The sequence below is a fragment of the Euprymna scolopes genome, chromosome 10 (genome assembly GCF_053919585.1).
Source record: "Euprymna scolopes isolate OS-2025 chromosome 10, ASM5391958v1, whole genome shotgun sequence".
Classification (NCBI taxonomy): domain Eukaryota; kingdom Metazoa; phylum Mollusca; class Cephalopoda; order Sepiida; family Sepiolidae; genus Euprymna; species Euprymna scolopes.
In genome coordinates, this window is record NC_136491.1 from 307,999 (window position 1) to 373,650 (window position 65,652).

The following is a 65,652-nucleotide window of genomic DNA, read 5'->3' on the forward strand; positions in this document are numbered from 1 at the left end:
TGGGTTTTCGGGTGTTGAATAAGACAGACGGCTTTTCAGCTGTCCCCCCCCTGGGCTGGGGAGGACGCTGACGTGTATCATCAAATAAGCAAGGTTCACCTCCATTCTGTGTCGACCTTTGGAAGGTGAATAAAAACTATAAAACCATTTCATCGTCTTGGAGTGAATTCTTCATCCAACAGGCCAGCTCCCCTCCAAGAGACAATGAAAACCAGAGGAACAACCGACGACACATGAATAAAGGTATGTTAAAAAAATACATGAACACAAACACACCCCCACGAAGACATCAAAAATAAAACCATTAGAAACTAGACGATCACGTACACGAATCTCCTTGACAAAATCTCCTTTATGACTCCCCCGAATATATAACAAACACATCAAAGACCGTAAATGACGACAAAGTTCTCTCTGATTCTCTCTCCTCTGATCTTGAGCGCGTGGTACAATGGGGGAAGAGGTGGCTGGTTACTTTTAATGCATCTTCTGTTATTCTGTGGTCACAATCTGTGTCGGATAAGTATTCTTTATCCTTGAAAGCTGTGCATTTTACAACTAGCCTTAGCTCACAGCAGCGGCTCCATCCGCATCTTTGCGCTATATGGGTGTATGCCTCATGCTGTCCCCTAGTCGCAACTATAACGAACGTTTTCCAGCCCATAGCTCCGTGAAAACTAGATTTCCATGCTTAGAACATTCCCATTTCCGTTCCAAGTTGATCTCCACTCACTATTACAAATATCAATAACGGTCATAATAATAATAATCGTCCAACTAACTTGGCGTTGCCTAGTAAATATCTGATACATTAGTTGGATGTAAAATTAGCCTTTCGACTAAATCACAACAATAGAACTAGAAAAAACATTAGTTAATGTTGATACGTGTTTCTAGTTTCCATTAAAATTAATCAACATCTTGAAAATGTAGCACCCTTTTGTAATATATGTATTAACCTGTTAACTTCGTATGTGTGTGGGTGATTGGTTCAAAATGATATTCTTAATACTTATCCATTTAATATGTGCGCTGAGCTATGAAAATGCTAATTCTAACTAAAGTCTGATAGCCCAGCAAACAAAACATGGCAAAATTCCAACATAAGATGCGATAGATCCATGATATGATGATTCAAACCTAACTCTTATATAGAAAGACTTGGAAATATCTAAGGTAGAGAGTATCGATTTTAATTGATACACTTTTTCTTACATACTTCCAAATCTTAATTAGTCAATATGTCATTTCAAACTTCAGCTTGACAGACCAAACAATTTTCTATTTTAAACTTAAAGGTAAAAAGCTGCAATGGATAGAAAAACGGTTGTTTTTCTCGCCTTTTTCGTTACGGCAGTAGATTTCCTGAAGATGGGTGATTTTACATGTCGTCTGTAAAGCTCCGATTATGAACGTCTCTAGGATTAAAAGTGTCCAAAGTATTCCTGTAAACATTTTGGTCTCGACAGATACGTGTTCACCTCAATAACAGAGCTAATTAGTATTTAGAGAAATACGAAAAATATCGAAATTTCATAGAAATAATTAACAGAACCGGCTCTTTTCTTTCAACTTATGCAATTCTTTAATTCTTTGGTGAGGTGAGCCCAACACAAAAGAGTCCACTCGCTCTTAAACTGTAGCTGATTAGCTCAAATCCAGACGAAAAGATCAATAAGTAGATGCCACGATAGATTGAGTATTAATAAAATGAAAAATAAAACATGAATACATTTGTAATTTCAATATTATATTCATATTTATGGATGTCACGATTTTTACCCAACATTTAAATATATCGTTAATCCATAAACATCGCTATCTTTAAAGTTAGTTTCTTGACTTAAAACATTAACGAAATATTTTAAGGAACCCCCCACTCTCTCTCTCTCTCTCTCTCTCTCTCTCTCTCTCTCTTTATCACTCATACACACACACACACATATATATATATATATATATATATATATATATATATATATATATATATATATATATATATCAGAATGTGAGAGATTATATAATTATTTCTACAGCCAAACAACTTCACAAGAGCCATAACAGTCAACAAACCGGAAGTCCAAGACTCGAGTTTCGCCCTCATTTGGGCTAATCAGTTAGACATATCTGAATACGGGATTCGAAACCCGAGCCTCTTGCATGCGAGGCAAGCACTCTGCCAACTGAGCAACGCCCTGCATACAAGAAAGTCTACGAGCTAACACATCATATCAAGAAAACCGCAGCGAAATCCGACAGTGGAATGGACCCACTTCGTCTCGAACAAGGGACGTGATTATCTAACCAGCTATAATCCAAGCCAATGTCTCACAAGTAGGAATTTTAAACTCAGTGGAACGACGCCATCCAGCAATGCTAATCTAGCGAGGAATTAGTAATAGAATTTTCAGAATGTGAGAGATTATATAATTATTTCCACAACCAAACAACGCCACAGCTCACAAGAACCACAACAGTCAACAAATCGGAAGTCCAAGACTCTAGTTTCGCCCTCATTTGGCCTCATCAGTTAGACATATCCAAACTCGAGATTCGAAACCCAAGCCTCCTACATGCGAGGTAAGTACTCTGCCAATTGAGCAAATTAGGGCGCAACTCGAATCTTGGACTTCCAGTTTGTTGACTGCCATGGCTCTTGCAAGCTGCGACGTTGTTTGACTGTGAAAATAATTATATATATATATATATATATATATATATATATATATATATATATATATATATATATATATATATATATATATATATATATACAAGGTATTAGGGACAGAACGTATGTTAATAGAAACAATAGAGACTCAGTTGTTTCATGCGAAGAATTCTTTAAAAGAAACTAAAGATATTATAATTACCAAAATTTCTAGTTTTTCAATTATATTAGAAAACTCCTTAATCAAACAAAAGAAAAAGGTATTGAAGAAAATAACATCCAAAATATTATTATAACCGGATGTGCTATATATGAAAAGACTACTTCATTCAATGGTATGAATATATTCTGTATATAATCGACACTAAATTATATAAGCCACCTATGGAAGGTATAAAACATAAACCTAGAAATGACTGTTTAGTCTTGTATGAAAATAAAGGGTTTGATGATATGAATTTATCTAAAATATTTAATAATCCAAAAAACATACAATTACTAAATAATGAGCTACAGACAAAAGAGTATCAACAATAGTTACATATAAACTAGGGTCAATCATGCGTAAGAAGGTGTTCAATAACAATAAACGGTAGAACATATTAATATAAATTATCATATTGTAAATATTTCAGAATGTAATTCCTCTCCTTTGTGTAATAGTGAGATAAAACATAATTACAGGTAATCTAAAGATAGTAAAAAATTCTAAGTTAAGAAAACTCCTTAGTAAAGGTCCAAATTATAGAGAATCTAAATGCCTTAATTGTACTAAATGCGTTAAAGAAGTAATCAAAGCACTGGATAGGTTTACTATGTCTATGGCAAATAAATATAAATTATTACAGTCTACGTTTGATGCATGGAATAATAATGTACTTGAATTCGTAAATAAAAAAGTTGAGCGTATAAAAAAAATTAAACATCCTAAAAAGCTAATCCTCTCCTTAGAAATTCAGAAATACTTAAGGAACTTAAAATATTTCAAGATAAGTTTGTAATGGTTCCCATTGAAAATGCAGCAAATAATATAGCTTTTATATGTAAAAAATACTATATACAGTGCTTATTGTAAGAAGTAGTAATTATAGATAAAGTTTAAGATATCTATAAATTAAGTAATAATAATATAAATAGAATTATTCTGAATAATAGTATTATTAGTGATTGAGTAGGAATAAAGTAAAAGGAAAAATCAAAAAGTTTCCATGTATGTACTGGATACCTGTAGTGTTGTAAGTAAATGAAGACGTAAAACAAAACCTCTTCACAAGACTTTATTGAACAAAATTCACAGCTACTAAAGCAAGAGAGAAAGAACTCAGTCTTTTAAAGAAAAAGGAACACGGGCAAAATCACGTGGCAAGAAACTGGATTTGCCTATCTATTTTTTTAATAGTAAGAACAAAACAATTTAAATGAAAATATAACAATTTGCCCAACTTGTAAAAGAGATTGTAAATAGTTTTTTGTTTTATAAATCCAGTCGCTGGATTGGTCTGCGAATTCTGTTAGATCGGCGTGGAGGTAGTTCGCTATTCAAAGAACCGGTGGTCCTCTGGGAAGGTTGGTTCTCAGGGTTCTGACTATTATAGTCAAATTCATTTTCTGTATTAGGTGTATTATTAACAGGACTTGTTTCGGTCAACTGGGTCGGGTCTGCATTTGCAATGTCAGGTTGAATACTTTTGGTAGGATTTTGAGGTCTATCAGACAGTGGAAAGCGAGCTAGATGTCTCAGCGCGACTGAATCTTCCTTATGTCGTATTCTTGCATGTGTAGGGTTGGCTTCGAGGAGTTCCACTACCTCAACAATCGGGTCATATTTGCTCCTGTTACCAAACCGGGTCACAGAGCCAAACAGGTAAAGCAATACAAGTAGAAGAGCGCCTTTCAAAGTTGAGCATGCGTTCGTGAGGAGTTGCATTTGTAGTAGTGCACAGCAGGGAGCGAATAGCATTTAAAACATCCTGTAGAACATCCTGCCAAGCGCTAAGGGGTAATCGTCTAGATTCCAGAGCTAATAACAGAGTGTTCCAAATAATACCATTGTAGCGCTCGCATTGACTGTTGCCTCTTGGGTTGTATGCAGTAGTGTTGTTGGATCCAATTCCAAGTCGCGTCAAAAGTTTTTTGAATTCTTCCGACATAAACCAAGTTCCTCGATCGGAATGGATAAATGAGGGGAGTCCGAATATGGAGAAAATATTTGTCGGGCACTGGCTTGCAGTTTGCGAAGAACAATCGCGACAAGGGAAAGCAAAAGGAAATCGACGGTATTCATCAACGATAGTAAATATGTAACGATATCCCGTCGAAGATACCGGGACAGGTCTTTTGTAGTCTATGGAGAGGCGCTGAAAGGGAGTAGTAGAACGGATCAGTGTATTATTAGTAGAAAAAGTTAAATGAAAATATAACAATACCTAAAACGCACAAAAACTCAGTAAGCGCTAGGTTTATTGTAGCCTCAAAGACATGCATTACCAAACTTTTAAGTAAATCTATATCTAAAGTGTTTAAATTAATTATGAATCAAATAAACAATTTCCACAAAAAAGAAAATTCTATAGCAATATCAATCTATTTTGGGTAGTAAATAGTTCACACCCAGTAAAAGGAAAATTTGATATTATAAATTCAAGAATAAAATCAAAATCTATAGTAACTTATGATTTTAGTACGTTGTATACTAAAATTCCACACGAAGAACTTATAAAATCTAATAGAAAAAAAACCTGAACTGGATTCTTGGCAGCATTCGAACACTTGTTGAGGGAAGGACAGGATGGTAGGATTGAAAAGCAAAAGGTCGCATAATGACGACGAAAACATACCGGTATATATCGGCGAAAGAATGCCATTTATTTACATGAGAAATATTAAGAAAGAGATAGAAAGAATAAGAGTTTGTTGAGAATAAAAGTTCGTTACTTGCGATTGATGAGAGGCTGACGGTTAGTCAGGAGAGCTGGTTGGTGGCCGATGCCACCAGAGCGGTTCTTGATTAAATGTTGACTGCTTGAGGGTCCAGCACGAAAGAGAGAGAAACATGAGAGACAGGAAGTCATGTGGCTGTGTCACTCTTCAGTTATCAGAGTTAAAGGGCGACAATCGAATTAGCCTGGGAATTTCCATTCCCACACACTCTCAGCTCCAACCAGTTCAGTCCGGTTCTCAGAACTCAACTCCACCCAACTCAACTCAACTACCAACATCTTCACTGCCGGCCTTGTATTCTCTCATTAATATGCAAATTAAGACGCGATCAAACCTGATGATTTGTCGCCTTATCAGTCGGGTTTCGAGTTCGCACATGCCACCCTTGCCAGCCTGCCTCCGTGACTGCCATCTCGCACAATTTTCCCTACACTCCCCCTGATCTGATGATCACAAACTGGGTAGGGAAGTGGTATCCGTCTTTGTCGAATCCTCCCCAGCAGAAGTGGGGCTACACGGCTAGACACAGCTAGCCCACGGCCAGACATAGCTAGCCTACGGCCAGACACGGCTAGACACAGCTAGCCCACGGCCAGACACAGCTAGCTTCTGATAACCGGCTAGACACACAGAATTTAATTTTTAAATTTCTCATCTAAGAAACGACTCTTTACATACAAGTCGACTGAATCGCATCATAAGTTCTTTTAACAGCGACGACTTTTTTTCCAAAACAAAACAAAAAAAAAATCCGACTCGAATTGCACTCTCACCAAAATAACTTTCATTCAAAAACGACACCATTCCCACCCCCTTTTCGGCACAACAAGATTTCATTTTAAATTCCGCATTGAAAAACGACTTTTTAATACATATGGTCGTCCGAATCGCATTTTAAGTTCTTTTAACAGCGATTTTTTTCCTTTTCATTAACAAAATAAAATCCAACTCGAATTGTACTTTAATAAAATAACTCTTTCGGTTGAAAATAACTTTTTTCTTTTCAGCACAACAGGATTTCAGTTTAAATTCCGCATTGAAAATCGACTCGCATTTGAAGTTATTTTAACAGCGACCATTTTTTTTCCAAAGACAAAAAAAAAAAATCCGACTCAAGTTGCACTCTCGCCAAAATAACTTTCGTTCAAAAACGACACCTTTTTTTTCCTTTTCGGCACAACAGGATTTCATTTTAAATTCCGCATTGAAAAACGAATCGCATTTTAAGTTTTTTTAAAAACAATGACCTTTTTTTTTTTTTTACACAGTGGTCACCATTTATCAAGGCCCGGAAGCCACTCAGGGATAAGGGTTATTGCAAGTACATTACGTTAGTGTGGAGATTTGATGAAGTGTTTACTTAAGGAGCGGTTCATTAGGAATTTGTTAATGTTGAACTTGAAGACATCCAAGTTGTAGTCAGGTGGGAAGCGGGCAGACGGAACAGAGTTCCACAGGCGTGCAGTTCTAAGAAAGAAGCTTTGTTCATGGAATCCGCGTTTTGATTTAGGCACAGATAAAGAGTGGGGGAAATTTTTCACAGTGGATTCAGCTAGACGGGTGTTTTTCGTGAAAGATTGGCAAGGGGGGACCAGAGATTGGAGTTCAGACGAGCACCTGCTATGGAAATAACGATAAAACAAGGATAGGCTCGCAACGTCTCTTCTGTGGGAGAGAGGTTGCAGGGTAGAGAAAAGGGCATCCCCCACCAAGCCATGAAGTCTATTTTGTACTCTGTCAAGGCAGGATAGGCTGTTTTTAGCAGCTCCTGCCCAGATATGGCAACAGTATTCCATCCTTGGACGTACTTGGCTTTTATATAGATAGAGAATTGCATCAGTAGTGAGATATCTTCTGGAGCGGTAGAAGGATCCCACCATCTTTCCAGCGACCTTGGCAACAGACTTGATGTACGTGTTCCATTTCAGATCAGGAGTAAAGGTCAAACCCAGAAGCTTGTCAAAACACGGGGCCTCACCCAGACGAGAGCCATCCATCACAATTGATGCCAGCTGGGGATCAGAGCGTTGATGATGTAAGGATAGGAGTTTGGTTTTGGATGCATTAAAGGTAACCAGCCACATCTTCCCCCACTGAACCACGCGCTCGAGATCAGAGGAGAGAGAATCAGTTATGCAATTACTGAAACATGCGAACAATCAATTAAATGGAGAAAATAATGAATATAATCAAAACGTCTGGCACAAGTACATATAGGGATGCCCATGGTCAGGGTTCTAATGATAACAACAACCAGAATAGCAAATCTAATAATATTATTCCCAATAAAAACCAGAAGATTAGCCAACACTCGCGTTGTACATCTTCAGGACCTCTCTCAACTCAACTCCCCAATATAAGATTCACCAATGCTGGGGTGGATAAACCACAAAACAATGATAAAACATTGAAAACATTCACTTATATAGGTGCAACCTCAACTTAATAAAAGTAAGAATTTCAAACCACTTGCATTCATTTAAAAATGTAAGGTATCAAAATAATGATAATAATAGTACATCTTTAACTACATTCATAAAATGGCCTGGAGTACAAGAAAATTCACTATTCAATTAAATGGAGTATACTGGAAAAAACTGGATCATACACCCTAGATGACAAATTTTGTAATCTTTGTATATCATAAGCAGTTAATATTATCACCTTCCCTAATCCTATAATAAATGCTAAGTATGAGCTAGTGTCTAGATATAAACAAAGAAAAAATTTAAATTTAGCCAACTTAAAATAAAATAACATAGATTTTCCTTAAACCTGTAAATGTGTAAAAAATATAACACTAAATACATATTACTTTTTAACTAAAAACTAAATTATAAGTCATGTTGACTTTTTCCTTTAAATAGTTTTAGAGCATTTCATTTAACCGATATACTAATGTATTCCTATTTCCATATTATATAGCAACTCACCATACACGCATTTACTTACTATATTTTAAATCCCAGCACATAATTTACACTTCTAGGATTTTGTTTGTAACAAGTGAAAACCAAGTCTATTAAGAGTGTCGTAGATTTTTGTATTTTTGGTGGGTGGAATGAAAAGATGTCTGTTTAATAGTGAGGTATTTGTTTTATTTTTCTGTCTGTTTATATTATAGTGTATTTTCATAGCTTTTTTCTTTGCGTAAGAAATGAAATAGGATGAGTACTGTAGTTTTTTTAAAACATTCGTAATGTATTGAAATTTATCATTAAGATATTGGGGGCTGCATATTCTAAAGGCACGCAAGAAAAAACCAATAATCATGCCAGTCTTTATTTCATTTTGGTGCGAGTAGTAATGAATATAATCGTTTTTGTGTGTGGTCTTTCTATGTACTTTGAAACTCAGATCGGTTTCTGATCTGATGAGGAGTATGTCTAGAAAAGCTAGGGAGTGGTCTTGTTCGGATTCATGTGTAAATTTTAAGGATGGTTCTACTGAATATAATTTATTTCTAATTTGTTCTATTTGTGTGTGTTTTATAGGGAGAAAAATAAGAATGTCATCTATATATATGTGGAGTTGTTAGGAAGTCTGTATTTAAAAGAGTGGGTTTCTAAGAATTCTAAGTGGTGTACTAGCCTGCTTATTCTTAGAATGCACTCTTTTGCCATTATGCGGAACACGATCACTCGTTTAATTTAGATCAAGCGAAAATTATAAAATACGTGATAGATAGAGCTAAAAGAAGACTTTTAGAATCAGCACTAATATTAAACAAAAATACTATTACGCAAAGAAAAGACTTCTACCATTTAGCCCCTAGCATAGGGAAAATAATAATCAAAGAACAAAATATCAAAACAGATCCTGGTTAAGCATTTTTCCTTAAATATTTCAACAAAATGAATAAGTTTAGATAGAGAGGGGAAAGAAATGTACATATTTATTTAACGCATTTTTAAAAGTGTATATATATAGACATTGAACAACCCAACCTTCCCATACACACACATATGTTTGTCCTTCCCGACATGGGTAGGATTCAAAAACTGTTCTCTTTTCGTATGGTCTATGACTTTTTCTTTTCTTGCATTTTTACTTCAATATCCTGAAGATGTCCTCTGAAATAGGGACGAAACGTTGATTATTTTAATAATTTCATTCGGTTTTTCTATTTTTCTCAAAACATAACGTCAACCACTGCTAGTATTTTTATTTTTTATACATTATATATATATATATATATATATATATATATATATATATATATATAAATTACAATTAAATTTACCAAAATTATCCAAGATAGTAAAACTAAAGTATATTATAAATATTAAAGATTTAATATTTATAAAGTAATCTCAACCACATGTAAAAGCTCGATAAAACCAAATAGGAGATAGAGCTTATAATAAGAGCAAACAGTTAATAAAACATGTTAAAAAACACTTTGAAAAAGTTAAAAACATATTTAATCTGAAAAGGAAACACTAAATAAGTGGATAGTCCTTTATCTGCAGAGTTTCGAAGAAATACTTTCCTTCTCATCAGAGGGTAGGAAGTAGCAAAATGCGGGATCGGATTTTGCATACAAAAGTATTTGATGAAACTGCAAGTAAGGCAAAAATCTTACTTTATAACAAAAATTGAAGCAGAGGGAATAGGGTGGAGAAAAAGGTGATTTCACGTGAATGGATAGTCCGGTGAAAGGTAAAGTATCCAATGACTGTAAAATCCAAAAAAGTTAGTTAAATTTTCATTCGCACAAGTAAAATCCAAGGAAATCGCGTAATTGGAAGATGGTCCAAAATAATCCAAAAGGCCGCAATCCGTGGAATAATTCACAAATAGGTACAAGGAAAAGAGGAAAGAATTCCAATAATATTATTAAAAGAAAAATAAGATATGTGTTAAACTCGGCTGCCGAGACAAGGCGTAATTAAGAAAAATGAGTGGAGAAGAAGAGAGAAAAAAATGAGTGAAGAAGAAGAGAAAAAAAGAAGATTGAATGGTGATTGAATAACATATAAAATAGAAAAGCAAATGTTAAAATGACCCAGACAAGGTGACGTTAAAAGGCGCAAAAAATATAGGGCAAAAAAAGAGGTCAACTGAAATGTACAGGTTATTACTTTAGAAAATATCAGCAAGAGTCATTAAAAGACACTAAAAAACTCTTTAAAAGAATAAAATAAAATAAAAAATTTTAAAGGGAGAGGATGGCGAAAATACACTAAGACCTTCCATTGCAGGAAACTGGAAGAATGGGCTAACCAACAGTGTGCAAAGGTTGCTGCTACATTGGATGTTTAATTTTTTACAGATGGTCCCATGAAGGTACTTACATACTCAATCATGTCTCGCTGTGTAGTAGCCGTCCCCCAAAAGAACATTGCAACTTGATATCAGATGACTCACACTTTTCATTTCTGTGTGACAGAACTGCATTTGTTGTCATTATTGAGACCTGCCATCTTCTTAATGCATTGATCATCAATCCCTGATCTTGAGCAGCCATTATAACCCTTTCCTGATCGTTGTGGAGGGCTCCCCTCTTGAGCCAGTCCAAGGAACCTTCTTTGTTTATGTATTCTTGGGAGAGTTCCCCTAGAAAATACTTTGCATGCTGTGGTTAGTCCAACCCTTCAAGGCTCTTCCTTTGGAAAGTCTCGGTATATATCGACTCTTCCTTGCTATTTCTGTGGCAGGCTTGTTTGGTGTTTCAGCCTCATCTGTGAGACAGCCCTGATCAAAATGCTTGGCCAGCTGGGTGATTGATATTATTTTGCTGGCTCTTGTCTCTTAATGTTTGTATACTATTGAGAGGGTGTGGTTCTGGGAGCTTCTCAAATACTAGCCTGTGTTCACTATAGTTGCCCTATGCTGGTGGTTTATCTCTGAGAGCCCCAGTCCGCCTTTTCCCCTGGGCAAATACAATCTTGGTAGACACTGATTTCTATATATTATTTTATGCTGTGTTACTAGCTTCTGTGTCTTCACATCTAGCCTGTTGATGTATTTTTGCGGCCAGTTAATAATGTCAAGGTACTTATAGGGTTCATGCTCTTCTAAATCCCTGATGTCGATGTCTTCATTTAGCTGCATATTCTTTGTATGGGTCTTCTTCCAAGCTCTGAGTGTACACTTGGCACATTTATCAAGACCAAACTTCATGCCGATGTCATTAGAGAAAGTGTGTACTACCTGCAGAAGCTATTGCAGATAAGTGTCAGAGCTGGCATATTCCCCTTTTGATCTTTACTTCAGGGATGATGGTCCTTCCTCCATTGTGACTTAGTGATATGGTTGTTTTCCACATCTGAAGGTGAGTAGCCAGTGTTTGTTTAATTACCAGGTGGATCTTGTATAACTGAAGTAACCATGAGTGTCGCACACTGTCAAATGCCTTCTGGTAATCAATCCATACCATGCTCAGGTTTCTTTGCCTCTCCCAACAGTCTTCTAAGATGGCCTTATTGATCAATAGCTGGTTTTTTATACCAAGGCATTTTCTCCAGCACCCTGTCAGCTCTTTTTTCAAGGTAAGTCCCAGAAGATAGGTGGTTATATATTTCGTCGGCTACCAGACCAATGAAAAGCTTGTAGGTAGTTGTTAAACAGCATATTGGCCTGTATTTATTTGGGTGTTGTCTTTCCTTTCTTAGGTATGAGGCCGGTGTCCCCGTCTGTCAGCCAGGGTGGTGTTGCTTCTTCACCTCACAGCATCCTGCTGAAGCAATCACTGTAGTGGCGATCGAGTGCAGTAAATTGCTTCAGCCAGAAGTTTTGGACATTGTCAATGCCAGATGTTTTGTGGTTGGAGACTTGTGCCAGTTTTCTTGTTACTGTACCAAGAGTTATCACTGGCTCTGGCATCTTAGGCTTGGTTTCGTTGAGCCTAATAATGTCTTCAATCCACTGAGCCTCTTGGTTGTATGTGCCTTCTGTTTCAAATAGAGGCCTCCAGTAGTTTTCTTTTTTGTTTTATTTTACTTCAGTCGAAGTTCTCAGAAATCAAGGGGCCCACAACCTGGGGCTAACACTTGAAGTCTATATGAGATACATAGATATTCGAATGTTCCATTAAAGTTCTTTATCTCTCAAGTACTGAGTTAGTAAAGAAATTGAGAACATAATTTTCCTCTCCCCAATTAACCATTTTTATACGTTGTAGTATATCTTTCATGTTGGTCTCATGGTCTTACTGGATTCCAGGACAAGAATTTATCTAGTCTGGTGGAGTATCCAGCTTCGTGCTATTACTTGAGGTAATATCACTTGGAGAAGGTACACCATTCCTCGGAAAAGCTGTGGGGTAGCCGTAGTGAGGAGATCTTATTTGGGCTGCAAATACTATGTGATTTTGAATATTTGGTCAGGGTTTACTTCTATGGAAAAAGTATCCTCATGCCAGGTTGTTCTGACGAACCCCTGTACAGAGAGACCTTAGGAACTCGAGGATAGTGCCTAGTAGGCATTCAAGTTCTCTCCTCAGTGTGTGTTCTTATATGTTGGTTTATATTTCCTTTGTTTGAAAATGACTGATGACATATTTCATATCTCTTATGTTTTTTTTTTTTTGTTTTTTCATTTTCTTCCTTTGAAAATTGTAATGTTGGGTATGGGGCAGACAAACTTGTTGCCAACATTGCCCTGCTTATTATTGAAACCAGCCGAGAGCTCTTTTTAGCATCCTTGTTGTTCCCTTAAGTGCAATTTAAGTGCATCTCTCCTGCATGTGTTCAGATATGTAGGTGAAGATTATCTTTTGTTGAAAATGAAATTCAGCATATTTTACAAGAATATATATTGTCTTTAATGTGTATTTTGATAAGCTAGTTTAGAGGATTTTTCCCTGAAATTGATTTATCACATGCTTCACAAGGATCTGGTTTCTCTACAGTGTGTCTACAAATGTCGCGTTAAATTTCCTTTCTTTAAAAAATACCTAGCAACATGTTTCACAAAAATATGATATTTTTTACAGTGTATTCAGATGCATCGATGGAGATTATCTGTTAGAAAATGAAACACCGCACATTTTATAAGAATATTGTTTCATTTTTTATTTCATTTTTACCTCAGTTTAAGTCATCAGAAATAAAGGGAACTTTTCCTGGGCTAATATTGGAATTGTACACAAGATAGATTTCTAAATTTTCAATCAATATTCTCCTCTACCTCTTAAATATTAAGTTAATAAAACAATGAAGAACAGGAATTTTGCTCTCTTTAATTAACATTTAACTATGTCACAGTTTATTTTGTAGTATTTTTGTCATGTTCATATAAGAATTCATATGGTCTAGTGGAGTGCCCAGATTAACATTTATACTTGGGGTAACATCACTAAGAGAATGTACATTAATCTTTGCATAAATCAATGTGTAGCCATGTTAAGATCTTATTTGGAAACTATGCTGAGATCTAAATGCTTTTCTCCAAAAATGGTTTACCAGATACTTTACAAGAACATGACTGTCATCAACCATGTGCTCTGACATGATTTATAAACTTCTGGTGGAAAATAATGTGCCACTTATTTCACAAGGAAAAGTCTTCTCTTCAGTGTGTATTTTCGTATGTCTTTAATGGCCAGACATGCATTTCATTTGTTTGTACCTACATGTATGTATACACTGCAAAATATTTTAATACTTTAACATACACACAATACGAATAACAGGATTTAAAAAGTCATTTTGAAGGTGAATTCTGAGTGTTTTAACACTTGTAAGTTTCAGAATATTCCAGCATTTGATGTTTTCCATGTTTCTATTCTTTTATGAGGTCACAGTCCATTTAAATGTCTAAAAATGTATTGTTTTAACTGCATTATCTGTAAGAAAATAAAAGAAAATAAACATACATTATAATATATAGTTTAGAAATTAATAGTTTCTATACAAAATGTGATAAATATAATTTCTTGAAATTGAGAAAAGGGCGTTTTTATAGTACAAATATTGTTAAGCAAAACCCTTTTTTTTTTTTACTTTTAAACATTAATATGTCAAAATTTGATTATAACGAGACGAAAATTAAAAACCCTGAATTTTACTGTGACTGTCTTTAAATGAAAGCATATTTTTTGCAATCCACAAAATATCTACAACATATTAGTTTGTAAAATCAAATACATTCATTATAGCTATATAAACTATGCTTCAACTTAGATTAAGGTTACATATTGACAAAAAAATAAGATAATCGTTATGAAAAAGTGCAGACAATTGCAAAGCTATCATTAGAAATATAGTGTAAGAGTACAATTATCTAAGTACAACATTTATATTATAATCTCGAAAGTTAGAAAATATTTTAATTTTGCCAGAGGACGTTTTCATTTTTATTGATGTTGAATGTTATTTCAATCTTTATTTACACATCACACATCTTTGCGGAAAAATAACTGCTCCAATAATATTTTAAAAGAAAATGAATATAAAATGAAGCAATTTAAATTCCAAATTTCTGTATTTTTTAATAATTAATATTTTCTCAATGACATTCAGATCACACTTCATCAGTATTGATATTGATGTTATTGATATATGAGACTGTATGTGTAATAATAATAATAATAATAATAATAAGACTAATGGTCGTTTCCAGTGAGAAATTAATCGTAAACAGCTGTTGATATAACGCACATTAATTTGCAAAAATTATCAAGAAATGATGAGTACATGAAATCTGGGGAGACTTATTTTCACTCGGACTCCAGGGAACAGTACCAGTTAGTACAACTAATCTCTGATTATGACCTGTGTGAGAACTCCTAGTGAGTACAAATAATAACACATATGCTTACACTGAATTCAACAAGAAAAAATAAGACTTCATTTTATTTTCATATTTTCTCTTTATCATTTCTTTTTAACTTAAGTTACAGTTAAGATATTTTATAAACATCAATTTTAAACAGCTTAAATTTCGCATTTTGAAACCTAATGCCAGTTCTGGAAAATGTCAATTTTATATCGTTATTTTTCTAAAATAAAACATCATTTTTAAACAGTCAACTATAACAGAATATTTAAATTTATATAACTATATTTTTCACATTCCTCTTCAATGAAAATTAAATTGATTTAAAAATGAAAAGAATTAAGCAGAACTATTCAATTAGCAAAACAATTGTTGTAAACACAAGTAGTAGTCATTATCATTTATTTATCATATGTTCTCAAAATTCCAACATAATTTTTCTTTAAATGAATTTAGTCAATAAAATTCATATTTCAATGAATATTTTAAATGTTTTATTGTAAATGAATAGTTTCTTTACTAAAAAGTTTTTAAATGTTTAGGAGGTTGAATATCTCCGATTATGTTATAACTTTATGGATTTATTGGGTTTTGCGAAAAATCCAATATGGCACTTCTTGAACTGAAAGCCATGTTTAATTTCAGAAGAGTTTCCGATGGGTAGCTATTCTGTACAAATCTTAGGGATGAAGAATTTTCAGAATAATCTTTCAGGCAAAGATCAAAAGTTATTTCCTGTGTTGACACAAAAAAAAATATGTGCTACAATGCTAATAGATTCAATATTTTTATAGAGCAATTCTGGTTTCTAGTTGATTGATTGCTAGCAGAACGTGGTTCAATTTGATTTGTTAGTTCCCATCGCCAATGTCTATCAGTAGAACTTTCCAACTTTCAGTGCTCATACTCTCATTATGCCAAAAATATTGCAACACCCCCTCTATTTTTTACATAATGGCAAAGTCCTTTCAGTTCATGTTTAATTCTATTCAAAAATAAAATATATATATAAATGTGTCAAATAAAACGAATAACAACATGTTAGTTCATTTAGATCTTATAAGTTGAGAATATAAAAAGGAAGCCATTTTAAAAACTTTTTAAGTAAAATTAACACAAAACAAAAGGAAAAAATAGGAAAAACATTTCTAATTTTTGTTAAATGTTAAAGATAGTATTGTGCACAAAATAAAAGTAATAGAAGTTAATTTTTATTTATACACGCCTTGAAAAATAAGCATGTAAAAAATGTATTTTTAAAAAATGAAAAACATTTTCAAAAAGGTGATTTTTTATTTTTATATATTTTTCCTTTATTTATTTATTTTTAGTAAAAGTTTAAACATTTGTTATGCATTTAGTATGTTAAAAGTGTTAATACAAACAAAATGGATGCAGTTTTATCTCTTTCCCAGGATATTTTTACTTTCTTTTTTATATCTGGGCTTGTGAAAAAATTATTTAAAGTCCCATTTCAATAAGTTTAGAGGTAAAACGTTTTAATTTTATTTTTGTCGCCAATTTTGTAAATATATTGTGTATATTTTGTTCTGATGCTATGTAAGTTACAATAATGGATTTCTTTTTTACTTCATTTCTTATAAAGTTATATTTTATATTTACGTACTTAGATTTTTGGTGAATTACTGTGTTATGTGCTAAGAATATGCTGGCTTGACTTTAATTTAAGTTTAAAATGCAAAAGTTAAGATCATGGTTCATTTGTGTTCTTAACAGAAACATTCATTTCGAATGCACCCCTGTCTTTTCAAAAAACCTACCATTGATTTTATACACTGGACCCTTCTACTCGTGTGGTGATGAAACTTCTCAAATGCACTGGTGGTGTTAGGTTGTATAAGGGTGTAAAATTTTGTCACAATCAAACTGTTCCTTCTTTAATCGCATATTTCGATTTTTGATACTTATTGAAAGTATTCCCATACAAAACCTATCTAAAAACACTCCCAGGTACATAAATGCATTTGTATGAAATTTCAGAATAAATCGGCCTGGCCGCTCTGGCATCCATAAGAAACAAACTCACACATACATGCACAGAGAAAAAATGCCTTTATATATATGTAGTATTGGGAATCCCAGATTAAATGCTATATAGGTAGGTTTTAGAAATAGAAAGATATAAGCATATTTGATTTCCCATCAGCGATTTAGCAGGGTCAGAGAAGGTTAGATTTGACAGCCATCAAACTCAAGTCACCTTTTGACGACTTAGATAGAATGCACCAGAAATTAAGGGGTGACACAGGAATTATGGTCGTAGGCTTACGATTGACAACCACATGGGCTGAGAGTGGTTTTAGGCAGCAGATGAAGCAGACGGGAATTTGGGTCCCTCCCCAACAACCAGGGTCCAAGATATTAGGCCTGCTTTGAATAAAAGATTGAAGCTTCAAACCCCATCTTGTTGTTCATTGGAATCTGTCTGCAGCACCACCACTCCCTGCAAAATGGCAGCCCAGCAGCAACCAGAAGATATCATCTGCTAGCCAAGGCAAGCAGGTATGTTCACATTACATTGTGGATATACATCTCGGAGACCTTCAAGGCAAAAGAAACTGTAGAATAAGAATACACACACATATAACAATGAACTGCAAGTAACATACGTAAGAGCACACACACTCACACCCATATAGGTAAGAATACAAGATTTCCAGCTACGGTATAACTGGAAATGTTTTCTCAATCATTAAATCATTTCTCTCCGATAGGCTCATAAAAGTAGTGGTAGATGGACAAAAATCGGAGGCCTGCAATATAAATGCTGGAGTCCCTCAGGGGTCAATCCTGCGCCCAACTCTCTTCCTGATCTACATCAATGACCTCCCTAAATACATACTTAAATCATTCGTTGACATCTATGCTGATGACACGACCATCTACGGCAACACATCAAAGGCTGTAAATGACAAAGTTCTCTCTGATTCTCTCTCCTCTGATCTCGAGCGCATGGTTCAGTGGGGGAAGATGTGGCTGGTTACCTTTAATCCATCCAAAACCAAACTCCTATCCTTACATCATCAACGCTCTGATCCCCATCTGGCATCAATTGTGATGGATGGCTCTCGTCTGGGTGAGGCCCCATGTTTTGACAAGCTTCTGGGTTTGACCTTTACTCCTGATCTGAAATGGAACACGTACATCAAGTCTGTTGCCAAGGTCGCTGGAAAGATGGTGGGATCCTTCTACCGCTCCAGAAAATATCTCACTACTGATGCAATTCTCTATCTATATAAAAGCCAAGTACGTCCAAGGATGGAATACTGTTGCCATATCTGGGCAGGAGCTGCTAAAAACAGCCTATCCTGCCTTGACAGAGTACAAAATAGACTTTGTGGCTTAGTGGGGGATGCCCTTTTCTCTACCCTGCAACCTCTCTCCCACAGAAGAGACGTTGCGAGCCTATCCTTGTTTTATCGGTATTTCCATGGCAGGTGCTCGTCTGAACTCCAATCTCTGGTCCCCCCTCGCCAATCTTTCATGAAAAACACCCGTCTAGCTGAATCTACTGTGAAAAATTTCCCCCACTCTATATCTATGCCTAAATCAAAACGTAGATTCCATGAACAAAGCTTCTTTCTTAGAACTGCACGCCTGTGGAACTCTGTTCCGTCTGTCTGCTTCCCACCAGACTACAACTTGGATGTGTTCAAGTCCAACGTTAACAAATTCCTAATGAACCGCCCCCTTAAGTAAACACTTCATCAAATCTCCACACTAACGTAATGTACTTGCAATAACCCTTATCCCTGAGTGGCTTCCGGGCCTTGATAAGTGGTGATCACTGTGTAAAAAAAAAAAATTTTAAAAACACAGACTCTTAGTAGTAAAAGTAACAAGAAACAGTAAAAAGAAAACGAAGTAAAAGTAAACGATTAGTAAAGTAAATGATTTAATAATAATAGAGAATAATAAATACGCAAACACTATATTTTTAACGTATAGACAAGTGATTTTTTCTTATTATTGCAAACATTGTCTACCTGAGTTTTTTCGGCTATTTTATCAACTGCTTACTGTAAACTGCCAGAAGTTGCCCACATAACTTTTGGTCAGGTTCTGTTTCATTAGCAAAAAACATTAAGAAAAAGGATATTTTTGGAGTCTGTTAAAAGTGAAAGAATTTTTTTCCTTTTTTAATTATCAGATAAGATTAAGCATCCTTTCTTTGCTCATAAAATGATTACTAGACTTTAGAACATCAAGATAGACAATACAGAACTTGGAAAGTGCGATAGTGATACATGTTTATTCACACAGTTCTGAGGAAGCATGTTCAGGACCGCAGAACACAATGCAAAAGGAGATCGTTAGTACATCTCTGAAACAAACACGGGTGTGATTATGCAGAGAGTCTAATGTGAATGTATATCGTTACAGGTTTGGTCTGTTCAGTCAAAGCACAAGATAATATTCAAGCATTGTGTTGGGGCAAGAACTATGAAATAATCTGTACACAACATGCAATTGTTACATTCCAGTAAGTAGACATCAGATCTAATCCAAGCAGATCATATACTCCAGAGAGAATAGGATTGCAGCAGGGAATACGTATATATCTGATAGCATGACACTATAGACGCTCAAGAAAATCAGAGAATATGCTGCCAACTCCAGCGAACACTAGAGACCTGTATTCCAAGTCGGGATGAAATATTGCCTTGTAAAACCTAGCCAGTAAATGCCATTGATGAGGAATTTGATAGCTTAGGATACGCAACACATAAAGCTCCCTATTAACCCTGTTGGCTACATAAAACAAGTGGTTATTAAATCTGAGATTGCCAGATATTATTACTCCCAGATAGTTATGACATTTTGGGAATGGCATAAACGTGTCTTGAAACCAAATCCCATGAATAGGGATAGGAGAAAGGCATCTTGAGGACAATAGTGCAACTGTTTTTTGCTGGGTTGAAGAGCATACCCCAGTCCCTTGTTCATACAAATGCAAAAACAAACATCGACTGTAGGTATACCTGTGCTATGTAATAGTCTGGGTGTGACACAGAAATTTGTGTATCACAGGTATAAGAGCTTGGGAATAAAGTCAGATCGTCACAATTACAATGAGATGTTGCACTGTCCATTAATGTCACCAGATGGTCAATGAAGAGCAAAAATAACGTGGGTGCAATTATACTTCCCTGCAGCACTCTGGCTGAGACATGGAGCTCATCCAATAGCGACAAAATAGCTAGCGATAAAAGTTCCCTATATTCAATCAGATAGTTGTAGATCCACAAAAAGAGCCTGCCTCGGATGCCAAATGAGGATAGTTTCTGCTGCACAGCCAAGTGAGGAACAGTTCTAAATGCATTGGTAAGATCCAAAAATGCCAAAATTGTGCACTTCTTAGCCTCACTTTCTGAGGTCAAGTGCTGATAAAGACAGGCAGCTTGTTCAGATAAATTCTGTTTTGCTTTCCAAGCTGATTTTGTGTGTTTTTACAAATGACAATCTGATTTAAGGTTAGAGATAAAATATTAGTTAACTGCAATAAAATATAAGAATAATCCAGGAAAGTGGGATGATTTAATGATAAATTTACATGGAAACTAATCTCACTTTAAATTCTATAACAATTGGCTTTTATTTTTGAGTGTTCATATGTAATCGTGTAAAAAGAAAAAAGAACAGAATCTTATTAAGAGAGGGTGTAACTAAAAATCTTCACCTACTATGTCTATGTAACAAACATGCACGGAAGCATTCAAGAATTGTATGCCAATGTCTAAGTCAGGCCTACCTATAATTAAAACGAGTTCGTCCAAAGGTTATAAAAAATGCCAATAAGAGTAATTCGGTGAGTAACTCCCAAGGTTGCTCTGGTAACGTGTTGTGTTGAGTCATTGCATTTAGAATCATGTCGAATTGTCGGCGGTGTTTGGATTCGAATCAACGGAGTTGTTCGGGATCGTGTTGTGTCAAATCGTTGAGGTTTTTGGATTAGAATCTGTAGTGAACTACTATTATGATGCTGCTACGGTATGCTTCCCTTATTTCTCTCTTTCTCCCTACTTTTCTACTTTTCCTTTCCTTGCTTCTCTAAACATCACCAGAGGTTTCAGCGAATCGGAATAGAGAACTGTCTCGGAGGGAGATACAAAGAAGAAATCTCTCTCAGACATGCGGGAACGATAGAAGAATCAACATGTGATGGACCAATTTCCCTGGATAAAGACTTTTATCAAAGAAATGTACCATCCTCTTTGTACCCCTAAATCTTGGAAACTTTTATAAAACATCATCAATCCTAAAGTCTCATCACACTTAATTATAACCCGATGTTTTCTTTTCCACACCCATTCTTTTCCAGCACTCTTGTTCGCTCTCTTATGTCGGAGGTGCCCCAAAAAGAGAACCGACCGAAATGGTAACCCTTTTTCAAACGTCATTAAAATCTATGGTAACCGTCATAATTTGGTGAACGCCCGACGTGCGTATATACACATAATCTTCAAAGAAAAAAAAAACGAAAACGATGAGAACGTGACAGAGTAAAAAAAAAAGAAGAAAAGGCCTTTCTAAAACTACAGTAGAACCTTACAAAAAAAAAAGTATATATAAATCTGCTTTCCAAGAAATGCCGATAATATATATATTTTTGCTATTTTTGTGAAACGGTTTATGCTAAATAAGGCAAAAACAAACAAGAAAAATAAGCAGTAAAAAAAACAACCTTTTTTTCGTGATTCTCACCAGATAAATGACTAAAATAAAATCTGATCTAAAAACTATTCTGTAACAACAAAAAAGTGACTAAGAATCAATACAGAATCCCAAATTTCATTCTGAAACACACACACACCCGCACACAGAAAAAGGAACCTTCCAGACGCACGTGTGTGAAGCCAATCTTGGAACATGTGTGGTCACACACCCGCACACAAAAAAAGGAACCTTCCAGACGCACGTGTGTGAAGCCAATTTTGGAACACGTGTGTGCATCAACGAACTCAGTTTTTTTTCTTTAAAAACATTGACTATATATTCACACACACACACACACACATATATATATATATATATATATATATATATATATATATATATATAAATTTTAATTGACGCTATTTCTCCAAGCACCTGCTGAAATTAACCTCTGGTGAGTACTCACTTTTCTCTCTTCTTGCTTATCACACCCCAGCCATTTCATTTAGTCGCAGCTACAAATAAATAATAATAATAATAAAAAATATATATAATAATAGTAACTAATAATAATCATAGGAATAATAATAATAATAATAATAATTAATAGTAATAATAATAATAATAATTAATAATAATAATTAGTAATAATAAAAATGAACGCACAACAGGTTAGCGTAAAAACCCCACAATTTATGGAGACGAGTGTCGAGGGATGGTTTTCGATAATAGAAGCTCAATTCCATCTCAGACACATTACGAGCGATGATACTAAGTTCTATATGGTTATCAGCGCATTGCCGCCTGACGTGGTTTCATGAAGAAACAAATGAAAGAAAAGGGTACAGCACGTGTTTAGTTTGGCGTGCGTCTCTCGCTGTTAACTGGTGAGAGGGAAAGTTTATTGTTGTAGGGAGAGAGAGAGAGAAAGTCAATCCAGTTTGGCATGTGTCTCTCGCTGTTAGCTGGTGAGAGGGAAAGTATATTGTTGTAGAGAGAGAGAGAGAGAGAGAAAGTCAATCCAGTTCATGGAGATAGAAAGCGTGTAAGGTGTACATACTGTCTGTTGGCTCTTGCCCCACGCATAGTAGCAGGTGACGTGAGGCCAGGTCGGAAGCCAAATTGATAAAGGCGGAAACAGCTTATGTCTCTTGCTTTTATAGTTGTTTCCGGTGGTCTTTTGCGCATGTGTGGATTTCCTTTAAAGGGGAAGTGACGTTGTCCATGTGTGCGTACATGTGCGTGTGTACGTTAGTGTGTGTGTATGCACATGAATGTGAGTGTATGCACGTGAACGTGAATATATGTACGTGTGTGTACGTGCGCACGTATGCTTGTGTGCGCATATGTGTATGACAAGAAACGTGGTTTGAAATGTGAACGCGTGTTTTTGTGCGAGACTAGAAAGGGATCGTACAAATTCAAATCTTACAAAAAAAGAGATAGTCATCAAATTAGGTACGTTTAGCATTTTCGATTGTTATTCTAACCGGAAATTGTTTAAAAAAAAAAAAAATCTCCCTCTGCTTTTAACTCTTCTTTTTGTCGCATTTCTCTTTATTAAAATTAAAGTGCAACTACGCTATAATAGCGAAATTCGAAATTTTTAAGATTGAATTTTAAGAACACACCGAAAGCTGGCACCCGCACCCGCGTGTCTCAATTGATGTATGGAAGCACAAAATGGATATATTTTTCAAATATATTTTGTTTATTTTTTTCCACAGTACATGACAATTAAGTAGAGACCATTGTTTTGCCTTAAAATTCAATAGTAAAAAATTTCGAATTTCGCTGTTACAGCGTAGTTAATGCACTGTTAATAAATACGACAAAAACCAGAGCTAAAAGCAAAGGGAGAGAATTCATCAATTTTGGGTCAAAATAACAATCGAAATTGTTAAAAGTATATTATTTGATGACGACCTCTTATTTGTAAAATTTGAATTTCAAATTTTAAAATAGTCGTTATTTTATTCTTTATTTAAAGCAAACAACTTATGGGTAACACGATTTGACGAAGAGTAAGTATTAATTCCCTTAATTTCTTCTTTTTTTTTTTTTGTAAAGTATAGGGAAAAACACGAAGTAAAGTAGCAAATTAACTTTTTATCAACTAAAGTGATGTTAAAGAGGAAGCAATCTAGCTTTGCATGTAACACGTTATATTATTTAATCAAGTTTTATTCGTAAGGTGATTTGTCACAAGGTTTTCATTTTAAATTTACAAATCTGTAAGTGTACTCGTACATTTTTTGAACCGGATAAAAACGAATTAGCTTACCGTTAAGTTAAGGTTAATTAGTGTTTACAGTAAAAAAAAAAAAAAAAAAAAAAAAGAAAAAAGACGTTGCTTTTGTCAGATTTAAAAGCTGTACCAGTTGAAGATTTGTTTTTATTCCATTTTGTAAATCTAGTCTAAATAAACGAACCCTCATATTTAATACAAACCTGGAATAAAGATTAGGCATGGCCATAATAAAAAGCGGAAATTTCGACCTGAAAAACAAATAACAGTAAAAACTTTTAAAAATAAAATTGATCCATTGTAATTTTTTGCAGTATTCTCAAAAAGATTTTAAAAAAAAAAAAAAAGATTTTTTTTTATTATTATTTACTCTCCAGTGAATTTGCAAAGAATTTCTCGAAATGCTAAAAAACGGGAAATTGGAACCACATGTTAGTCCTACATATTTTGACGTAAACAATGAAAACAACGCGTTTTTAAAATTCTCTCAAAATCAAATAATTGATCAGTTTCGTTAATTTTTTATAATTAAAATATGTAATATTTTATATGTGGGAATAATAACAGGATACTTCCTTTCAGTAATAACTTAGCACGCAAGTAAATGCCTTTCTAAGGTCGCCATGACAGTTACCTTCACCCGGGGAGTTGTTCCCAATAGGGGCACATAACTCTGATATTATGTTAACATTTTACAGACATATAAAAAAAATAAAAAATAAAAAAAAATAAAAAAAAAGGCTGAATTTTATATAAACTGAAATTTTTTTTTTTTTTTTTTTTTTTTACATGGGGTCACCATCACCACTTATCAAGGCCCGAAGGTCACTCAGGGATAAGGGTTATTGCGTATACAATGAGATAGTATTGTAGTAATCATTAGTATTGGGGGTTCTGATAGTGTCTTAAGGGGGCGGTTTGTCAGGAATTTGTTTATATTGGACTTGAAGACGTCCAAGTTGTAGTCAGGTGGGAAACAGGCAAGCGGCAGAAAATAATATTAAAAAAAAAAAAAAATCTCATATCGCCCCCAATGCAATGTTATCAGAATTTATTGGGGTCGGGTGTGGGGGGGGGGGGTTCACATCTTAGTTTTTTTACATATTAAAATATACTAGAATAATGAAATTAAATTTTGGGACAAAAACGTTGCTGGTTTATACGATTTTTATCAAAAATGTTGGAAAATATATTAAAATTATTGTCTGGCGTACGCAAGTGCTACCCTAGGTGTATCAGAATTTTGGGGGAATTTTTGACACCCCTAACACAAAACACGCTTTTCTTTCAACGGTTAATTTAAAAAAAAGAAAAAGAAAAAAATGTCTTTTGAACGCTGATGTTATTAAAACTAAAATTCTTTTCTACAGTTTACATTTTGGAGACGGAAGTGTTTTTTCGAGATAAGTGACTTCTATATTAATCATACTTTTTATCTTTAGATTCAAGTATTAATAACTACATTTTATTTAAGTATTTAATTTATGTATTTCTATTTTATTAAATGCTAACGTTTTTCTCGTCCATAAATGTTTATCTACCAAGTTGTTCTTAAATATTGCATAGACTTGTTGCGGGCCAGGATATAAATATCCTAACTCGCTACAAAAGAAAATAATGAAACGAATGGAAAGAAGGAAACAAAACTCAATTGCTGGATAAAATAAACGTGTCGTTTATTTACTGTTGAAGAATGAATGTTTTAGGTGTAAAACGTGTCCATGTCCACGTGGTTGTCACCATCGTTTGTTGCGGGACTGGTGGTATAGAAAGAAAAGGAGATGCGTATTCATCTCACGTTCGGGTCACCAATGTTTGTTCGTGCATGGCAAGAAAAGGAAATGGAGTAGAGAAACGAGAAATGGCAGTCCGGCCTGTAGAAAGAGAGAGTTGAAAAAGGAAAAAGTAGCTTATTGCTCTTGCTTTTATTGTTGTTTCCAGTGGTCTTTTGCGCATGTGTGGATTTCCTTTGAAAGGGGAAGTGACGTTGCCCATGTGTGCATACGTGTGTGCATGTTAGCATGTGTGTGTATACATGTGAATGTGAGTGTATATACGCGAACATGAATATATGTACGTGTGTGGACGTGCGCGTGTATGTTTGTGTGCGTATATGTATATGACAAGTAATATAGCTTGACATGTGAACGTGTGTTTTTGTGTGAGACTAGAAAAGGCTTGCACAATACTCCTCTTCCCAGGAAAAAAAAATATGCAGTGTTTTAATATATATATATATATATATATATATATATATATATATATATCTTGTAATGTTTTCGGCAATTGACTTTCTGTCCTGTTTTTTTTTTTTGCTGTTGGTGTGGTTGTTTGAAAAAAAAAACTCAAAAACGGAGTGTGTTCGTAAAAAAAAGTTTTTACTTACGCGTGGAAAAGGCGTTTATTCTTTTTTTTAGGCTGACATTTGTTTGTTTGTTTTTGTGTGTGTGTGTGTGTGTGTGTGTGTGTGTGTGTGTGTGTGTGTGTGTGTGTGTGTGTGTGTGTGTGTGCTGACATGTGCAACGAGTTGCTTGGACAGTGAAGTGAAGTGTTCGTTTGGAAGGAAAATTTTTGTTTTCATGTTGACGTGGTTTGTCAAGTTGACAGTGTCTTCGCAAGTGGGTCTGCGGTAGTGTGTGTACATTGACTGTACGGGCGTTTATTGCTCATTCGTTCGTGTTGAACGGGGTGTGGTTGCCGGCTGTCAATGAAACTTCCAAGTTGTGAGTTTATCAGCATGCGTGGTGTGCATCTCAACTCGTATTGTTGATTCAACTTCTTCCTATGTGTTGATAGGGATGTCCTGTAATTGTTTATTTGTTGTTGCAGTTGCTGTGCGGGAGAGAATGTGCATAGGCCTATGTGATTTTGCTCCTTGCATTTGTTGCAGGGTAATGTTTGTCGAGCTCGAATTTTTTAAAACTTCGGTATGAAGTTGACAGCTTCGTGTTTATTTTTCTGCCGAGTCTGATGAGGGGTTTTGTCATTGTGGTTCGTTGAGGTTCTTGTCAGTAGTAGGTCACTTGTTTTACTTTGTTGAAATGTTCGTTTTTTTTTTTATCAAATAAAAACGCGCGTCTCGTTCAAAATTAATTTTAAAAAGGTAGGGTCACCATGCGTGTTCGTTTCACTTTGTGACACTCAAATCTATTCCCTGTAGCAAGACATAATCTCCCATGGAGGTCGAGTCAGATAGTGGTAAAATCCCTTTTAGCAATAATGTTTGAGAAGCCCCTGTGTCTCATAAGTTTTTTACAGGTGTAATTTTATTTGGGTCTCTTATGGAAACGCAACCCTCAGATATGAATAGTTAGTATGTATCTAGGAATGGTTCAGAAACTTTTTTATTTGTGTCTGAACTTGAGAGAGATGAGTGAGGGAGAGGATGAATTTTTATTTGTTTTGTGAATGCATGGGGTTTGCAGGTTGTACTTGCTTCGTTATCTCTTTTTCGTATTCTGCATTCTGATATCATGTGATTCTGTCTACCACAGTATGTGCATTTAATTTTTTATTCTTTTGGGAATGGACTTACTCGGTTATGGACATAATTTTTATTAGAATAGTTATGAGGGTGATAAGTAATGGTTTTCTATTTGAATCAAAATCTGAATGATTACTAGTCATTTTAGTCTTTTCATAACTTTCCTTAGTGTTACATTATGAGTGTCTGCGATTATTGTGCTTCACTTATGCTTTCTATTTATTTTTCATCCAGATGCATTTGTGTGTCTTTGTCTACACATAGCTTACATTTTTCTTATAAACTTGAAAAGCAAAATATGCAGAATTTATCTTCATAGCTAAATTGAAACAGTTTAAGAGTTCATTCCTAAGATGTTACAACTTTTGGAGATGGGAGATCATTTAATGTTAAATTTAGCAGTACTTTTTATGTAATCAGGGTAAATCAAGAATTGATCTGAATATTTTTTAAATCAGAAAAAAGAAACCTTTTTGATTAGAATATTTTCAGATTTTACAAGATTTTTACTTTTCAATTTTGTTTTACTGTTCATATCAGTCAATTTCTCTGACCTCTTATTTTGGCAAGGTCATGGAGCACATTGTGATCAACTGCCTTATTTCACATCTTGTAAGACGTAAGTTCACCATCCATCTCAATTCGTTTTTTGAAAATCGCATTTTACTGCTGAAAATACTGTTTGTCTTTATCAGCCCTTGATTTCAAAAAATGAAGCTAAAAAGTGCATAATTTCGGCATTTTGGGAGCTTACCAACACATTTAGAACTGTTCCTCACTTGGCCGTGCAGTAGAAGCTATCTTAATTTGATGTCTGAGGCAGGCTCTTTTTGTGGATCTGCAACTATCTAATTGGCTGTAGGGAACTTTGGTCGCTGACTGTTTATTGGATGAGCTTCCTGTCTCAACCAGGGTGCTGGGAGTATTATTGCACCAACATTATTTTCGCTCTTCATCAACCACCTGCTGACATTAATGAACAATGCAACATCCAATTGTAACTGTGACGACTTGATTTTATTCCCAAGCTTTTATGCCAGTGATACACAAATTTCTGTCCCAACCACCCTTACATAGCACAGGTATACCTCCAGTCGATGCTTGTTTTTGCATCTGAGTGGGCAAGGTATGCTCTTCAACCCAGCAAAAACATTTGCACTATTGTCCTGTAGATGCTTTTCTCCTGCCCTTATTCTTGGGATTCGGTTGCAAGACATTTATGCCATTCTCCAACTGTCATAACTATCTGAATAAAAATGTTGAAAAATATAACAAATATTAGAAAATTAGTAGAAATAGATACAAATTGAATTCAGTGTAAGCACATGCTTTATTATTATTTGTACTCACTAGGAGTTCTCAAACAGGTTATTATCAGAGATTACTTGTAATAACTGGTAATGTTACCTGGAGTCTGAGTGACAAGTCTCCCCAGATTTCATGTGCTCATCATCTTTTGATAATCTTTGCAAATTAATTTGCATTATCACAACAGCAGTTTACCATTAACTTCTCATTGGAAAGGACCATTAGTTTTTATTATTATTATTGTTACATATGCACTCTCATATATCAATAACATCAATATTAATATTGATGAAGAGTGAACTGAATTTCATTTAGAAAATATTAATTATTCAAAAAATACAGAAATTTGGAATTTAAGTTATTTCGTTTTATATTCATTTTCTTTTAAAGTATTATTGAGGCAGTTATTTTTCCCCAAAGATATGTGATGTGTTTGAATTATGTAATCAGATTGAAATAACATTCAACATCAGTAAAAATGGAAATGTCCTCTTACAAAATTTTTATTTTTCTTAATTTTCGAGATTATAATATTAATTTAATTATAATATTAATTTAATTATAATATTTATATTTAGATAATTGCACTGTTACATAATATTTCTGATGATATATGTCTGCACTTTCTCACAACGATTATCTTATTATTTTTTTGTCGATATGTTACCTTAATCCAAGTAGAAACCTAGTTTATATAGATATAATGGATGTATCTGACTTTGCAAACTATATGCTGTGGAAATTTTGTAAATTGCAAAAAAAGTATGCTTTTGATTAAAATATACTTCCACAGTAAAATTCAGGATTTTTACTTCTCATCTCGTTATAATCAAATTTTGACATATTAATGTTTAAAATGAAAAAAACAGGTTTTGTTCAACAATATTTGCACCATAACAATGCCCTTTTATCGATTTCAAGAAATTGTTTTTATCACATTTTGTTTGCTGTCTTCATTTTTAAACTATATATGATAATGTATGTTTATTTTCTCTTGTTTTTTTACAGATAAACAGTTAAAACAATACATTTTTAGATATTTAAATGGATTGTGACCTCATAAAAGAATAGAAACCTGGAAAACGTCAAGGGCTGAAATATTCTGAAAGTTAGAAGTAATAAAAGGCTCAGAATTCACCTTCAAAGTAACCTTTTATGATATTTGTTGCAAGATATCCTGTTATTCTTATTGTGTGGATGTTAAAAGTATTAAAATATTTTTGCAGTGTATACATACATGTAGGCAAAAACAAATGAAATGCATGTCTGGCTATTAAAGTCATACAAAAATACACACTGAGGAGAAGACTTTCCCTTGTGAGATAAGTGGCACATAATTTTCAACTAAAAGTTTATAAACCATGTCAGAGCAAATAGTTCATGACAGTCCCGTTTTTGTAAAGTATCTGGTAGATCATGTTTGGAGAAAAGCTTCCAAATAAGATCTTAGCGATTTTATCTAAAGTATAAATGTTAACCTGGGTACTCCACTAGACCACATGAATTCTTATATTAGCATAACAAAAAATGCTACAAAAAAGAAAAATGTGACATAATTAAGTGTTAAATAAGGTACAGCAAAATTCCGGTTTTTCATTGTTTTATTAACTTAACATTTAAGAGGTTGAGGAGAATACTGATCGAACATTTGGATGTTTATCTCGTGTAAAATTCCAATATTAGCCCAGGAAAAATTCCTTTTATTTCTGACTACTTCCACTGAAGTAAAAATGAAATAAAAAAACGAAACAATATTCTTATGAAATGTGTGGACCATTTTTAAACAGAGATAATCTAAAACATATCCAGACACACACTGTAAAAATGCCATATTTTTGTGAAACATGTTGCAAGCCATTTCTAAAGAAAGGAAATTTAACCCGACATTTGCAGACACACACTGTAGAGAAACTAGATCCTTGTGAAGCATGTGGTAAATCATTTTCAGAGAAAAGTCGTTTAAACCGACATATTAGACTACACATTAAAGACAAAATATATTCTTGTAAAATATGTGGAATTTCATTTTCAAAGAAAGATAATCTTAATCGACATATCCGAACGCACACAGGAGAGATGCCATATTGTTGTGCAATATGTTGTCGGTCATTTTCAGACAAAGGAAATCTAAATCGACATATGAGAACACACACTGGAGAAAAACCATATTCCTGTGATTTATGTGGGGAATCATTTTCCGAGAAAGCTCATTTAAATCGACATAATACAAAACATAGTGGTGTGAAACCATATTCTTGTATAGTGTGTAGTAAATCATTTACTGAAAATTGGATGTTAAATGAGCATATGCGAATACACACTGGAGAAAAGCCATATTCTTGTGAAGTGTGTGGTACTTGCTTTACACAGAATTCAACATTGAGAAGACACATGAGAGTACACACTGGAGAAAAACCATATTGTTGTCAAATATGTGGTAAATCCTTTTCACAGACGAGTTGTTTAAAGCAACACATTCTAACCCATACTGGAGAAAAACCATATTCTTGTAAAGTATGTATAAAATCATTTTGGAGGAAGTCGAAATTGGATGAGCATGTAAAAGTACACAGTGAAGAGAGTACAGACTAGATGAATTCTTATGTACCGTGATTGGTTCATTGTTAAGTTTTGAGGCATTGTGTTGAACAAAGATGGCGGCGTAGTTCAGATCAGTAACCAAGATGGCGGTGTAGTTCAGATTAGTAACCAAGATGGTGGCCAAGAATTAAATGCGGTCCATGATGTAGTAAACGGCGAACTGATTGAATCCAAAATTCGACAATTTTTATAATAATTTTGGGACGTTTTCATTGGTTGTTTAGCACAGCCGTTGGTTATAAAAATGATTGGCGAATCCATTCGTCTCATACCCCCATTACAAGTCAAAAGCATTTTACAGGAATCCAGTTAGACTAAGAGCCCAAGAGAAATGTAATATAATGTATAATATATAATGTAGTAATGAAATATTTGGATGTCTATGTACCTTATATAGAAATTAAGTGTTAGCTCCAGGAATTTTTTGAGAACTTCAACCATAGTAAATTGAAACTAAAAAAAAGAAATAGTAATTTTAAACTATGTGTAATTCAATTACAATTTCTGCAATGTTGTTTATATCTCATTTGATGAACTTAATACAAGTTTATTTGAAAAGATTCTAGCAAACATAAAAGCATTTGTAATTACTACACAGATCTAATTACAGTTCACTCACTATGGACAAGCATATATATTTTATGAGTTATACAAATTTAAGTGACGTTGAGTTTGGTCATTATCTAGATTAGTTGAATTTTAGGAAATCCAAATAATATAGTTTGTAAGGATAAAATGGTTGATGGAAAATAGCATCAGAAAACATCAGGTGGAAGAATATAATGGGTACAGCAGTCCTAACAAACTTCAAATTCTATAGGGAGATATTAGTCTCTAAGTCTTCATAAGAAAACAGGTAAACTGTTTCTACTTCTAATTCAGCAGGATGCCATATCTGATAAAATTAGAATGGTAAGACAAAAGTCTCGCTCATCAATAAAATTTGTTATTTTTCACATTATGATTGGAATGTTGTCTTTTCTTTTATCGATCACAGGAAAAGTAGGCATTTTTGACTGTTTTTCCCATTTTTTGAGCTTGATTTTCCTACATTGAAACCGAAATCATGTTATATTTGTTCTCGTGAGTAAATTGTTCATTGCTTATATATGATATTGCAAACTTGAATAGGTAAATATTAAATAATACACTTATTTATATTATGTAAACATGCACTAGTGCACTTAGACTTGCTGCACCGTATGTATTCACAGGGTTGCGATTATTTTCCACAATAAAAATGATTTCTATTGATCCAGTCAGTGCTGCAATAAAAGAGTCCCCATACTAAGCAAAAATAGAAGTTCAGTTTGTAAAAAAAAAATTATAGATGTTTATAATACTTTTTTAGTTTACAAATGGTACTTGTCTACTTGGGTGAATGACATACTTGCAGCATTAAATCTTTTCTTGACCAGATTGAAACACAATTCCCCTCAACAAAAGCTGAGAGTCTCAAACAGACCCAACCTGCCAGGAGGAATGTTATAGCCCTGTTATGGATTACAAAGAAAAACAGAACATCAAAAACATGTATTGCAAAGCATATAATAGGTTGGTTGTTCGTCGTAGCTCATGAACGACCTAGGTTGGTTCACTGGATATTGACTGACACCTTACTGCTTAATCTCACAGTATTTTTGGAGATTGGAATAATCTATTAAACAGTAACATTGGTTCGTTCTGCCACAACACGCCCCCTTCCAAGCTGATAACTTTGAACAGTGTATCAGTATTTTTTCCTTTTTGGGTGGACCATAATAGCTTGGTTATTTTCCTTTTCCTGCCTGAATGCTGTGGTTCTGGTGTGATTTGGGGAGGTTGAATATCAAACATGTCGTAGACGGTTTCAATAGCCTCTACTTCTTCCTGAAGAAACTTTTATTGGTCCTCAGTCATATGTTTGCGTATCTGGTTCGCATGCCTTTTGTGTGTGAATTTTGGTCTTTCGATGTGTACTTCAAGCATTTCAGAAATGTGATCTTAAGATCACATTTCTGATTATTTGTATTACTTTTCCCAGTTCCAAAAATGGAACATTATTTTTAAAATGCTTAAAGTACACTTTCTCTTAAAGATTCTATTTTATTTTTTAGTGGTACCATACAGGTTCTTCTATGTGTGATTTGTCTTGATAGCAACTTCTCCAATACTGATTTGATTTTACAGCCAAACATAACCTCCACTGGTGATTTGCCTGCTGAGGTGTTAGGGTTTACCATAATCCTGTATACTTGAAGAAACTGCTGTAGAGCTTTTTCTGTGGGTGACCTATAAACCTTCCTTAATGCCCTTTTTAAGGTGTCTACAAAGCGCTCTGCTTGGTCAACTTATATGTTTCGCAAAATTCTTGAAACTCTGAAGAAGTGAATTGTGCAGCATTATCACTAACCAGGCAATCAGGAACACCAAAACGAGCAAAAAGCTCATGTAAGAAATTAATGGTTACCGCTATGGTGGGTTTCCTGCATCTTAGCACCTCTGACCATTTGGAAAAACTATTCATCACTATCAAGTAATAGAATTCATCCAGTGATTCTGCAAAGTCCATATGTATCCTGGATCACGGTTGTTCAGATTTTGACTAGGGTTTGTAGATAATCGGTTGTACCTTTGCAGCCAAAGAACAACCTTTATATGTTTTAATCATGTTAATTATATCTTGGTCCATGGACAGCCAGTAAGCGAAGTTATGCATAATTTAATTCTTAACACAAGTTAACCCTCTCACACCATAGAAACACCTCATGTAATAATTAATTACATATAATCTCAATCAATTAATTACATAGCAAAAACACACTCTTAACAGACATATTTTCCCAGAAAAAATATTAACTGTGTTAATATCTTTTAAAAACATATTAACGACTAAATGACATTAAAAATCTCCCTCTCTTTAACAACATAAGCTCCTCTTCTTTTTTGAATTTCCGTCTTTTCCATTTCTGAAACAGAACAACGTCACACTTTGCACATGAAAAATTTTCGAATATTTGTACTGGTGTTTTTGTTTTCTTAATCTCATTCATCTAGAGGAAGTCTCGAAATAAAGATAAAACATTGATGAACACATAACTCGGTTTGTCCCTTTTTATTTCTCTATTTTGTTGGAATATTATTTCCATTATTTTCATCATATATATATAATTTGAGGTTATTGTTCAGAGATAAGGTAACCAGTGAAGTATAGCAAGGTTAATACAAGAGTGCTCAATACCGAAATAGAGGAAGCTATACTTTTATTTGTTTTTACATAAGCAGTTACTGCTTATGTAAAAACAAATACATATATATATATATATATATATATATATATATATATATATATATATATATATATAAAGAATTAACAGTCCTGTCATAAAACGTAATAATAACCTGAAAATGGGAGGATCATTTTATGTTAAATTGGACAGTACTTATTTGTCCTTCACTGACTGCCATCAATTACAATCAAGGATTTCCTTATTCTGATAGTAGTAGCTTCGGAAAAATTTTAGATCAGAGCAGTCCAATGAGGCCTGACATTTGGCATGATCCAGGCAGCCAATGCATACCGGTAAATGCAAATAAGTGCAGTCCAATAGAGGCCTATACTGGTCATGGCCATCAGTGAATGATAACATAAGCCGGGAATCAACAGTGAAAATTATAAAAACAGCTAAGGTCTATAAGTACACACAAGTAAACGCCATTAAACACAAGCAACTGCCTAGCACTAACTGCCAGTGATCTGGTTCCCACCACAGGCACCCAGTGACCGCGAATGGATGTCAGTGTATGACTTAAAGACAGACGATTTCAGTAACGAGAATTCTAGTGGAAGCCGATATCAGTGCTGACAATCACAGCCAGTGGCTTTTGCTACCTGCCACTGCCAAACAATTCATGGCAGCAGAAATCAGATGATTTCATTTTGGTCATTTTTAAATGCAATTATTAAATAAATAATAAACGAGTTTTAGTCTTTAAAATTCATGAAACAACAAACGATTTATTTACAAAATATTGTTTCATACAAGAATGCACAACTTTTCCCTTTTGAATAAATTCTCATTTTTCTTCTTTTTTTTAACATTGTATTAAGTTCGCTTTCAGTATAAATCGTGTTCCTTATTTTTCTCTTTTCCAACAAAATTTTTGAAATTTTCTAATATCTTTTGTAAAAAGTTCTCAGACATTATCGACAGTCTAACTGTTCAACATATCTTGCTTCATTCTCTTTCAGGCATGATGCCATTTCTCTGTGGTTAGGCCTTTTATTCACGTACATCATGACCTGACTCTAGATGATGTGTGAAACATTTTCCTGAAAAAATGCCTATGTATTTTAAAGTTATAAACAGGAAAGTGTTTGTACATTAAAGCATCACTCAACACTCGTTTCCATGCCGCATCTTTATTGCTTATTGACATCTCTTCATAACTGCAAGCCTGAAAGTGCTGGGAATGTGTACATAACTGATGATATACCTTATCTGTGTAAAATTTCGCTTATAAGTAAACATGAATTCTGAAATTATAAATAAAAGACATAGCCTTCAACTCTCGCTCAGGTTCATTTCTTGGTTTCGTTTTTATAATTAGTAGGTGAGTAGATAACTTGACTGTGGTAATCTGTGTAAAATTTCATAAAATATCAATGAATTTTGAAGCTATAAACAAATACGATATTTTTTAATTGCATTTTCACCCCAAACAAAAGCATAGTGCCATTTTGGTGTGGGGGGTTACTATTTGGAATATAATTGTAGGGACACTATTTTGGGAGTTTAGCAGCAAATTTCGGGAGTTTAGCAGCAAGATATCTATTCACATTACACTCGAATTTCTGCATGTCAGTACAGTCTGGGAAACAGGAATCCGGAAGAGAATTACAAAATCTAGCAGTTCTGGGGAAAGGAACTACTAGAGTAGAAGGCTTTATGGCATCTGGGGATCTCTACTGTGTAGGGGTAGGACTTTGCTGCTTGTCAGATTTGACGGGAATATTAACATCGGGAGGAGGTACAAGGGCTTGTAGTTCATCGGAGCATCCACGATTAAAATATTTGTAAAACAAACAGAGAGATGCAACATTTCATTTGATGCACAGAGGTTAATGCTTAGATGACAGTTCAGAACCTATTACGTTGGCGACTCATTTTGAACCCTGTCCAGGAGTGAAAGGCTGATATATCAGCCCAAATGTGACAATAATATTCCATACATGGTCGAATAGTGGCCTTGTAGAGGTACAGGATATTCTCAGGCGTAAGTAACATTCTGGCACAGTAGAGAGAGCCCACATTCGTTACTGCAGACGCAGCAATGTCTCTGATGTATCTGTTCCAACTCATGTTCTCTGTGAACGTTAAGCCAAGGAGTTTGAACAAAGTACTTTCAGGTAATGTATTATTAGCCATAGCTATTGATGGTTGAGAAGGTTTCTTGTAATTATTAAAGCAAACAAGCTTAGTCTTGGCAGATATGTACCTTGTAGTCCCACTAAATATTCGGTTCCAAAAATTTAAAAAGAAAATAACTATTTAACTATACATTTGTAAATATAATCGGCAATTAAAATCTCGATTGGGCGATCATATAACAATAAATAAAGAGAGAACCTCGATGGATTAGGTTATTAGTCTAAGGGAGGTAAATCTATTTTATATGTGTAGTTGAAAAAAATTATCTTACAATTACTCGCACATTTTAAGAAATATTATTTTATTATCACATTTTACAACTTTTTGTATTAATGTTGTAAAACATTGTTACAGTAAATAAAATAGTTGAAAAAAAAATGCTTCTAACAATTATTACTGAAATAGATTTATCTTCTTCAGACCAATGTTAATAAAACAATAAAGGAAAATAACTCTTTTTGACTACAATTTTCGGTAAATGTTTACTTTAACTAGAACAGAACACCGACTAATAAAATTTGGTTTTCTAAGAGTTTTCGGGTTCGCTGACAACGAATCTGATATGCAAACCTGTCGCAAATTTACTGTTTGCAAGGTATCAACCCCTGGACCCTCGCATTATTTTGTGCCATCTCACCACCTTCGTTTACAGTATTCTTACATAATGCGTTCCCTCGCACATAGTAAAATGACTTGTCACATCGCAGAGAAATTTTTAGCAGATATTTGAAATAAGAAAGTTTTCAAAAACAAAAAAAATGTTCATTTTTCTGTGTTACATAGTTTTTTATGCCTTTTAATCAATCTTTAAAAATTAAGTTTTCACAAGCGGTTTACAAAAACATTTTTGTTTTTCGTTCCTTTTTTGTTATTGAGGAGGGGGTATTCAATTATAGAATTTGTATATTTTTAACAGGTGCTTCTGCAGTTTAATTTACCGTTTTTCTGTAAGTAATGCAGTTTGTAAACCACTCGTGAAAACTTACTGGAAACATTGTTTTTACTGTTAAATAAGGTGAAAACTACTTTTTTTGTTGTTGTTTACATAGGTATCACCACTTATCAAGGCCAAGAGGCCACTCAAGGATAAGGGTTAAAGAGTGTACAGTAGAAATTGGACAATATAGTAATCGTTAGTAAATGGAAATTCGGTAAATTTGTTAACAAGTGGAACGGCTAATCAAGAACTTGTTTACGTTAGACTTGAAGACAACCATATTGTAGTCAGCTGGAAAGCAGGAAAACGGAAGAATAAATGTGATGGAAAAATTTTTTATTTTATTTTATTTCATTTCATGAAAAATATTTCCTCTCATTAAAAATGCCCACCATGTATTCATGAGCCTTGGGAAAGGTTACATGACTACGCGCGTACACGTACATTTCTATAAGAACTGCTCACCGTGATATGGCACAAAATAGTGCGAGGGTCCAGGGGTTAATACCATGCAAACGGTAAATTTATTTTATTGGTCAGTGTTCTGTTGTAGTTAAAGTAAACATTTCCCCGATTTTGTAAATCTAATTAGAACCGCGATTGTGCGACCATGATGATATAACATTAAAGGGAGATAACTCTAATTAAACTATAATTTTGTAAATCTATTTGACAATGTGAACTTTGCTGGTAGGTCTTAACTTAACTAAGGGAAGTAAATCTATTTTATTGAAGTTGAAAACAATCATTTCTTCTTACATTAAGTGTTGCAGTGTTTCACCATCTGCCTATTGGGATTTTAAACGGGATTTTTGTCGGGGTTTACTCCCTTAGCCTTTGTCTTTCTCAAGGCAAGGTTCAGTGAAGCTATTTGTCCATAGCTGTTCCTATTTACAATGCCTCCCCACAGGACAGAGTTAGACAGTAGACACCAGGGTCTTTTTTTAATGTGGAGAAAAGGAACAACAATAAAAATTGTGTCAGTCGTGAAGGATTTCTCTTCCACTGACAGAGAACAAGAAAATGAAGTGCAGCAATCACTAAACTTTGATCTTGTCCCGAAGGCCAAGTATTATGTTTTGCCCATAGCTGTTGCTAGAAATGGTATAACAAGGGACATAACGCTATTCAAATACAATTTTTAAAATTTTGAACCTTAATTGAGCGGCGTTTTCGGAATTGTTGATATTGGTTCATGGGAGATAAGCGATTCCTTCAAATTTTCACAAGAAGAAGAAATGATTGTTTTCAACTTCAATAAAATAGATTTACTTCCCTTAGTTAAGTTAAGACCTACCAGCAAAGTTCACATTGTCAAATAGATTTACAAAATTATAGTTAATTAGATTTACAAAATGTAGCAAACTTTTAAGATTACCAAAAAAAAAAGTAATGATGCTAATTGCAAAAAATGTTTTAATCATCCTGACGCTGACTGATTACCTAAAATAAAGAAAAACAAATTTATTTTTTAATTTTTTATTTTCGTTTAAACAAATAAATAAATTGACGGTTCAAATGCTTCAAAAAAGTTTTTTATTTTCATTAATTAACAAATTTATTAAATTTTTGTTTTGGATTAATTACCATCGTTTCAAACAAGTTTAATTTAATTTTTGTTGTTGATTAATTAACTTTGTTTCATTGTAACATCTTTGAACGCTGTTAGTTTTTCCTTTTTTTTTATATAGATTTGTACATTTTAAGATTTTATGGATAATTTTTATTATTTATTTATTTTTGGATAAGAGTTTTGACAATTTAGGTACTTAGTTAGAGGAAGAACTGTGCACCTTTTTATTATTATTATTATTATTATTATTATTATTATTATTATTATTATTATTATTATTATTAAATTCAATTTTACGGTATATTTTGTTTATGAAATTGCTAGGTGAAACTACAGAACAGAAAAAAAATCGAACTTTTATCATAGCCAGAAATTGACGGTTTAAATACCTTAAAATCTCCTTCAAAAAAGTTTTAATCATCCTGACGCTGATTGATTACCTAAAATAAAGGAAAAAAAGTTCTTATTTTTTAATTTTCCTTTAAAAAAAAATAATAAATTGACGGTTTAAATACTTCAAAAAAGTTCGTTTGTGTTTTTTTGTTGTTTTTTTTTCCTTAATTAACAAGTTTATGTAATTTTTGTTTATTAACATCGTTTCATTGTAAGAGGTTGTTTACTTTTTGTTTTGTGTACGTTAATCAATTAACGTCCCAAATTATAACTTGCAAAATATGCTTATTTTTGCTATGTTTATGCTGGTTGTCTCCCTTAGATTAAAGTATCCCTTGACATAAGCGCCTAATAATTTAATAATTTTTGCATATTCTTATAGTAAATCATCCTAACATTTTTTGATATTTTTTGTAGATTAGGTCCACCTCGACAATTTTCTTTTAAATTACGACTTTTATAGGTTTTCGACTATGCTGAATACGGAAATCGCATTGAAATTTTGCAGAAATAAATAGTTATCGAAATATAAAAAGTTGTATTATGCATTGTATTCTTTGGCGGCCATCTTTGTTACGCGCGTAGATTTGTTTATGGCGCGCGCACGCGTAAAAAAGATGGCCGCCAAAGAATACAATGCATAATACAACTTTTTATATCTCGATAACTACTTTCTGATAATTTCTGCAAAATTTCAATGCGATTTCCGTATTCAGCATAGTCGAAAACCTATAAAAGTTGTCATTTAGAAGAACATTGTGGAGGTGGACTAGGTGTATCAGAATTTTTGTAGGAATTTTGACACCCCTAACACGAAACTGCAAATAAAATATAAAAAATTTGTAATTTCTCTTTTAAAGGTGGGTTATTTATTTTCTTTATGGATTATACTTCCAAAATAAACTATTAAAGTTGTATAAAAAGTAATAGAAATATTTTTTTTTAAATAGTAATGAAATTAATTGAATGTTACGAGTTTAGTATTTTTCAATTTTTAAACTTTAAAAATCTATCAAAATTTTTCTATTGATTCTATTTTTACGATATTTTCAGGGTCAATGTGAAATTTTATGCTCTTTCCAATAAACCGAATATAATATTTTAGACAAACGTTTTTTTTTTTTAATTCACGCCCCCCCTCCCATTTTCAAATGTCTATTAAAAAGTAAATAATTAATTTATGTGCCAAAGTTTTATATATCACAAATTGAAGATAAAAGATCAATAAATAATATATTCAAATTTAAAACAAAAAAAAGTAGTGTTTTTTAGAAATTTACCTGAAAAGTCCGAACTTTAAAACCATTTTTTTTTTTTAAACACGTTGTTTGTTTTTTTGTTTGTTTGTTTTTTTGTTTTTTAATGAAACCTTGGTCCTTACTCCTTTAATTGAAAAAAAAAATAGGGTTTGAATTACATTTTTCGAGGAGTTATAAGCTTCGAAAGATAGCAGGTGGAATTATTCAATAGTTTTCACAAAATTTCTGACACTGCTAGAGGTGGAGGTTACATTGTGGAGGTGGACCTAATCTAAAAATTTACCCATTTTTTTTTTTAATATTTCAAGTTTTGTTAACTGTTTATGTTTTTCAGCGAAAAATTGGTACTTGACTGATTTTTGGATAGAATTTTCGGTACTTGTACAGTTTAGTCAAGACATTAAAAAATGAAAATATCTATAAAAAAAAAAAAAAAAAAAAAAAAAAAAAAAAAAAAAAAAAGAGGTTACGTTGCATGTATCCGTTCTGGAACGAAGTTCTCCGAACAAAAATTTCACTTAATTTCATCAAGTAGCTTTTTTTCTTTTTTTTTTTTTTTTTACTGCGAAAAAACAATTTGTTATGATACCGAACAAAAGGTTCGATTTTTATGAAGAAAAAATAGAATTATATAGATGGGGAGGGAGTATGGGCGCTTTACATGGAGTTATCTCCCCGTGGCGTGTTCAGCAAATTTCAAAATGGCTGACTTCAACGCGATCTCATAAGAACGTGTTTTTCCGCTGTAAAAAAAAAACTACACGATCAAATTAAATGAAATTTTAGTCCAAATCTTCAGTCCAAAACGGATACGTACAATATAACCTTTTTCGATATTTTCATTTTTGAATGTCTTGACTAAACTGTACAAGTACCGAATTTTCAATTTAAACTAAAAATTATAGAAAAAGTAGGGTTTGTTTTACAATCCACGGAGGTACGAAAAAGTGGTCAAAAAACAAAAATAATAAGTATAACAAATGAATGTTATCAAATTATACAAATACTGTTAGAAACCCACCCCATATATGACACGGTAATACATATTAGATTGGTTTCTAACAGTATTTTGTATATTTTATTATTTTTAAGCTATTATCAAAACTTTAAATATTTAGGTGTCAATTCGCGGTCATTTTTCTTGTTCTCGCCTAACACTCGACACTGTATGCTTTTCGAACTTAATAAACGTTTTAAAGTGAGTAAAACCAAAACTTTTACAGATAGATAGAAGAGTAACTTATCTTGCCTTTGATAACATTTGATAACATTTATTTGTTATACATTTGTTGTTGTTTTCCCCCACTTTTTCGTACCTCAGTGGATTGTAAAACAAACCCAAAAAGTATTATATTATTCTGCTTTTAATAGAATAAAATTCAGGGGTTTATCCTTCTGAAAAAAATCTAAATTTGTCCAGAAATATTGGATTTTAATAGATTTTAATTAGTTTTTAAAAAAAGAAACATCACCTTGACTTTTCTCGGTTTTGGCAGCGTCTAACAAAAACAAAGGCACTTCTGCATATACGGGCAAAGGCCATGTTTTTGTTTTTTTTGTTTGTTTTTTTTGCGTGTTTCACTAAACTGTCGCCAGGTAGCGTTTTTCTGTCAAAGAACAGGGGACAATAACTCTAATATAGCTTTAATTCGGAAAAATGTTTCATTTAAATTATTAATTTGTTGTTGACCCTTCAATATTGCTTGATTTGAAAAATGTTTCATTAAAACTATTTATTTGTTCGAAATAAAATGTTAAAAAATTACTTTATAAAAATCCAATGTTGCATTAATTATAACATTGTTTTATTGAAATTATAATTTCTTACGCAGACTTTTCACTCAACAGGTGCCACAATTATACTTCAATTGAAAAAATGTTTCGGAAAAAAATCCAATATTGCTTTAATTCGGAAAAATGTTTCGTTTAAATTATTAATTTGTTGTTGACCCTTCAAAGTTGCTGTACTTCAAAAAATGTTCTAGTAAAATTATTTAGTTGTTAAAAAAAATTTTTTTTTTAAACCAATCTATTTTATAAAGTTCCAATCTTGCTTCAATTACAAAATTGTTTTATTAAAATTATATTTTCTTTCGCATGTGACGGAGAGTATTATGGTGTGATATATAGCGTTAGTACGCATGAGCCGTATAAACTTAAAAATAACGTTGGCATTGGCGCGTTCATTCATTTCTTCATTCTGTTTGCCGTTCATTTGTTATACATCCCTACTGGTTGTATTTTATATTGAATAAAACCTTTTTGCTCATCAAAAAAGATCTTCATTTTAATTACAATTTATTCAACGTAAAAAAAAAGTAAACAGTAACAATATGCATACGATTTTGAGACCCAGTACAGTAGGCACTGCCAAACGAATGTGAAGAATTGTGAAAAAAAAAGGAGTGCATGATTCCGTGACGTCAGACTTCTATACAAATTATGGAAAAGTAGAAGCGACTTAATGATTTTTTAAAACCTTTGTTTATCTTCTTCAAACTGCAATTAATAATTAATCTTTGTTATAATTTTATTAGGTTTTAAGATTTACACAGTTTAATGATTAATAATATTATAAACATTTGTATATTAAATATGAAATACAGTTTTACTGAATGTTCATTTGCTTAACTACGGCTTCCATATTTTGTTCGGTAAAAAGAGACAAACAAAATAAGATGGGGCCTACAAAATGCTTAATATTTGTGCAATAATATTTTCAAATTGGTTTTAATCTAGAAATAAAATAGCTGAAAATAGCTACATTTATATTAAAACTTAACATTTTAAAAAATATATTAAACACAATTAATTAAAAATCTATGTTGTAACGGAACATTTTAAAATAATGGAATTTTAATCGTTTTAATCTTTCAAAAATTAATTAATGTTTACGAAGTTTCTTTTTCTTGGCAATTCAACTGATTATAGTATATATTAATTTGAAAAAAAAACGCTATTTAAAAAAAAAACAATATTAAATTTATATAATTCTTTTTAATTGCAACTTCGAGGTAAATTTTTGTTCAATACGTGTATTTAAATTTAAAAAAAAAATAAATATGTTTTACTTATTTGAACTCTTATTGTTAGAATAAATTGCTTTGACTCTTCCAGAAATAAAGGATCGTAGTTATTCCCATTAAGCATTCCGCCATATTGATTTCTCAAAAACATGTGTATACTTTTAAGTTGATAAAACCTTTACGAAAGGCATTCCTGTTTGCTCTTCTATTATCTCTACTTTATCAACTTAAAAAAAAAAAAAAAAAATGGACAAACTTCTGCGGCCGGACAGATTCAACATAGAACCAACAGCTCCGAATTTGGAAAAAGTCTATAAACACAGGAAATTGACGTTCGAGTATTACTTACTCACTTTAAACATCGGAGAAATAGAAAATAATGCACAAAATCTTTTCGCCTTGATTAATTCAGTCTCAGCGACAATATTCAAAATAATAAGCAATGCTACAGATTACAATGGCGCCATAGAAACGCTAGACGTTGTTTACATAAAACCGGCAAACGTTGTATTTAACCGGTATCAACTTCTGATGAATAAACAGAAACTGGCACAAACTATCGACGATTTCATGCAACAACTGGAAGTACTTGCCAAATCTTGTGAATTTCTTGTAGTAAGCGCTGAGGAGAACAAAAAGCAATATATCCGTGACACTTTCATTAGCGGCATCTCCTTCTCGTCTATTCATCAGCGCCTACTTGAAAAACCATTCTCAACTCTACAAAAGACTTTTACAATGGCTAGGTCTCTAGAACAAGCAGAGAAGCATACGATAAGCTTCGATAACCACCCGAACATAGCCGCTACTGTAATTAAACCAGAAGACACTCCCTTAGCCGCTATAAAAGGAAATACCCTACCAAAAGGAATTTGTTTCTTCTGTGGGAACACACAACATTCACAGGCGATGTGTCCTGCACATAACGCCGAGTGTAGGAAATGTAAGAAAAATGGCCATTGGGCGAAGGTATGTAAATCTTCCTCCTCCACTGCTGCTGTGTTATACGACCCAGACTCCCCAAATCTCTCCTGACTAGGAACGGGTGCCAAAGATATTACATACACGAAATGCAAAATAAATGGGCAAGTAGTGAACGCTATGGTGGACTCCGACAGCGTGGGGACATTTATCAGCAAAAATACAGCAAGAAAGCTGAAACTTTTTATTATTCCCAAACAGAAAACTAGCATTGGCGGACCCTAATCATCATGCCAAAATCATGGGCGAAACTATTGTTGACATCTCCCTAAACAGTAAAAACCACCACGCCATGACAGTGGAAGTAATTAAGGACCTGTTCATTGATATGATTATCAGAAAAGACCTCCTAAAATAATATAAAACTGTGATCCTGAAATTCGACGGTCTCAGGGAAGAACTTGCTATCGGAGCAATGGGTAAGAGGAACAGTTTTCCATGTATCAAAATTTCTCCTCCTCCCCTTTTCTCTCATCTTTCTACACAGACGACCCCTATTGCCACCAAATCTCGTCGTCACTCATTCACTGACAACATATTTATTAGAGAGGAAACTGCCAGAATGTTGAGGGAAGGCATAATAGAGCCCTCTATATCTCCTTAGCGAGCCCAAGTTTTAGTGACCTCTAACGAGAATCAAAGAAAAAAGAATGGTGGTCGACTACAGTGACACCATAAATAGATTTACAGAACTGGATACCTATCCCATGCTTTACATTAATAATGGTTGATGACATAGCTTGATACAACGTTTTTACAACACTCGACCTGAAGTCTGCTTACCATCAAATTCCAATTAGTCATGCGGATCGGAAATACACAGCATTTGAAGTAAATGGAAAACTTTACCAATTTACTTGTATCCCTTTTTGGCGTCACTAACGGAGTAAGTGCCTTTCAAAGATGCATCGATGGCATTGTAGAAAGAGAAAAATTAACAGACACTTTTGTGTATGTAGACAATGTCACAATATGCGGAAAGGATCAAAAAAGAGCATGACTACAACCTTCAAAGGTTTTATTATGTAGGTAAAAAATACAACATCACGCTCAACCAAAGTAAGAGCATCATTTCTGCTACTTCTATCACACGTCTTGGTTACCCAATCCAGAACAAATTGCTCCTGATTACCTGAGGCTAAAACCACTCCTTGAAATGCCACCGCCTCTAAATTTCTGATCTCCAAAACGAATAATTGGTATGTTCTCTTACTATAGTAAATTAATTCGAAACTTATCTGATAAGATACTGCCTCTCAACCATAACAAAGAGTTTCCACTGCCCCCGTCTATTCTAAATTTTTTTCAGACGCTGAAAACCGACTTAAGAAATGCTACCCGTATAACTGTTGACCCGGATAAAAAATTTGTAGTAGAAACTGATGCCAGTAATTACTGCATTGCTGCTACTCTAAACCAACAGAGTAGCATTCTTTTCGCAGACACTAAACCCGAATGAGATTAGACATCATGCTGTCGAAAAAGAAGCTGCTGCAATTGTCGAAGCTCTCTGAAAGTGGCGACATTTCCTACTCGGAAGACATTTCAAAGTTATTACAGATCAAAAGAGCATGTTTTATGTTTGATAATAAGAGGAAATCTAAAATTAAAAATGATAAGATATGTCGTTGTCACAATTCAAATTCAGTATTGTTTACCGTCCAGGAACGGAAAATACAGCTGCTGACACATTTTCTCGCATCTCTGCATTAACGCACACTTTGCAAGACCTTCACAATTTGCATGCTACACTATGCCATCCTGGTGTCACGCAACTCAGCCACTTCATCAGAAACCTTCCTTTCTCTTTAGAACAAATTAAAAATATAAGACTCGTGCTCCTCCTGTCAGTATCTGAAACCTAAATTTGCCAGTTATAACAAAGGAACACTCATACAGGCTATACTACCCTTCCAGCGATTAAACATTGATTTTAAAGGCCCTTTACCTACTTCTGTGCGTGGTAACAAATATTTACTCACTATAATTGATGAATATACTCGCTTTCCCTTTGCCTTCCCCTGTAAGGATATGACTAGCAAAACCGTAATCCACTGCCTAAACCAACTATTTTCAATTTTTGGTATGCCCGATATGATACACACTGACTGGGCTACCGACTTCCTTGCAGGAGAAATCAAAGATTACTTATGTGGCAAAGGTATCGCCACCTCTAAAACAAGTTGATACCATCCTGAGGGTAATGGGCAAGTTGAGAAACTCAATGGAACTTTATGGAAGGCCAGCCAAACAATCTTACACTCTAGCAACATGAAACTGCCCCATTGGGAAGATATACTACCAAACGCTCTCCATTCAATTAGGTCGTTACTATGCACTGCCACTAATACGACTCCTCATGACAGAATGTTCAAATATAGTCATAAATCTTGACTAGGTGAAACCAGGCCCAATATATGTCAGAAACCATACAAGGTCTAGTAAGCTCAACCATCCGGTAACCCCTGCTACCCTATTAGACATCAACCCCTACTATGCTCATGTACGACTACCCTCTGGTGCAGAAACTACTGTCAATATGCGAGACCTGGTTCCTAACTCCTCAAATCAAGAAAACCAACACAATGAAAACGATCCTGCAAGCCCTGAAGCCCCTAAAGAACCGCCAACTGACGAAGACAATACCTACGTGAAGGAGAAGAATCCCTTACCTGATCCTGAAAATATCCATGCTCCCCAAGATGTGTACGCTGAGGACCAAAATCCCTGTGAATTCGTGCAGAGATCGTCCAGAATGCGACGATTTCCAAGTAAATATAAGGACTTCTTAACCTAGTACTGAACAGACTAAATTTAACTTCTGTAATTCCATACTTAATTATTGTTGAAGGGGAAAATGTTAAAATAAATTGTTTTGACTCTTCCAGAAATAAAGGATCGTAGTTATTCCCCTTGACCGGAATTAAGCATTCCGCCATATTAATTTCTCGAAAACACGTGTATACTTTTAAGTTGTAAAACCTTTACGAAAGGCATTTCTGTTTACTCTTCTTTTATCTCTACTTATCATTTCACTTATGTTTCATAATAAATAGAAATTTTGATAGATTTAAATATATTTTGTTCAAATTTCGAAAAAAATAAATATGGTGGGTACACGTACTAAAAAAATATTTCCCCTCGTATATTTTACGGAAACTGCATTTTATATGTAATTTCATTCTAAAATGGATAAGTATCGAAAATTTCACGAAAATTTGACCATTAGTTGATTTTTGCTAGATTTATTAAACACGGGTATGTTTTTACGTTCGAAATGCTTACTACATGGGAACGTTATTTTAAAGCGCCAATTATGTAAACATGATTTTTGTCTCGCAATTTCATCATTTTCGTATGATGAAAAAAATTTTAAGAAATAATTACCAGTTTATTTTGCCCTTCTCCTTTTAAAGGGTACAAATTTATATTGATAAGATTAATTTATAATAAAGTTACATTGTTTTATAGGTACGGGCAAAATGAATGTCGATGCTCAAAATGTATAAACATTTTGACTCCTCCCTTTACTTAAAACTTAAAATAAGGAAATTAACCAATTTTAATGAAATGTTTCAGTATTTATCAAATAATGATCGCGGAATATAATGAACTAATTATTTTTATTTAAATCTTAGTAGAAATGTATTATTTTGTTTAAACAAAAAATTCCTTTACTAAAGTTATGGTTTTCAGCAGTAAATAAAAAACGCAAGATTTTATTTTTGCTTTTTTTATATAAATAAATTTGTAACAATAATTTTTACAGAAACATTACGAAAAAAGCTCTTAAAGTCCATATTAACATATTCGATATAACTCGAAGAAAAATGAATTTCTCAAACTACCGATATTACCATTGAATTAAGCATTGTTTATTTAATATTTTCACCCAAAAATTATAATAACAAAAATATTTCTACTTTTTTTTTTTAAATTACAGATTTTGCATAATTTTTATATATAAGAGTTTAATAATTTCCTTGCTCGCAAGAATGTGAAATTTTGGGGGTAGCATAATTTTGTATATAATCTTGAACAATAATTTTAAAAAAATTAATTTAAAAACAGGATATCAAAAATAATTAAATTAAAAAATGATAAAAATTGATACAAACGTTCAGAATTGGAATGTATGGTTGCACGTCTGGGGAATAAAAAGAAATCTGAAACCCCTACCTCCTTTTACTATCAGGAATTCATTTTGAAACAGCGTTTTGATTGGCTATAATTTTGGGCTTTCGTATAATCGTGTTTACAAACCTTTATTTGTTGCGTTTTTGGTGAACCGTAGAATTACTTGCTTTTTGAGGGCTAATTAAGTTATTTTTGCACAAACAAGGTGTTTTATTTTATTTTCTTATTTAATTCAATATTACTTTACTTTACTAATTATCTTTGAAATAAATCCAGAAAACTAATATTTATCTTTTAAAGGATTTTTATAATGAATTTATTTAACTTCAAAATTTAGCTGAATTGGTTAGCTCGCCGTGAAAACATTTTTCATAACTTTTTTTATTTCACGTGCACAAATATTTTTTCCTTTAGGAAATTAACTTTAGTCTCTAATTTTTCAAATACAATCGAAAAGTAGTCGGAAACCTACAAAAAAATTATGATAAATCGGCTTTCAAAACTAGGTCCCCCTATTTTTGTCCGCCCATTTTTGCTCATACCTATCGTTTTACATATAGGAGGGGTTAATTCTGTGGTGACTTTTGGAGGTGTCTATAGTACAGGATAAAAAAAGTAACCATTCGAGGAAGCTTATCAGAGGCAAGTAAGGTCATCAGCGGCGTATCATAAGGTTTAGTATTAGTTCCTCTATTGTTTCTTAGGTACTTGTACAGTTTAATCAAGACATTAAAAAATGAAAATATCGACAAAATGTACTATTGTACGTATCCGTTATAGAATGATGTTCTCCGAAAAAAATTTCACTTAATTTATCAAGTAGTTTTTTGTTTCTTTACAGCAAAAAAAAACAATTTGTTACGATGCCGAACAAAAGATTCGATTTTTAGGAAGAAAAGCTAGTATTAAAGATGAGGAGGGAGTGTCGCCACTTTAAACTGAGTTATCTTCATGTGGCATGTTCAAAAAAGTCAAAGATGGCTACCTTCAACATGCTGTCATAAAAACTTGTTTTCCCGTTGTAAAAAAAAAAAAACTACTTGATCAAATTAAGTGAAATTTTTTTTGGAGATCTTCAGTCCAAAACGGATACGTACAATGTAATCTTTTTTCAATATTTTCATTTTTTTAAAGTCTTCATTAAATTGTACAAGGATCGGTTCTTATAATGATTACTGACATAGATAGAGACCTGAAACATGCCATAGCAACATTTTTCACTGATGACACACGAATCATGAAAAAGATATCCACATCACATAACTCAAAGCTTTTACAAGAAGATCTCAACAAAAATTGGCTAATGACAACAACATGTCTCTAAACAGAGATAAATTTGAACTACTACAATATGGTAATAAAGACCTTCTCAAGAAAAAATCTGGATACTGGTGTGGCCAACAAGAAATAACATCAAAGGAAGTAGTGAAGGATCTAGGGGTTTATATAAGCAAAGATGCGACCTTCACACATCATATTGACCATACTATCGCGGTTGCAAGACAACTAACAGGATGGATACCGAGAACCTTCAGGAGTAGGAACAGAAAGTGCAACTCACACTATGGAAATCACTTGTTCTCTCAAGGCTGAAATACTGCTGTCAGCTGTGATCTCCACAAAAAGTAACAAATAAAGCACCCCAGAGAACATTCACTAGCAAAATATGTGGAGTAGACCAAATGAATTACTGGAAGAGGCTGAAAGAGCTGCAAATGTATTCACTACTACGCTGAAGAGAACGATATATTATTATTTACATATGGAAAATCTTGGAAGAAAGGGTCCCAAACACAACAATAGTAGAGATAACCCATCAGTGGCGAGGAAGTCTCTGCTATATAAAAACCACACCTGGGACTACACAAAGGATCAAGTCCCTCACCCACCACAACTTCACCTACAGTGATTCAAGAACATTCAACTGTATTCCAACCGCAATGAAAAATATGAGAGTGTCCCCTGACACTTTTAAAAAACAACTGGACATCTGCCTGGAAAAGATACCTGACCAGCCACCAACACCAGGCTACCCTAGTCCCAACCTAAATCATCTAGTGGACTGGACCTCTGTATGAAGTGGACAGCCTGGGTGCAGTGGGGCTCCAGCTCAGCTGTGTCAATAACCAACGGAATAACACAAACTACAAACTACTATAAATTTGAAGGATCGTCGGAAACAACTGCTGACAAATGGAATCACTGGTATCATATCCTCATCAATTGTATCGACTCTCTGACAGCCGCTCATCCTGAAAATCCTCTGAATAAGATAAGTGTATTTATTAATTATATATCACCTAAAGTCTATTCCCTGATATCAAACTGTATAACATTCGAGAAAGCTATTAGTATTCTTCAATCTACTGACGTCAAACCAGTTAATACTATTTTTGCTCATCACCTACTCGCTACTAAAAAATAGCAACCAGGTGAATCAATTGATCAGTTCCTCTTAACTTTAAAAAATCTTTCCAAGGATTGTAAGTTGAAGACTTACTGATTCTCAACATGTTGAACTAGCTATAAGGAATGCCTTTATCACAGGTCTCACTTTCTCAACGATACGACAAAGACTACTAGAAAGCTGTGAAATTTGGATAATGCAGTAACAACCCCAAGAAGTCTCGAAATGGCTCAACAAAATGCAACACAATACATCTGAATTAGCTAAAGAATGTGTTGCTTTTTCTAGAACTAATCAAGCAGTTCACTATGGTAAATGACAATTCTGCGGGCGTGAAAATTATTCTCAAAACTATTGCCCTGCCAGGAATGCTGACTGTTTTACATGTGAAAAGAGAAACCATTTTTCTAAAGTTTGCTGGTCTAAAAAATATAGACACCTCCTAATATAAGAACTGGCTCTGCTTATATTGTTTTTACAGCTTCATCTCAATGCACACCGTGCTCACAATATTATATTTTAAAGGCAACAATAAACAGCACTTGTCTGAAAGCTATAATAGACAGCGGAAGCACTCATAATTTCATAAAAATAAATGTTGTGAGATCACTCGTCCTTCGTATACTACCTTCCAGTGACACAGTAAGTATGAAAAATGTGAATATGGTATAACCAAACTCAGGTTTTTAGGGCATCTATTGGAAAATGGAACAATCAGTCCTGATCCAGACAGACTCACACCACTAAAAGAATTACCGATTCTGAATTGTAGCAAGTCACTCAAACATGCCTTAGGTCTCTTCTCATATTATTCATCACGGGTAGAGAATTTCTCCGATCAAATTTCACCTTTGTTAAACATTACATCATTTTCTATTACTGAAAAACTCAAAAATCAATTTCAGGCAATTAAAAATGAAATTTGTAAGGCTTCAGTTGCAGCCATTGAGGATGAAGTTCATTCACAATAAAAAAAACGGATGCATCTGCAACAGCATTAGCAGTCTTCCTTTCTCAAAATGGACGTCTAGTAGCATATTTTTCCAGGACGCTGATGCAGTCGGAGCATCGATACTTAGTAGTAGAACATGAATCAGCAGCCATTGTTGAATCTGTGTGTAAATGGTGCAATCTCTTACTCGGTTGACATTTTACCATTATTACTGACCAACAGGCCGATTCGTATACGAGGGGCGTGCAATAAGTAATGACCCTGGCCCACTTCTGGTTGTCTGATCTAGCTGAAATACGGGTTATGTGGCAAATTACAGCTCTGAACTAATTGTGGTTTCTGTTTTACACATGTTTGAACTGAGTCAGGTGTGAAATGGAGCCTGTTGAATGTCGAGCAGTGATCCGGTTTTTGTATTTGAAAGGACGCACACCACAGGAGACTTTTGATGAAATGAAAGAAACTTATGGTGATAATGCCACATCATATGACCTTGTAAAACGCTAGCATCGGGAATTCAAACATGGCCGGAAGTCTATGGAAACAGCTCCCAGACCTGGTCGCCCCCCCCTTCTGCCATTGATGAGGCATCTGTCCGTCAAGTTGAGGCTGCCATTTTGGAAGATCGGTGCATTACTATTCGCCAAATAGCTCAAGATGTCAAGATTAGTACAGGGTCTGTGGAAACTATCATTCATGACCATTTGCATATGCATAAGGTGTCTGCCAGATGGATTCCCAGGTTGCTCACACCATTCCAGAAGCGAGAACGCGTTGAGTGCTCGAAGATGAATTTTGAGATGTGCCAAGAAGATGAGTCAAAGTTTTTCAAAATACTGATTACACAGGATGAAACCTGGGTCCATCACTATGATCCAGAGACCAAAGCCCAGTCAATGCAGTGGAAGCACTTGGACTCACCACCTCCAAAGAAGGCAAGGGTGCAGCCCTCCACTGGCAAGGTCATGCTCACAGTCTTCTGGGACCAGAACAGAGTAGTGATGACAGATTTCATGGCAAAGGGTACCACAATTACAGGAGCCTATTATGCTTCACTTTTGAGGAAATTAAGGGAAGCTATCAAAATCAAGAGGCGGGGCAAGATCACAAAGGTACCCTCCTCCTGTAGGACAATGCTCCGGTCCACAACTCGCATGTCGCCAGATCAGAAGCACGGGCATGTGGTTATAATATCATTCCCCATCCTCCCTACTCTCCTGACCGTGCACCCTCTGACTTTCACCTCTTCCCAACCATGAAGTTGTTTTGAAAGGAAAGCATTTCCCAGATGATGCAGCCTTGATTTCTGAAGTCACGTCATGGTTGGAGGACCAACCTGGGGTGTTCTACAAAAACGGTCTCCAGAGCTGCATTAAACGATGGGAGAAATGCATAACTCTGGGTGGTTCCTATGTAGAGAAAGACCAATAACTGTGCCAAGTTTCGTTGCTCTACTACTATGGGAAGTGGGTCAGGGGCATTACTTATTGCACGCCCTTCGTATGTTTAACACTCAGACACCAGACCACATTAAAAATAATAAACTACTTCGATGGAGACTTGAACTTTCTAACTATTCTTATGATATAGTATATAAACTAGGTTCCTTTAACTCTGCAGATACTCTTTCTCGTTCATCCTCTACTTTGTACTCATTATCACTAAAAAATCTGCACGCAGTGCTCTCTCGTCCAGGAGTACCGAGGCTGAATCATTTTGTGAGACAAAAGAATATACCATTCTCTATGGAAGATATTAAATGTACCTATGCTGAATGTCAAATATGTGCTGAACTAAAACCAAGATTCTTCAAACCGCCCTCAGGTCATTTAATCCATTTTCAACCCCCCCCCTTTAAATGCCTTTATGAAATAGATTTCATGGGTCCAAAACAATCTACAAATAATTGCAAATACCTACTCGTGCCGTAGATGAATATTCACATTATCTATTTGTTTATCCATGCCAGGATATATGTATCAACAAAAATTGTCATAAAATGTCTCTAGAATTTATTTACATTCTTTGGTTGCTCAGATTCCATCCGCAGTTATCGAGGAAGTCAGTTCATCTCAGGTGGACTAAAAGAATTTCTTTGACAACATGGAGTTGTGATCACCCATTCAACTCCATACCATCCAATCGGTAATGAACAATGCGAGAGAGTAAATGGTACAATTTGGAAAATGATGATCGTCATTGGCAAGAAGTACTTGACAGTGCTTTGCACTCTATTCAGTCTCTCCTTTGTACAGCAACTAACACAACTCCATATGAGAAAATGTTCAGTTTTTTGAGAAGGTTGAGTACCGGATATACCCTCCCTGAAAGGTTGCAAGGAGGCACAGCTCTCCTTAGAAAGTTTGTCCGTCAACACAAGTCTGACCCCCTAGTGGAACCAATAGAAATAAAACCTGCAACTCCCAATTTTGCCAAAATTCTTTTCCCTGACGGCCGTCAGTACACAGTATCAACAGAAGACCTAGCTTCCACTCCTGACACTGACCCATCCTTTACAAACCTGAGATCTCTAATCTTCATTGATCATTGTAAACCACCTGATTCTACCCCATCAAATAGCTCTGAACCGGAGGTGACTGATCAATAGGAACCCTCTAAGATTAATGCCCCACCAAATGATGTATCTTCAGTCGGCAAAATGAAGTGTCCAGAAACAGAAGAGCAGCAGCAGTCAGACTCGAAGAAGAACGCTTTGAGATTTCTTCCAGAATTAACAAAACAGGGACGTCAGTTCATTCATAACCCAAAATTTAAATAAAAATGTGACAGAAAGTGTTATGATGTGATGTGTAGCATTAATAACCATAACTCTAATCCAAACCCTAACCCCAACTCTCACCCTAACCCTTACACCAACCCAAATGATAACCCTAAGCTCAACCCCAACCCTAACCATAATCCTTACACCAACCCTAACCCCTTACCTTGAATATAACCCCCAAATCTTAATCCACAAAACCTAAGCCTTGATCCATATACTCTAACCTTAACTGTAACCCTAACCTAAAAACCGTAACCCACAAACTCTTAACACTAACCCTAAACTCTAACTCTTAACCATAATCCTTATCTCTAATCCTAGGACATATATATATATATATGTATAATCTAACTTGCACAACTACCTCCATCTTAGCAAAATAACAGCGAAGATATGAGGTATATTCAATAAGTTTCCAGACTTGTTTGTACAGGCATTTAAAATTATCGTAGACTCTGAAATATTCAATGTTATTGCTATACATCTTGACTAACTAATTTTTATGATTTCAGGTTCAAATGAACAGCTACAGCAGAAATTGAAATATGTGATATAACTACTGGTCGTGTTCGTCGATCCTGGCTCACAGAACCACAGATACAACTCAACAGGGCTAGGGCATATGCACAGGCAAGAAAATGTGCACTACCCTAAATTCCAGTGGCTACACTCCTGGCTCTGCCTAATGGTGAATCTCTTAAAATGTAACCAGACGCTTACTAGTTATTGGAAACTACCGCTCTTATACTCTGGGCACGCAAAACATGCACGACCCTAAGTCTGTGTGGCAACACTTTTATTTTCAGCTGGCCATTCGTTGTCTGATGCTCCAGTTGAGTTCATCCTTTGTAGGTGCTCTGGTGAATAGCTGGTATGCTGCCTTTCTCAGCTGCAACTTGATGTCGGGTTCAGGGTAGATCTGAAATCAACTAGATTACTTTCAAATCAATATGCACTCAATAATAACCTGGATATCCTTTCTTATGAACAATGGATACAGTTTGTACACAAAAAAAATATTAGTTAAATTTGGGGCTTTTCTTTTCTCAAATTTAAGAAAAAACAAAATGTTTCTAAATGCAGAATCCTTCAACTGAAATCAAACTCTTCATTTAACTTTCTTGATCGGAGGAAGAAAGTCGTTCTTTTCACTTTATCTTTCAAGGAAAGCCTGTCTTTTGGGCCGGCAGCCCAAAAGTTGACGTGTCCTGCTTTGATGCCAGCAAGTGAAGTCTCTATTTCTAAAAACACAATGGTTTTTATTAAACTCTAATTCCAACCACCCAACTCTTTGAGATCATTCTGTATTCCTCTCTGTCATTTAAAGATTACCTTTTTTGCTTTTCCTCTGAATTTTTTTCCCTTCTCTATCTTAATCATATACCTCTTCAATTCTCTTTTCAGGATCATTCTGTTTTCCTCTCTATTCTCTCCCTCAACTTTTACCTTTCTATCTCCCTCTTTTCTCTCCAAGTATATACTAAGTCAATTTATTTATTTATCTGTCCACCCACCTTCCTATATATTCTAAAGGTTCTTTGTGAAATCAATACCGATTCTTTGCTGATTGGGGGTTTATCACCGGCCATAACTGTATGGGTGGCCATCCACCTAGATAGGCAACAGCTGGGAGACCGAAGTCACCTCTCCCTTGATTTATAGTCCCCTTCAGACCACTTTGGTGACAAGAGTCCGGCTTCTTTGAATCCAAATTCTTGTAACTGTCTGATTTCATTATTTTGAAATGCACTTTCTCAAACCCACCCAGAAAAACGAATCTCTTTCCTTTTCTTTTGTTTTAAAGGAATTCCATTATCAAGTTGCCAAAACAAACTGATATCGTTTCTACATTTATCAACTCAAAGCTCGCCTAAATTTTGCTGATAGACTAAATTTTATCGACATCTGTTTTTCTTGACCAAGTTTCAGCATACCCCCTCTCCTTTAACCATAACTCATCCTCATCTATATGGGCAAGGTTCCTGGAATCGCCCAGGACTATGCTACATCTGCCCCATCTTTTCCCTTGTCAATTAGTCATAATTTGCATCTCTGCGACCTGCACCAGAAACCAGACCTGAGAATAAAGTTTACAAAAAAAAAAAAAATTAAGACAGACAAAAAATTTCTTGGATTAATGGTGCGTTCAGCAGGCAAAGAATGTTCTGGTCTAATGGTTCTGGTTATATCAGTGTATATACTTGGATATTAGCTTGCATCCATGCATATTTACTTGTATGTAGTTCATAGTTCCTATCAGAGTAAATGGCAATCTTTCAATAATTAATCAGAGTAAATGGCACTCCTTCAATAATTAAGCATGCACTCATGACACTATCCTGTTTTTTTTTTTATTTTATTTTTCTAGTCTTTTAGTTCAGCTACAATTTTGTTTTGTTTTTTCCTTCATTTTTTCATCAATTGTGATTTTGGGACAGATTTTGAGGTCCCTGCTATTAAATAATAAAACGTGATTTCAAAAATAAAAAAAAATATATCCATGACTTGGGTGCATCAGCTTGAGTTCCTTCAGCTATAATGGAAACCGAAACCAAAATTTATGACAAATTCTTGATAAAATTATTTGTAAAAATAAATGAATCACTAGAGTTCCATCAGCTATAATTTAAATCGAAACCAAAACTAATAAAGAATTCTTGGTAAAATCACTTATAAAAAAAATAGATGACTTAATTGCTATCAGCTATAATTTAAACCGAAACCAAAATTTATGAAAAATTCTTGGTAATATTATTTATTATAAGAAATGGAAATCTACAACAATTAAACAACAGTCACTCGGATGTAATCGTTACACACAAAATAAATAATACACACTCTATCATATTAATATATAGTATTGTTAAAAGTCACAAAAACCATGCTCCTTTCCTATTACCAACCCTAAGTATGGGTGGCAATACAAAAAACATAGCAATTATATGTGACTTTATGATTTTGCTGATCACCCTTAGAATTAGTGAAAAAAATTACTTAACTGCTTAAAAAGTTATAATGTACCGAAATGGGATCAGTTTACATTATATTTATGTGCACAACTGAACCCCCATTCTAAATTCTAAAATAACGTTTCAGTGTGCTCACACATAATTACGTAAAAAAGTAGAATCTCATATGCTTTGGATATTTTAAATGTAAATGAAGGTTTTTTTTTTTAAGTTAACAAACTTCTCGATGTTTGCTCTTCCAAAGTTTTGATAAACTTGTGAGATTTTCATCTATATTTTCACTTCAAAATATAAGGAAACATAAAATGTTTTTTAGGATGTGGTGATCAGACAAAACCAGCACCAGAAAAAAATTCCAAGCATGTTAAATCTTTGATATTAAAGTGTTAAGTCTCTAATAGACACCATATGGCCATTTATCAAATAGATGCAAAAAGCTTTTTAAAATCTGTGATATTGAATAGGCAAGTGAACTCTAGAATATTTACTTTGCTTACTATAAAAACTAATAAAAACAAATTAAAGGTTTGGAGAGTCTACATCTGGAAATGGGTTTTCAAATATGCTTGGAATAACAATTGCCACAACCGTCAAGGATTTCTTTGTGTTCAAAGAGGTGCCATAAAACTAATTATTACAGAAGAAGCCGATGACAGACACTGCAATGTACAGCTGGCACCAACGAAATATACTCCTCCCAGAGCATTTAAAACTTTTTACTAATCATTATGAACTCCCTCGGATGAGGGCACATAGACATTTTAGCAAATAGATGTAAAACGATTACAAAGGCAGTAGGCAAGTTATCTTTTAATAAATGACCAATAAATAAACTAAATTAAACTTTGCCAATCAATGTTAAATCTGTAAATGAGATTTATAACCCATTCTGGGGCCCTTCTTAGTCTTATGTTGCAAAGAAACAACTTTTAATAAAAATTAAAAAAAAACTGTGCTTGTTTTATTTTTTATTTTTAAATTTTAAAGGATCAGTATGGAATTGGAAATTAGATGATAATTTTTTTATTTCGATACCCCAAAAAGTTCTGATTTTTTTGATTCCCGATTAATCATCCCAACACTAATATATATATATAAAGCTCCGTGTTTTGATAAATGTCTTGATCTGAAATAGTGCACATACATCCAGTCTGTTGCCAAAGTCGCTGGAAAATTGGTTGGATCATTCTACTGCTCCAGTAGATATCTCGGTGCTAATGCAATGCTTTACCTGTATAAGAACCAAGTACATCCTAGGATGGAGTAGTGTTGCCATATCTGGACAGGAGATGCTCATAGTACCCTATTCTGCCTTGACAAAGTTTAAAACTGGCTTTGAAATCTGATATATGATGTACTTTTCTCTTCCATGAAACCTCTTCCCCACAAAAAAAAAACATTGCTAGCCTGTCTCTGCTCTATCGTTATTTTTATGGCAAGTGCTCATTTGAGCTCTAATCTATGGTTCCCATTTGTTAAACTTTTACAAAAACACTCGTCTAGCTAAAACAACTATCAACAATTTCCCCCACTCTCTATTGTTGGAATTTTATGTTTTTTTTTTTTGGGGGGGGGGGGGGTAGAAGCCTTTTCAGCAAGTCGATTGGTGCTATGTACTCGCTGACACAGTGGACCGACTCTCTTCCTCTTGTTGAATTGTAGAGATTCCCTTTTTCCAGCTTACCCCTGCTGCTGGATTTTGACCATTTTGACGTCAGTAGCCAGGCGTCTTTTAAACAGGTTGGACCCCCCCCCCTCCCCGAACCTGGTGTCCATTGATTTGATCATCAATGTATTTTTGTATTTCCTCTCTTTTATTTAACGATAGAAAACCATTTTAAAGGGGTAAGAAATTGAAGTGTTTTTGAGAAGCATCACTTTAAAGGAATTTTTTCTTAAACCCCCAAGAAAAACCCTAGGACGAGAAAATCCTAGAATATTCCAGAGAGGAAGAGAGAGAAGAAAGTCGAAGGTTTATAGGGAAAGGCATCTTTAACAAAAAAAAAAAGGGGGGAAGGGTCGTTGCTGAAGTTCCAAGAAGAGGTCGTCATATATTTTTTTTAACCACCTTGCAACCCGGTTTGCTGAAGAGATCCCTCTAATTTGTTTACAGACAAAACAAAGAAAAAGAAATAAACTTTGCGTTATCATTATGTCCTATAAACTTTTTGACATGTAAGAACTTGCCTTTTTTTCATTGTGTCCTAGAGAGAACGAGAACGTTCCCTCACTATTTTTACCTTTTTTTGGGGTGATGGTATCACTGTATTTGTCCTCCCCCTTCTGTAATATTTTTAATTGTATTTGAAATCCCCCTTGTTCTTTACATATATATATTCATATTTTTTCTTTTATCGTTTTGTTAAAGTGGTAAATTCTTACTATTGCAATGGGAAATAAAAAGCAACCAGTCACCTAATTCCCTAAATAAATCTTTGGACTTTTAAATTTAATCTCAGTCTTGCATTTGTTCTTTCTCCCTTTATACCTGAGTCACTGAATTACCTTTCTTTTTCCGTTTTTGTTTAAATCATATGTTTCCGTAAAAGACGAATTTTGAAGACAACCCCAAAATTTCAACACTATCTGCGCCCAAACGTAAACGTGGATTTCATGGACAAAGCTTCTTTTAAAGAACTACCCGCTTACAAAACTCAGTTCTCTGGCCTTGTTTCCTGCTGACTACAATATGGTCGTCTTCAAGTCTAATGTGAACAAGTTCTTCTTGAACCATCCTTTTATATAATCAAATTATACAAAATTTCCATAACTAACAATTACTATGCTTATGTTCCAATGACTACTGTACACTCATTAACCCTTAGCCTCGAGAGGCCTTCTCCTATATAAAAATATATAAGCTTTTTGGTAAAATATGTTTTTTCAATTATATTTCACTCTTTTTGTATACCAGTCCTTTTTGCTAAGAAGTCCAATGTATATTAAATATAAAAGAACATATATAAAAGAATAACAGTATAGTTATATTCCAAGATCCAAATATTTATTTCTCATGCTCAACAGCTCCTCCAGCATGTTTAATTTCATTAGTTTTACAGATCCGTTTATATATACACATTATATATAGAGAGAGATATATACACAAATTATATATACATATGTATACATTATATACTTATTTACTATAATAGTTATTAAATACCTACATACACTAGTGTTTACTCCTTTCAGGAATCATCAGTGCAGGGTGTTACAATTAACACCGGTCAAGAGATTCAAACCCGGCAATGAAGCTATCTTTGACTCCATTAGCAAAGAGTTTTGGGGTATCAGTATCAGTAAAATTTTAGCCTAATTTCTGATTCCAAGCAATTGAAAATACTTTTTTTCTTTGCGATAAAAAAAATTAAATAAACAGATTTATTTATTTAATAGAAGTTGTCCATTTGCAACATAAAACTAATGGCCACGGAATGGGTTATAAATCTTACTTTGTGATTTAACATTTATTTTCAGTCTAATTTATATCTCTTATTGGTACATTACCATAAGCATCTCTGTAAATTTTTTGCATGTATCTGTTAAACGTTTCAAGAAGTTCACACTTGATGTTAAAACATTTAAAATACACTGGACAAGGTTTTTCAGTTTTTTTTTGTGCCATTTTGACACTGTCGTTATCTGTCATTGGTTTCTTCTGAAATAATTAATGTTAATGCGACCTCTTCGCTTTGAACACAAGCGAACAATATAGATAAACATCTCAGAAAGAGTTTATCAAAATCTTTGATAAAAACACACAGAAATCCTATAGTAGTTTTCTGAATTAAAAAGAAAATTATATCTACATTTAAACTTAGACCTCTTCTCCTGCCCCTGCAAAGGAGAATGAGATTTGGGCTTTTGTTATTGTAACTTACAGAACAAAAAAAAAAGATGAAAAACAAATATGCAACAAATAAATATTCCCAAAGGAAAGACTCTTTTACCTACCTGGATTATTTGTGTTTAAATTTATTTTAAAGCGTGTTTTTAATTTAAAACAAACTTGGTTTTCACTCTGTTGAGTTAGAATAAAAAATGGCTGTCCATAAGTGTTTTGTACTCCTTCCTCAAAACCCACAATAACAATAACCAAGAGCTGGTCACCCCAAGCAGACTTTCTTTTATCTATAGACAAAGGGAGATAACTCAACTGTTTTATCTCAGAAATTAACCTTGCCCCTGTCTCCTTGCGAGAACTAAAGTTCCTAAAAAAATAAATAAAATAAAACAACAAAAGTAAAACAAATCTTCATTGCAACAAGTCATTCAAAATTTCAGAAGAGGCTTCCATTTTTATCAGATAATCTGCAACCTTTTCTCGCAGTTTGAATTTCCTTCATCACCATTTCCTTCCGTCTGGCCAAATCAACTCTCAGAAGCCGGTCACTCACAACATTTGATGAATTTAAAGATGCATTGTCTGTTTTACAAAGAACCTCAGGCAATCTAGGTAGTCTGAATATCTCCTATTTTTCTGAAATAGATCATTTTCATAGCATATGAAATCATCTACATGTATTGCCAGAATGCCTATCAAGTCATCAGCAGCATTGTGTCAAAGAAACAGTGCACTGTCATATGCACTCACTTCTAACAAGTTAACTCGTGATTAATTCACTTGTACCATGAATTAGGTTCATCATTTAAACCATATATGTATCTTTTCCGCTTCCACACCTGTGGTTCTGGACACACATCAGATGGTAGTAAAGGAATACTTCTTTCTCCAACATATTACCTTGCTGAAATGCTGAGGAAAAATCAAAAGTCTCCACCTGCCACATCATAACAGAGGTCATTAACAATAACAGATGCATGGTCTCACAGCTGCATATTGGAGAATCTATTTTTAAGTTATGAGAACTTCTTCACAACCACATGCAACAAGACGAGCCTTCATTATCTTTTTGTCATTCATAAATTTTTCTGTTATCATCCATCTTGTTGATATACATATTTGATCCATATTAGGAACACATTCATATACTTCATGAACTTTCATACTTTCCAATTCTTTTTTCTTTGCATCAATCACATCTTGTTCTTGTTCAGAAGTAAGCAAAACTCTATGTTCCTGATTACTTGTTCTCTCTGTTACTTGAGAAAGTTTTCTCCATTGATCAACATGATCTGAATTGACACAGAGAGGGTTTTCATTCTCTGCTTCTAGTAATATATTTAGCCAATGGCTATATTTTCCCTGTTGATTTTGGTTGTGTGCTCATAACCATTTTTTCCTCCACTCATCACTCCCTCTTAATTTATATTCTACAAATTCGTTTCTATTTGGTTTTATACTATCTTTCACTTCCTTTCTATTGATATTAGAATTGTTATATTGCCCTTCATCTTCCTTCTCCAACACTTCATTCATATCATTTGAACAATTTGTATTTTCTTCCTTCCTTGTTTACTTTCTTCAAACGACATGGATGCATTCTGAAAAATGCTCCTCTGTGTCTGATCAATACACATTGAACTTCTTTCCCCCAAAACTTTAGCAGAACTATGCCATCCATTGCACTTTTGTCTTCTATAGTAGACACAGTCACAAATACTTCGTCCACATAAGTCCTTATATTATATCTCAAGCTTTTCCCGACTGTGTATGGGGCATTTAGATTTATTCTAACCATAATACTGGTTGTTGCAGTTTCTAACGCAGGTAACTGAGTACTCAAAACTGATGGAGTGTTAATGACTAAGTCAAATACAAGCTCATTTGGACAATAATTAGAATGATTTTGAAGTGCATGTTTGGCACTCACAACCCAAGCTAAAGCTATTTCTGGCTCACATTTCTTCATCATCTAATGTTTTTTTCCATTGTTTCAACAATTATTAGATTATGACGTTCCACAGTGCCATTATTAAATGGACTTTCTGCAGTTGGTGTGCATGTTTCAATATTTAATTTTTCATTCATATTCATCTGTCGATAGCCCTCATTATTAAACTTGCTTCTATTATCACTTAAACCGTTTGGGAGCTCCAAAATAAGATATCCACATTAAAAATATGTTGCAAAGAATTTCTTTGTTTTCTTGATGTTAATTAATCTGGCAAAGTATTTAGTGAATGTATTAATTAGGTGCAGTATCCAGCATTGGTTATGTTGACATTCTTTTAAATCCAAGCATACAGTGTCATAAAACCTGTTACCAAAAGCTAATGCTACAACTAATCAAGGAAGGAGTCTTCTAAACCTCTGACAAACTGAACAAGAATCACAAATATATTTTATCTGATTCAGAAATTCCTTGTCATAAAATACTTTACTGCCTGCTAAAGTTGATAATGTTTCTTTAGCTGCATGAGCAAACTGCCTATGTAATTTCTCAGCTTTCCTTCTTTTTTCCACTCAAGAACATTTTAAAGTCTCACATTGAAAGACTATGCTTGGTACATTTTTAACCCTCAAAAGCAAATTAGTTAGTGGCAGACTATAAGTCTAGAAGTTGTTGTTTGCAATTTAATATATCTCCCAAAACTGCAACAGCTGTCATTTTTAAAATTCAGCAGTATTCCTGCAGTTCTCAGATTTATGACTTAACAATAAGGGTATTATAGAAAAATGTGAGCATGAAAAGTAATATGGTTAAGCTTAAACATGGAAAAGTAAAGGACTAGTTGTTAAAACTGAAAAAGAAAAGGACAAGATATTTTAGTAAAAAAATATAATAAATTTATAACTTAAAATATTCCAGCATTAAGAATTGATTATATAATGTTATAAATTGAACTTAAAAAAAATTCTTAATGCTGCAATATTTTAAGTTATAAATTTATATTTTTTACTAGAATATCTTGTCCTTTTCTTTTCCAGTATTAACTAGTCGTTTACTTTTCCATGTTTAAGCTTAACCATATTACTTTTCATGCTTACATTTTTCTATAATCCACGATTTTTCCAGGTTTCCAATAAATTCACTTGTTCTTTGTTTAATAAAAGCGCTAGGAATGCATCACAGGTACCAGGAAGCCAACCAATCTTTTAACATCACATTATCTGGAACACCATTTAAAAACGCACCAACCCTGTCTACCTTGGGATAACTGTGGATTGCATGCTTCCAGTCAAGAAACACACCAAAAACACCAAATTAAAAGTCAGCTCCCAGAATATCTTATGGAAACCAAAGTAGATAGCAGTAGCACACACACTA

The 65,652-nt window shown here is 34.0% G+C and overlaps 2 long non-coding RNA genes across 2 annotated transcripts; one reads left to right on the top strand and one right to left on the bottom strand.

Moving 5' to 3' along the window:
• Positions 1–3,934: 3,934 nt before the first annotated feature.
• Positions 3,935–8,092, bottom strand: LOC145286398 (uncharacterized). The gene is made up of 2 exons (XR_013869152.1): positions 5,606–8,092; positions 3,935–5,028 (listed from the first exon to the last, which is right to left on the bottom strand). It is a non-coding gene; the product is annotated as an uncharacterized LOC145286398 (long non-coding RNA).
• Positions 8,093–23,888: 15,796 nt separating this feature from the next.
• LOC145285772 (uncharacterized) lies at positions 23,889–32,617 on the top strand. Its single transcript, XR_013869070.1, has 2 exons — positions 23,889–24,036; positions 30,061–32,617. It is a non-coding gene; the product is annotated as an uncharacterized LOC145285772 (long non-coding RNA).
• Positions 32,618–65,652: the final 33,035 nt, after the last annotated feature.